Genomic DNA, 52,743 nt, shown 5'->3' with positions numbered 1-52,743 from the left:
TTCATATCCTAAGAACAGGAAGCCAACATTTACATGTTAATGATAAAATCTGAATAGGAAGCACACAATTTCCAAGGCAACATTATCACATGTACTGACTTATGTAAACTGTTTCAAAGATAAATAAAATGCTTTAGTTTCAGTTCTTTGCATTGTTTGTACTAAAAAGAATGTTAATGCTTCTTCCACTATTTGAGGTATATTTTTCACAATATGCTGCAATCTCAAACTAATTTCTGTTCAAAGATATTTTGGTTAAAGTGCAAAAATTCACTAAAGCCATTTGGAAGATAAGCATTTTGCATATATTTTCATAGATTTTCAAGAAAATATTTCATTCTTCACATACTTTGATTTTTTTTTTTTAAATATGTGCACATTCATTTGTCCTTACATTGCAGAAGATTTGAGAGAGAAAATTTACTTGAGTGATCCACATCTTTGGCATCAGATGAAGTGAAAGGAAATTACAAAATGGTCCCTAGCACCTTCAGAATCTGTAGACAATGTGGCCTTTACGGCAGCCCACCCTCTGTTAGCAGAAGCGCTTGCCGAAGGCACTCTGCATTGCTGTGGGGTCCCAGGCTCCAGCCGTGCGACGGTGCAGCCGCAGGGTCTTACGCGCACAGTACAGCCACGTCTCCTTGCAGGTCAGAAAGACACCAAAGGCACAGCAGCAAAGGCCGTAGCGCATACCGCTGCTGCAGTAAATTCAGTTATTGAAAAAGTTGTACCTTCTCCAGTCGTGCTGGGGAGCAAAGTAAGGTGGGATTTTCCCCTGGTTTGTACTATTTCACCAAAGCTAGGTGGCAGTGCAAACTTACCGAGCTGAAGAAACTCCCTGTGGGACCAGAGCAGTGGTTTGAACCACGAGTCTATCCAGTCCTTTGCCTTCCCACCGAGCGGCTTCCGAGGATGCCGGGTTGGATGGAGGTTATCTGAAAACTTCACAAGAGCCCAGGCCAGCTCCCCAAGTGACTTCCTCAGTAAGTACTTTCAGGTAAAGGGTGGCACATCTAAAGATAAAATTTGGCCCCATAAGGTTGGCATTTGGAATCTTTTGGGTATGTGTTTCTCTGTCATCCTGTGAAGTCTTTTTTTTTTTTTTTTTTTTTCCCCCAGGTCCTGGAAGAATGCCAATACTAAATACTACTATGCTAAGCACTACAGAAAAATCTTCAAATAAATAAAAATAAATACTTGCTTTGAAAAAACCCCACATAGAAATATTTCATTGGAGAAGTCCAAAACATCATGGCAGCAATATCTGAGGAAAGGATGAAACAACTAATTCTGTCATGCTTGCAAGTACCATGTCAAAGATGCCTGCAGATGATGATCTCCCATACATCGCTCTTTCTACAGCTGAGGGTGGGTTCTGTGCTGCATCTCCAGGCTACCCCACAGAACTCCCTGCTCTGAGTCCACCTTTGACTTCCTGGGTCTGGCTTGCCCAAGTGTCTACATCTCTGCAGTGCTGTGGCTGTGCCTGTAAAGCCAAAGCTTAGGAGGTTCCCTTCAGAAGCCCAAGAGAGCTTCTGACTGCTGTTTTGTACATCCATGCGCTCTGCTTATGGTCCTTCTCTTGGTTGAAGCTAAATTACCCTTGTCAAACTGCCAAAGCAAGATGAGGGAGGATTTCTTCTTGAATGTCTAATCAAAAGATTACTGAAACTTGAAAATGAAGAGAATAACTCATGCTAATTTGTGTGAGATCTTATTTTCCAGGACTGGCCAAATGTTATTACTTTCTAGAAATTCTTCTTTCCTGTAAGTAATTCTTCTTTTCTTTATCTTTAGTGTTCTGCTGTCTGTTTGAAACCAGATACATATATGGCATTTCAAATATTACTGTGAGACTTCAAAACAAACTGTTTTACCATTTTCATATTAGAAAAACAACAGTACTGTACGGTGTAGTCCTCTGGACAGTTGAAGGAAATAAAATGTATTTTGTAAGAGCAAGTGAGTTCAAGACCAGTTTTCTTGTCACTGATGTTTCTCCTGTGAATTAACCTGAATCTTAAATTCTTCATTTTCAAATCAAACATTTATTTGCCATCTTAGTCATCTTTGTTCCCGCTTGTAAAACTCCAGCTGTCTCTTCTGTTCTTGTCTTGAGGGACTGCTTTGTATTGCCTTTTGAAAAAGCCAATCTGAAATACATAATTTTGGAATCTATTGTCATCAAATCTTTGTTGTCAAATCTAAACCGTAAAAGATGAACTATAATAAAATGCATGTATATGGTGTTTCTGGATGATGCTATTTGCCATTGCTTTCTCATACCAAGTAATCGAGTGTTACTTGAAGTGGGTTTACTTTTACTTTTTGGGAGGCTAATACTCTCCTGCAAGGAGTAAGGACACGTGAGCTCGTGAACTGTAACAGTCCACAGAATGCCATATTTTTTTAAATGTGAAAAGGTAAGAGAACTTTTCTGTTAAATCTGTTTCATTTCTACACTTCTCTGGGAAAAACAAGGGATGGAGAAAGTCTGCACGTAGGTAACAAAGTTAACAGTCTCTTAATCGCTTGTCAGAGAAGCTGCATCGTTCTAGTTTTCACTTATGCACAGGATTTTTTAGCATTTATGTTGCAGTTTCAAATCTTAAACAGTTTATTCTGGCATGAAACTATGTTGTAGACTATTGGTCATCATGTGTTAAGTGATGTTAACTGTGGAGCGCCACCCCACAAAAATGATCTATTTGGTATCACTGAACTATGTAAGTAATTTGCAAACATGAGATGCCATATAAAGTGTGGGAAGCGGTTTGTGGTGTTGAATAACAGAAGATGTAGAATACACAAAGGCTAAAATGAAGGAAAATGGAGGTGTTTTGAAAAAACACAAGTTAGAGGAGGGTTTATGTTTCTTTAGAAAGGACAGATCATAACAAAATACTATTTCTCCTTTAACCTGAACTAACAGATACCAAGATCCACCAACAGTGTGAATTCCTGACTTGAGAACAACTGAGAAATATTGCAAACCCACCTTCCATAATACAAATGAAAGAAGCAAAAACAAGGTAACACCAACTATTAAGCCTATTCCAATAATTAGCATGGTAACACGGTATTTTGGATTTTGGTGGTGCACTCCTTCCAAATAGACCTGGAAAGCAGAAAAGAAGTTTAGTGCTAACTGATTTTTTGTTTCCCCCCCCAAAAGACATTAAAACAAACTAGGAAAATGAATCAGAAATTTGTTAAGAGAGTTCTTACATATGCAACTTGCTTGTCCTTGTAAAGTTCAATAACTTTTGCATTTTTTTCTGGTGAGGCTGTTGCTCTTACTTCAAATTTCAATGCTGAAGCATCATCCTGATTTAAAAAAAAAACAAACACTCCTATCTTTTAGAAAATAACTTCAACACATTAATTCCTACCCAGCAAAAATGGTAACACAGCTGCTCACAGAAACAGAATCTCACACACACAACGGTGCCTTTTTCTGATCACAGAGCAAATTAGTACCCGAAGCTAGAATGAAGCCCAGTTGGATTTTAAATCCATGCTGATTTTCTTAGAAAAGTACAACTATGAATTGAAATTAAATCCCAATCCTACATAACCCCGCCAGAACAGGCAAAGCAATACATACTGTAAAATAAAGTGATAATCTAAAAGAAGTATTTTCCAGCAGTTTTAATTTTTCATGTATCACCTTGAGACTTTGCATTGAAAACATAAAAAGAATTAATACCTAGAAGATTTGGATTTAATCATACTGTTTACAAAAATGCATTAATACCTAGAATTTATACACAGAAAATACTGCAAATGTGCCTTGAAATATCCCCCTCAAGTATGAAAAAATTCATGTGTTACCATTTCTAAAAGTGAAGGAGCAGCCTCCAGATGCAACTGAACAGTTGCTTCTTTTCCACTTTCCATATTTCCAAGCTTGCAATATATTTGTAGGCAAAGGCTGTCATTTTTCATGCAGTACTGTAGAAGGGAGGGAAAAGATTAAAACTGAAGTTTATCAACTTTATCATCTTAGTGTTAAAGACACTTGGAAACCAAGTAAAAAAAAAAAGATCCATGCTTGTTCTTGAAAAATCAGGGTGCAACTCTAGGTTGTCATCCATCATTGTCAAGCCATAGGTGCTAAAGGAACAGTACAAGGGACCAACCTAAGTGTTAGAGAAGACAACAGGTCATTTTTCTTAAAAACTCAAAATTTTTTTGAATGAGAAATAATAATTGTCATAATTTAGTTATATAGGGTTTTTTTACACTGTTATTTCCAATTAGCTTTTATCAAGAATGATAAATGACAATGACTGTGTGATATCCAGTATAAACAGTATAACTGATATTGAGCCTTACGCACGTACACTGACAGCTAGCACCATTTCACTCAGCTTTGGAGAAGACAAAAAGCCAGCCTGTACGTGATTAGATTCCTTTGTCCAAGACTGCAACACCTGAGTTCTGATTTGATATCCTAGTGCAGGCTGTCTGTCTATCACTGGTTGATGTTCCTTGTAATGTGCTTAATTAAAGTCTCATATTAACATATTTTAAAATGTCCAGCTTCTTTTCAGATGAAAGTATTAAACAGAATTGTACTTCATCAGACACAAGCTGCAGGACAGATTTCTACGAGAACAAACCCTCAAAACTGTAACACTAGCACAGCAGTTCTGGTTTGGACTCCATAGTTTAATATCTGATCTCCAGCAGGGACCGTCAGCAGGTACAGAGGGACGAATGTGAGCCAGCCAGGCACGTACGATGTTCTCCCAGCCTCCCAAATATTTTTAATAAGAACTTCCTGAGCCAAAAATGTTTTCCATGTATTTTGTAATTCCTAATAAGTTTTGGTCCCATTAACTTGTATAGTCTCCCTTGGAATTCACTTACTTTTGTCATTCATAGCACCCTTCAGTAAGAAGTTCCACCATGAGTGCTGCTTTTGTTTTGGTTTTCTTTTTAACCTAGCTCCTGTTAGTTACATTTGATGGCACTTTTTTATGTGGAAAAGGCAATGAATATTTGATCTGCATACTTCAGGTAATTAAAATTAAGACTGTTTTTTCCACATGTATCACTTTCAATTTGTTCCTGAATTTCATCTGTCATTCTGTTTGGCCACTCATTCCATCCCATAACCCTTCAGCAGTTCTCCGGAGGTGACTGTCATCCACCCACCCTGACTTCAGAGACTTGTCATCGATCAACCGTCTCATCTCAGCTTTCACCTCTTCCACTGAAGTCACTTATGACGGCGCTGAACTTATCACAGGTCCAACCACAAATCCTTGGAAGACTGCTCTGGTGACTTCATTATATAAGATATACCGTTGTCCTCAGGCTCATTCATACAGTGATTTATTTCCCACTGATACCAAAAGACAGACCTTACCATTTGTCTCTTAGCAGGCTTTGAAAAGAAAGTGACAACATCCTTTAATATGTTTTCATTTTTTTCTGCTGCACTACAGTTTCTGGGATATTTATTATAGAAGCACTGTCCAACTGTTGTCTGGAAATAAAAATAACATCATCGCTGTTAGAATTTAAACATCAGATAATAATCAGAATACAGAGTTCTGAAAGGCAAGAAGCTCAAAAGGAATGTAAATTTTCCTTTCAGAATTCTAAAATGCGTGGGGCTGAAGATCATCCTATTCTTGTTCACTCTGCTTCACCACACCTAACACACTGAACACATCCTCAGTGCCTCCTTTGCTGTGCTCTGCTTCTCGTTTTCACACGATTCACACAGCTAATAAAATGGTGTTAAATAACCTGTGCTTACCTTGATATCCAATGTGTTGAATAATTTGAAGTCGTGGGGTGGAAAAGCGTTAGGTATCATTATCTCTAAGGTTGTATTTGGAGCCATGCTTGGTCCTGCACTGATAACCTTGTGGGGAAGAATGTTACACATTTAAAGCTTTAATTCACGGTAGCTATTCGAGTGACAAAAATATATATATACAGTATAAAGACGTAAATCTTGACAGAAGAGGGTAGCATCTGCATTGTTACGTTACCATGAAAGTGGATTCTGCTAGGAGTTGTAACACTTTGCTGAATTCATTCTGTAGGCTTACTGAACCCTTTGCTTCTCTCCACGCCTTGAGGAAGTCGTGCTGCTCTGCGATAGCTACCCGGGGGTCACACAGACTGCCCTCCGGGAGAACATGCAAAAGGAACTAGGAGAGATTAATGCCTGACTCCTGCTTTTAATCCGCTGGAGACAAATCTGATACCTACAGATCCTCTTATAAGGAGCTCCTCGTTCCTTTTGCTTACCGTAAGATAATTCCTGTTAAAGTGTTTCTTAATCGAAGAAGTGGCAAGTCAGAGCTGCTCTAACACTTTCAGTCCCACGTGTGCTAAGTATTTTTTGTCTCAACATTCAGTGGAAGGTTGTTCAGGCCAAAAAAAGCGTTCATGGAGGGATTAACAGGCCACTTCCCATCACTAATGCACAGAATCACAGAATCACAGAATCACAGAATGGTAGGGGGTGGAAGGGACCTCTGTGGGTCATCTAGTCCAACCCAACTGCCGAAGCAGGGTCACCTACAGCAGGCTGCACAGGACCTTGTCCAGGCGGGTCTTGAATATCTCCAGAGAAGGAGACTCCACAACCTCCCTGGGCAGCCTGTTCCAGTGCTCCATCACCCTCAAGAGGGAAGAAATTCTTCCTCATGTTCAGACGGAACTTCCTGTGCTTCAGTTTGTGCCCATTGCCCCTTGTCCTGTTGCTGGGCACTACTGAAAAGAGCTTGGCCCCATCCTCCTGACACCCACCCTTCAGGTATTTGTAAGCATTTATAAGGTCCCCTCTCAGCCTTCTCTTCTTCAGGCTGAACAAGCCCAGCTCCCTCAGCCTCGCCTTGTAGGAGAGATGCTCCAGTCCCCTCATCATCCTCGTAGCCCTCCGCTGGACGCTCTCCAGTAGCTCTTCATCTTTCTTGAAGTGGGGAGCCCAGAACTGGACAGAGTACTCCAGATGGGGCCTCACCAGGGCAGTGTAGAGGGGAAGGAGAACCTCCCTTGACCTGCTGGCCACACTCCTCTTGATGCATCCCAGAATGCCATTGGCTTTCTTGGCAGCCAGGGCACACTGCTGGCTCATGATTAACCTGTCGTCCACTAGGACAGCCAGGTCCCTCTCCACAGAGCTGCTCTCCAGCAGGTCCGCCCCAAGCCTGTACTGATGCACGGGGTTGTTCCTCCCCATGTGCAGGACCCTGCATTTGCCTTTGTTGAACCTCATCAGGTTCCTCTCTGCCCAACTCTCCAGCCTATCCAGGTCACGCTGAATGGCAGCACAGCCTTCTGGTGTATCCACCACACCTCCCAGTTTGGTGTCATCAGCAAACTTGCTGAGGGTACATTCTAACTCTTCATCCAGGTCGTTGATGAAGAAGTTGAACAAGGCTGGGCCCAGTACTGACCCCTGGGGGACACCACTAGTTACCGGCCTCCAACTAGACTCAGCGCCGCTGATGACCACCCTCTGAGTTCTGCCATTCAGCCAGTTCTTAATCCACCCCACCGACCACTCATCCAGCCCATACTTCCTGAGCTTCCCTAGGAGGATATTATGGGAGACTGCGTCGAAAGCCTTGCTGAAGTCTAGGTAGACAACATCCACGGCTCTCCCTTCATCTACCCAGCCAGTCATGCCATTGTAGAAAGCTATCCGATTGGTCAGGCATGATTTCCCCTTGGTGAATCCATGCTGACTACTCCTGATAACCTTCTTTTCTTCCACTTGCTTGTTGATGACCTCCAGGATAAGCTGCTCCATCACCTTTCCTGGGATGGAGGCGAGGCTGACCAGCCTGTAGTTCCCTGGGTCCTCCTTCTTGCCCTTTTTGAAGATTGGAGTGACATTGGCCTTTCTCCAGTCCTCGGGCACCTCTCCTGTCGTCCAGGACCTCTCAAAGATGATGGAGAGTGGCTCAGCATGCTCACCATGCCCTTGTACTCCTAAAAAGTTCCCTCAATGCCTGTGCAGACTCTCATTACATACAGGGGAAATCTAAGCATTAACCTTCAAAACAAGGATAAGAGGTTTTACAAAGACAAACTCTTACGTGGAAAGTGAAGTTGATATTCTCCTTCATACACGTAACTGGTGAATCTTTCTCATTTGTTCCGTAAACAAACGAAGCTGGTGATACAAATCTGCAGTGGTTTAGAAGTTGTTAATTAATAGAATTGCTGTATATTATTAGCATAACCTTCTGCTCCATACTATCTGTAGTAAGCTTGGTTCTAAGAAAATACCCAAGTTTGCAGTTAAGTAAATCTAGGAACACCAAGTAGAAGTCCTCTACCTTTGTACTCTTTCCTCTTAAAAAGGCAGATGAATCGGAAGTTGTAAATCCTCACCCAAAACTACGCTCCATGAATGCCCCAGAGCAAACCCAGAACGTGGTCCATGTTAAGCACGGAATCTGAGGATCTGCTGTGCTCTTATTAAATACCTCTCTCTCTAAAAAATATTCCAGTTCTTAAAAAACATTTGTCTGGTAAAAGACAAGTTTGGACCACCATAGACATCATTGGTCTCATCTCACAGTAGTGGAAACAAAATCTCTGAAGTGTGTGGGTCAGACCCCGGGGTAGCCGTGCCCTCTCAGTCCCAGGATTTTTCAGCCACACCATGCTTCTGCTTAAAAGCTTTGGGAATTTAGAATAGTAACAAGACACCAGTTCTATGGATGTGCAGGTACAGCAATAGCTGACTTACCCATGAGCATTTAACTCAATCTCATATTTTAGAGGTACAGCCAAAGTTAGTGTGTTATCCAGCAACATATTCCCATCTTCATTTTTACTATAAAAACACAATGGGAGAAAAATGAGTATCAAATGCATCATCACATGCTATGCATTGTTTCTATAAGCACCTTTTGTCTTACAAAAATATTTTATTGGTAACAACATGTCAGGCAGTCAAAAAAAAAAAAATCTTATACAGGCAGAAACCTGCTCATTATTTAAATATCTATTATCTGGGTTTTTTTGTAATTTCCCTTTCTCTACAGATTTGCAGCTGATGTGCTTTCTTGCAGCTGTACTTTGCTAAGTCTTTCCAGTGTTCCCTATTCCGTTTTCCAAAGCTAGTATTATTTTTCATTGAGCAATTTTTATTAGACTTTACCAGGTAGCATTAATGATGATGTTGAGGTCATCTTCTGCTCTGGTGAATGAGCTTGCGTCCAAGAGGAAACTAAAATCCAGCTGCAGAACAAATAAAACTTTCTTTAAATGAAACAATAGGGTGTCTGAACACAGTTTAAATAAAAATACGTTATTAAACTCATTTAGAATGTCCCGCTCTGAAAAAAATCAGAACTAAGAAAATACTTGTTTTTTGTGTCTTCTGCTCCCTTCCTATTGACCTAACACATTTGTTCGTAGCCTTAGTCTGCTCACCTGCCTAGGAGGCCAAGCACAATCAGTTGATGCATAATACAAACAATGTTGTCCCTTAATGAGTTATGCCAGAGAGTGTTTAAGCAACTAATTTTAAAAATAGCAAAGAGATTCAGATACCCACGTGATAAAAAAAGGAGAGATTCTGAAAAACAAGTTTTTTTTTTCCCCCTGAAAATCCTCCTAACATTTAGGGTGTTTTTAGAGCTAGGAACTTCGTACATAGCTTACCTTTGATTTTTGATCTACGTATAAATAACCAATGCTGCACTCAAGTTTCACTGCATGAATTTCTTTATCTAATACTTCACAATATATCTGTTTTTCTTCCTAAAATAAAATATAAATTATTAATGATTAAAATAAAACTGCTTTTTTCAGACATTTCAAATTACATGCACACACTGAAATTGGGTGGCTGATATTTCCCTGAACTAGGTGTTTGGTGTTTCGCTGACGCAAATATACAGAACATTCATATTATTCATGACTACTTTAACATGTCCTTATAGTGATTACTGTATCCTCTTACTTCATCTGATTGCTAACTGTGAAGCTGAGGGGTGTGCACCAGATGCAGACCCGCTCGAGTTTAAAGCCAACCTCTGAAAGGTGGCAGGGTGAGCAGTTATTTTTAAAAAGGCAGAAAGACAGAACAATTAGATTTGGGACTTCTTCATAACGCTACGTATCTGAAAAGGAGCAGATGCAATGAGACCTTTGTGATCGTCCCTGAAAACACGATCATCAGACAAAAAGTAGCAGTAACATCTTGAAATACATTTAGAAACCAAATTTGTATTTATTGTAGTTGTTACCATCACATCCTGTTATTGAAATGATTTAAGTCACCTGTATTGACTGAATTGCACGTGGTTTAGCTAGCTAGAAGTCTGAGAACTTAAAAACTGGAGTTTTGTCAGCTTTTTTGGGGTGTGTGTGTAGGTTGTCAGTATCTAAAGAAACAGTCCATTAACATAATTCAAAAAATTTCTGACTGAAAAAGAAAATTACCGAAGGAATACTGTTTGACAGATTTTTTGTTCTTACCAGTTCTAAAACTCGGATGAAATAAAGACCTTTAGGGAGCTGAATGTGGAGGACTGTTTCATATGCATCGTCTCCAACATTAAGCAGAGAAACGTTCAACAATAAAGTCTTCATGCTTCCAACAGCAAGGTATGTTTTCTTATCATAAGGCCTGTAAAAATAATTATCATAATATAAGTGAAAAGTGATTTTATATACAGCATGTACGCAAAAAATTTCCACCACTGCTCTTTTAGTTAGTTCCATTTGGTTCTGCCAAAGCTCAGCTGGAGCTCTTTAGGACTCAGTCCCGTAACTGAAGGTCCTACACCAGTTACACGACAGTCGGCTCCAGTTTTGTACATTTTAAGGCCTGAGGTTATTAACGGGAAAGCAAGAACTCTGAGCAGTCGTCTTCTGGCTTTTACGAGATAGGTCCTTTCCTTTACAGACCAGAATAGCAATGTGCTACTGCTGCAGTATTTTCAGACATTATTTCAAAATTCACTCTTTGTACTCCAAGTGTAGGGCTGAGTTCATATGAAACAGAGCACAAAGAGGGCAAGCGAACACGCCTGTCTCATGATCTGTGTCATGTTCTATAATCGTGTTACAAGTACAGACGCCCTATGGGGGGCTAAAAGTAAACTTCAGCTTGACATTAAAGTTTAATTAAGACTGGCAGAAAGGCTGCCTAGAAATAGACATCTATCAGATATTCTGGCTTGAGACCAAAGCATTAGTCACCAAACACCTTTGGGAAAGAAGCTGGCGCTTAGAAAAGCAACAGAAGGTAAAAGCACTGCATAAGCAGATAGGTTCCAAGACAAAAGCGAATTAAAGAAAAAAACAATGTTAACATTTCAGTAGCTTGATTAAGGTTAGGTTCAATTTTAAAGTTGTTTTACTAGTTATATGCTTACCGCTCCGTCCTCTTCTGTGCATTTAAAGCCAAGCTCATTAACAAGATGCTGTCACAAAGATGCCTCCCAGCTTAACACACAAGTACACAAAAGCACCAGGTGCACATCTGGGACTACAACAAAGCTGAGCTAGAGCTTTTCCCTGGTAATCATATTTCATTCTTCATTAAAAAATGCATGATGCGGACTAGAAATTTACAGAGCAGGCCAAATTCTAAGCAATTTAAACAAAACAGGATAGTGTATACACAAAGACTCATAACTCCGCAAGTAAAGCGTTATATTGACACCCTGATTTGATTTCATTCTTGTAAGACTAAAAGTGTTTGCTTTGCTGTTCAAGCATAATGAATGCATTCTGTCTAGACAAAATAAGTTGACGCTTCACAGCTAACTAGTTTTTAATGGAGATTCTAGGAGCACAAGGTAATTTAAGGTGATACTTCACACTATCAAGGTACTTAGCCTATTTATTTACACTGAAAATCTGCTACTGGTACCTAATGCCAAGCAGGTATGCTGTAATCTGTTTTTCTTTCTTACAGCTTTGAAGTCCTTAGAAAACTGCAATGGTAATGTCATGAATGGAAATGCTGCACAATCTTTCTTCCTGAAAAGCTTACCATTGTTCAAATAAAATAACCTTCAAGCCTAGGAAGATGAAGGGACTTAAGACTCATGCCACAAGGCCACGCGTTAAAGTAGGCAGAAAGATACTAATCTTATTCTGAAATCTATTAGGATGAAGCAGCTTGTGCTCAGGATCACAGAGGTGTGATTCATCAGCCTTATGTGACTGCCATCATCTTTCGGTGTCATTTTAGGTTGTTCAACCTAGTATCTCAATTAAAGTAGAATTGACTTCAGAAGTGATAAATTGCACAAGAAAATCCAGGTCGCACACAAAACACCTAACTAGCTGAGATTCACAACAGGTACAATTTCTCTTTTTGCCCACCAACCACCCATATTTCTTGCTCTGAAGTATAATATTCAATAAAGAAAAAGATAGTGATGATAAAATACAACTTAAAATCAAATAATTAAAAATCCATTCTGAATAGAAATAATGGTACATGGCTTAAAACTTTCCAAAGATGATGCTAAATAGAAGTGTATCTCACAAAGTATTGCTTGGTGTAATACAGATTCTGCAAGACGGTAACAATTGCACTTAAATACCTTGACAGTGCATTAATTATCTTGCATAATAACAGGATTTAAACATGATACCTAATTGGAAGGAATGGGAAAAACTGAAACATACTAAAGGGTATCTCAAAAAAATTAGGAATGTAAATGAAAAATCACAGCAAAATTGATTTTGGAAAACGCAAGCAATTCATGTAGGGAAAAGAAGTCTAAACCTCATGTAAGACTCAACCATCTGGTGTCTCAATCAGCAGCATAAAACCAAAGATGTAATATTCTTAAGTAAATGAGGAAAAAGAGTCACTTAATTATTTTATAATTGAAATAATAAACATAACAATGTCTTAGTACAAAACTGAAGTCTTCCTTGTACAGTGCAAGTACAGTATCTTCATAAGAGCAGCAGAAATAATTGATAGCTTGTCAATTTAACAGTAGTGATGATGTCTACGTATTAAGTATGCATTGTGCACTGTATCTTAGCCCAGTTATATACGAAGCGTAGAACACAGGTTTACCTTTTTGTGAAGAAGATATATTTTATGAGCTGTCAAGTCTTCTAATTATGTAAGAACAGCTCTTCAATTATATACATTTCTGTTACATTTCCTGGAAGATTTACGATTTAAAAATATTCTTCAACTAAACACATCTTTAGTCCTTGTATTTTCTCAGGGAGTCCATAGTCTACTTTTTGCAAGTTAATTAAAATTCTTCACATACAAAAGACTGAGGAATAATTTAGATAAAATCTTATTGAACCTCTTGCAAAAAAATGAAAGCCACATTCTACTTACTTTGGAAAAGCAACTTTTCCAGAAACTCTCAAGTCAGCGGAACAATTTTCTTGGGAGCAAAATCTTGCAAAAACAAACTATAAGAGACAAATTTTAAAAAAGCACTTTAGTGTATTGTGCACATTATAGTAAGCAAAAGTATTTGCAAATAAAGAAACCTATCACCTTGTTACCAAGTATCTGGAATTGGCTGATAGCTCTTGCTCCTAAGGACAACTCAATCAGGCTACGATTTGCCATTTTCCAGACACATTCTGTGCACCCAGAACAACAACTGAGAGGCTTTCCAGACCCAGGCTCTGACAGTTAAACCAGTGGCTGATTTTTTTAAAAGTAGTACATAAAAAGGGCAGAGTGTTTTGACGATCCAGAACCGAGGTCTCTGCAGTCCCTCCTGTGATGCTGCACTTTGACTTTTGCAAGAGTTTCATTACACAAACTTTAATTATCATGCTGTTGGTAAGGTTCGATGAGGCTAGAGACACCACGAGTTGTGTGTGTCCGTGCCATGGTTATCAGTGTGCTACAGAGCACATTTGTGTCACCACATTCAACACCACTCTCTTTCTCTCCAACTCTGTGGTTTCTAGAACAAAATACTGAATGAGGATGAAAAGGAAATGCATGCCATTTTAAAGGAGCTTTTAGGTGTCTCAGAGTTCTGACAGTCATCTGTATCTGAATTGCATGAAACTTACTGCTTGTGAAAAGTCACAGTATGCTTATGACCATTTGGTAGTTAAAAATTCTGAGCGTCCTGACTTTTGCTTAAATCAAAGTCTATTAACTCTTTGTAAGTTTTTTTGGGAAGAATAAAGTTAATTCCGTACTCATTTAAGGATACAGAATACACTCTTTTTTTCCGTGCAGACATTGTGTTTGAAAACCTGCAATACTTTCACAGAACTAATATTTCAGCAACATCGTTGAAACACTTCAAGATTAATACCAATATGATATTGTGTATTTAAGACAGAATTAATTTTAAAGAACAATTTTATACTGGAAAGTGACTCATCCTGTGTAGCTGAAAAAGAATGAATATTTCAGAGTGAATTTCATACCTGTGTGTTCTGAGGTATGTAATATTATATATTCTTGAAAGTTATCTGCATGTACCTCTTTTTTTTCTTTTTAAAAAATCATAATACAAATTGTATACCTGTTCTGCAAAGTTGTTTATTTTTTTTTTAGCGAAAAATTGGGCCTATTTTAGCATGCTGGTTTATTAATTAAGATCAAGGCACTAGGTGCTGGTCTGGAAAATGTATTCCTTCACAACCCATGGATGTGTGAAGCTTTTTTTCACTGAAGATTAAAACACGAATATTTCCGTACTGCATTTGAAAAAAGAGAACTTGTACACTAACCTTGCTTTTTATAACATCTTTTTCTTTCCTCTGTTGAAGAACGGGTTGAAGTGGTGAAAATTCTTGAGCGTTTCTTTTCCGTAGAATATGATACCCCAGATGATAATTTGCTTCAACATGTACAGGAGTCAAGATATCCCTTACATCTTTCTATGAAAATTGGAAACCTAATGAGTTAATCATATAAGACAAGACATGTGTGCTTATGTTTTAAAGATTATAAGGTTCCCTAGAACTAAGTTAAACAGGAACACTTATTTTTTACGTGTAAAATAACTTCATATGCCATATGGCTCATATACTTTTCCAGACAACTTTGTTGCCAAAAGAGGTAATCAGAAACCCAGAAAAGCGTAGTACGTTCCATGACAGCATCAGGCATTTCAGAATGGAAGATTCTTGTATTAAAAGGAGCCTGATTGGATAGTGAACCTATTTCTGTCCATAATAGTGCCCTCCACACCTATGAAAAGCTGGACTGCTGAAATAGAAAAATAGGCAAAAGTTGGCTAAAAAAGAAAGTTAACCATTGGGATGGTGCCAGACAAAACCCTTGGGTGGTTCTGTGTGACATCCAAAGGAGTTGTCCCACAGTACCACTAAATTAGGTCATGACTGCACTTTATTTTTCTGCCTCCTTATTTTCTATTCTGTATTAAAAAGATTAAACTCCTCAATAAATGATCATTTTGTACATGAAGCCTTGACTGTGTAGGAACGTTGCAGATCAGAGCACAAACTGCCTACTTGTGAAAACTGAACAGCTTGAAGCACCGAGTACTAACAATAGCAAACCTGATTAAATTATTCCCTAAGTGTAGGAGATAGACAGACACTGATTGTCCCTCCACATGGCCACTACTTCAGTTCTTATCTGCAAGCTTGCTTTGGCCAAACCACATATTATCTAATTCATAATTATTTTCCACAAAGTCTTATCTGCATCTGCTTTATATTACTGCCATTATACTAATTAGCTATTAATTAGTCTTTACTCAAAATACATAAAACATACATCGACTCTTGCAAGGACTGTACTTGACAGACATTCACACTTATAACTTTAGGAGCTTCATACAAGTACAGAAACCTCAGTGGGTGGAAGGAGATGCTTATAGTGCTATTAATTAAGAATTAAAAAGAAAATTGAATTAAGTGGAGGAAAAAATACGAATGATAGACTATAGGAAGCAATGAGCCAAATCACATCCTTCCTCCTACACAAATACTTGCTGATGCTAGTACAGCAATCTGTACAAGGTCGGCTGTCAGTCAGATCTCTTTTAGCTTACAAAACTTTTGTAATTAAGTGGGCAATTTGCCATTGCTCCTGTATGTAACATTCACTTAGGTGCAACTACCAGTTGAGATGCATCTGGGCAATTTTCCAGTAGATAACATAAGCTTTCCTTTCTACCCTGAAGCTTTATTGTGAAGAACTGGCTCCTATGGTGTCATAAACAAAACATAAGTAAAAGGAAGGAAGAATAAAAATACATGGAAGACTTTTTCCCTGCAGGTTTTTTTGTAGCTGTAGAAAATTAAGTCTATTCCCCAGCCTCTGTGCAGGATCGACTGTACCAGTCATCCCAATAGATGTTTGTTTCAAAAGGTCACAGAATTGCTACCTTGAGGATTTTAAAGAAAAGGCTAAGCAAACGTCCATTTATTATTGTTGTTTCCCCTTACATCTAAATATTCCCTGTCCTTAGTATTTCTTTAAGGAATTCTTTTTCCCCTTAGATAAGGTCTTCCAGGAGGTAAGACTATTTTTTCTGAGTTTAATAAAACATGGTTCCTCTGTGTCCCTAGTTTTTATTGTTTGATTGTGGTTTAGAAGTTCCTCCCCCTTATACTCCAAAATTTTTGTTGGAATATGCAAGCTTCTAAGATGTTTAATAGTCTTTATTCTTTCTTGTGCTGTGAATGGCCTTAAAATATTGTATCCTTGTCCTGATGGCAGTGGTTTTTACTTTCAAGACAGGTCCCTCATCCATCCTTCAGAGGGACACATCAAGCATGAATACGACAGTTCATTTCCTCCAGGGCAACAGTGACTTTGAGACTACTATTGCGGTTAGGATCTTACTGAATAGATTCTTACTAACTTATTTCCAAGTCAGTACCATCCTCACTTTCAAAGGACGGCTGCTGTTGGATCAAACTCTGCTTCTGGAGAAACCAACAGCCAACTTGCTCCTGCTGAGTAGCTGGTACCATCTCTATTGTTGGTGTTGGCTGAGGCCGCCCTGGCTAGCTGACACCTTGCAGGTCTCCAACAGCCTCCTGCTCAACGTCCACTTGCCCTGGCAGCCCTTCTACCTCTGCAGCTTCTCCTCTGAAGCACTTCTACCAGCAGATTCCTTCTACAACAAAGTTGTCTCTACACCTTCACAGAGAACTGTAACCACGTTCACTGCTAATCTGGTCCAGGGTTCAGGTTGATATGTCCAGGGGAAAGACGTATCTGTGCAGGCCTCACTTATGTGAGCAGAGGAGCAGAGAGATCACTTTGTCAGCGCAGGGCACATTCTTCCTATTGTTCAGCTCTTAATTCATTCATGAAACTCTCGCGAGTGCTCTTCCTACTTTGTTTCCACCTCTTGATTCTCTGAGTATTTCCCTCGGGGAGTGCTGCATCCCTTGCAGGAAAAATCAAACAATTCCAAGCCAGTGTTCCTTCTTGACGCCCTGCTAGCCTTTGGCTCCTTGCAACAAATTCATAAACCGGACTACACTACAGACCTTGAGCTACAGCCTCTCTTCAAGCAACCATCTTCATTTCACTGCCTGTGGATCAGGAATGGGTTCTTTTCTTATCAGGTGAGTCTACCTCATCTCCTCACAGTAAAAAGGGGAGCAAGGCCATACATGTGTTCTTTGAAATAGTTACAAACGACAGAACATAATAAACATTTTCTCTGTGTAATTACAAGTTTAAAGATTTTGCATTAAGGAGTACATAGGAAAGTTCCATCAAAAATGTTCAGCAGAGAATGTAGGTTATACCGTATCTTCTTGGTTGCTCCAAACCTGCCTCGCTCTATGATCTGCCATCCATAAAAAAAGGGTGGAAAAATGTCAAGAGTGCTCACGTCCTACTTCATCCCTGTGATCATTTATATTATGCACATTCTCACCAACATAAGAGACGGCAGACCCACTGACTTCCCCACAGAAAGCATCAGAATTAAAATATACTAACTGTGGAAGTTATGAACACAAATATTTTACTTCCAAAATGAGTGATGATATTGCATATAAAATAGGTTCTTTTGCAGCAGGTGTGCTGCGCTTTTCAAAGGAGAACAACGGATTTACAGGGCAATACATATTGAAAATTACATTACCCTCATAATTGCCGGATGATCTTTGCAGGCAATATTCTTGCTGTAAATCTTTACATTTCCTGAGATTGTATCAGATGTTCCATTGGAGGAAAAATAAAATCTTGCTTGTGTATCCACTCTTCTGTTCACATCAACACTCAGATTATAAAGCAGTACTGCAAAATAAATCCCAGGGAAAATAAAAGTTATAAAAACTTTAAGTGTTATAACTTTCATGAATTTATGATAGAAATTACATCTTCTGACTTACCTCCTTAAGTATGTTCCGTAACATCCATTTGGAAATGCTCCACTTAAAAATTCTCTGACATAAATCCATACCTAACAAAAGCTTCTAGCCCTCTAAAAATTGATTGCATCATGACTGATCCTTCATACATGCTTTTACATCACAGACAGTTTGTCAAGTTAAATTTATAGTTTTCTACCAGAATCTATTTAAAGAAAACCTGCTTCAGTTACTTACAGGGCTGACGTTAAATTTCAGCAGATAAGTCAGACACTGACAAATATTGTTGAACTTCACAGTTTTTTCTATGTAATTTAGCATGAATTGCTAAGATAACAAATTGCAAATAAGTTTCAGAGTATCACTGATCTATTAGTTCCTAATCTCTGCCAAAAGTTGAGTTAGTATACCTAGAATTTCCTCTAGTCTTTTCTATTTAAACCTTATGTCCAAATCCAGCACGCGTAATCCAGTCTGACTGCTCATCTTTCACAACAAATATGAATTTCAAAAGACCTGAACTTGAAACTTTACAGCTCCTTGTTGGATGTGTTGTCTGTAATGTGTTCTAAAGGATATTGTATATTCTCATACATAAGATTTAAGCTATTTAATATTATATACTGTGTATTTGCAGGGCTGTTTGCAGTTTACAAATAGCACATGACAAGTAGGTTAAAAGCACTCAGGCAATACAAATTTAGTCAAATTTAGACAGTAAATTTTTTTAAAGAAGTTCACCATGAATATTCCCTCCAATAGATATTGCTTCAAGGAATACCAGTTTTTGCCAAAAGCAAAATATGCATTATATAAAATATAATACAAGATATATTTTTCAGTAATTTTGATGGCACTCCCTCTCTTTCACATAACATTCCATAGTGGAAGGCTCAGGTGCTTGAGCTGCTTCATGAAGGGAATGTCTTTTCTCTGTTGCTAAGTGGAGGACTGCATCCTACAGCGGTCCCGTATGGTGTGGTCCGTGTCGGGGAGGACTGCTTTTAGAGGACATCTGAATATTATGCTGAATAATCCGTTTGATTTTACATTAAGAAAAGACATTCACCCTCCATTAATTCCCTACCTAAGTGCAAAGCAACAGTCCAGACATTTGCATGTGGGAAGTTCAGATAAACTTGACAAATGCTCCTGATGGGCCCTGTGCAAAACAGAACACGGTCCCTGGGCAACTACGTAAGAGAATGTGTTCACAGAGCAAGTGCTCTCTTTATTTTTGTGAACCCTGACAGCATACTGTATCATTCAAAAACCTATCAAAATGATGGATCTCGTTATTATGATGCTGTGAAAGGCACCATCTGAAACAGCATCATTACAACTCAGTACAAAAGTACAAGTGTGAATCTAATCACACCACTGTTAGGTTAATTCAGGTACCAGAATTAGCCTGTCTACGATGGGACTGTTCTAGTGCTGCTGCAACACCCATGTGAAAATATTTCTAAATGGCTGTGCACAGCCCCAGCTGAACTCTTTAGTGTCAGTGTCACAACCTAGCGAACAAGATAAAAATTAGCCTTTGTGTGTCTGAACCAGTTGCCTTCAAAACTCTAGATTATATCATTGATGCAATAGACAACTTAGAGTTCTACCTTTGTCATCACTAGATCTCACCTTTTTAACATCACTCTCCTAGGCCACGTAACTCCCGTAGTCCTAGCAGGAATGTGCTGTTACTCTAAATTGAATAAAAGTGCAATGGCTCGATGTTATGGGGTAATTATGGGCTAAAAAAGATATCCCTTTTTTTAATCTTTCATTTTATACTGAACTCAGCTTAATGGTCCACTAAATACCAGTAGCTTTATTCTGCAAATAGCTGCATTTAAAATTAATACATACACGGCAATTTTTTCTAAGTAGCTTACCAATATAACCGGGTACCTCTCGTCCTGTATAGGTGAAGCACATCTTCAGATTCATACAGGTGGCAGGCTGGTCATTTTCCATGCAGTTTAAATTAGTTCGATTTATTGAATTAGGATGTTTTAAAGAAGCTTCAACAATTATCACTGGTTTTGTTCTAAGAATAGAAAAGAGTTAATGTTCACAAACCATTTCTGAAATAGCTTACAAAATCTAACAATCTCTGACAGAATCTATTTTTGTATTTCATAATTGTAAATTTTTAAGCTATCTGCATTTGTCAGAATCCACATAGTTGTATGCACATTATTTGTGGCCTCAAGAAGTTTCAGAATGATATTTTCTTTTTCTTCAAGGTCTTAGATGTTTCAGTTGTAGAGCATTGTAGAGGCTAATGACTGAAGTTCAAGACACCAAGAAGAATATCACAAAGTTAAAATATACTACTGAGTTTTATTAAATTGCATTAAAAGTAGTTAAATTGTATGGTCTTTAAAAGCACTGAAATGTAGCAATCTCACCTCAGCACCACAGCAGAATCGGAGAGAAATGCACCAACTGCTACATCTGAACAAAAAAAATAGATCACTAAGCATCATTTGTTAGCAGGAATTACTTCTCAGGTACAAGCATTTTGTAGCGGATGCACCTTTTAGTCAGCATTAAAACATCATTTCCACTTTATTTATTAGAAGGCATGTGATAATATTCAAAGGTGTTCTTCTCTGTCTAGTAGATGATTCCTCAAATACTTGTCTGCTGTCGATTAATGCTGCGTGTTAATTTGCTGGATTTGCAGATGATTTCTATGCCACATTTAAGTGGCTGATACTGAAAGACAATTCAGCTCAATAGGAGGTACTTGCCTTCTTTTTAATCAAAATATTCAATATTCTACACACACACATATACATAAAAAATTCAGTTATATATAAAACTATACATTATACTTACAAAATTATACATATAGATGAAAAAAAAGTATTCCATACTAACTGAAAACTACACATGCAATAAAGAAATACACAGTGTATATACCTCTCAAATGAGGCAGCAAAAGTGAATTGCCAGATGAGTGGTAAAAGGGTCTAAATGGTAAAAGGGTCTGAGAATGTGACTCCCAAACCAGTAAACAACAGGTGACCTGACAGCAGACTACTTGTGCACTGCCTCTTAGCCCAGCATTACAAATTAACCGGGATAACTTTTCTGTTGACGCAGCCAGTGCATACAACATGCAGTTCCTGATAACTTGATGATTTTACACCCACAAGGGCAGGACAGGCAATACCTGACCTAATGCTTATCTGCATAATGTCAAATTATTTTGACAATACTTATAAAACAATGAGTATATACTTGGATCCAGCTAAGTTGGCCTCAGCTCTTTCTGTTTTTCCTTCTGAAAATGCAAGATGTGACATGTCATATTAATAACAGATTTTGCTTCTGTTAAAAGTAACAAGTAGCATGGTAGGGTTGCTCCCTATGAATCTCTACTTTTAAGAATGAAAAATGAACAAAAATGTTTAATTCACCTTGATAACCATTGTTATCTACATCAATGCCACTTGCTATGGATTGTCCAAACATGCTTAAAGAATTACTGACTTGATGCCCTGGTATTCTCTGAGGAGGAAGAAAACAGAAGATAAAATTATTCTCGGAAAGCTGGTTTTTTAGTTACAATATCCAATGAAAAACATTAGCACAGCCTTCCTGCTGCTGAAGCCAGCTACATGCTTACCTGTGAAAGTATACCTCTGAAAGTAATCTTCCTCAATTACTGCAAATGTTATATCCCATAAACCATGTCTGAGGCCTCCAAAACAATTTATTTTTCTGTTACAGCTTATATTATGACTGGAATTCATAGACTACATAAAAAATTTCTGAAGGCTATTACAGTACCTCAGATGGTCTGGCTGTTAAATGAAGGGAAAAGCCTCTCAAATTTAAACTTAAGGGTTTTCTGGATTGATTATTTTTCACTGAAAAAGCATACCTGTGAAAATGATGGCGTTATTCCATCTTCCCTGCCATTGTATATGTAAATAAACCCTCTTAAATTATCTTCTTGTGGAGCCCCAATTGCTACATCTGTGGAAAAACAATTTAACAATACTTGGTTGACTAGAAAACATGAACAAGGAAGAGTTAAAGAAATCCAAATCATGATGCACGCAATGCCAGACCAAATTTATTTGACTGAATTCAAAAGAAGTGCTGAAGACAGATATAAAGCAAATGAAAAAAATACAGACCAGCTCAGTAGTCTGACCCTACCTTAAGTCCTATTTTTCTGGGCCAAATATAGCCATTTTGTTCAAATCTGTTCCTACCAATGCTGAATTTGACCCTTGAGACGTTATCATGGAGAATAGCCAAAATGATCATGGTCTTTTAAAAGAAAAAAAGCCTTGTATTCATGGAATTATGATGGTTTTCCTGCACTCTGCTATTCCCACATGGATTAAATCACTGAAGCACAAGGAGTACTCTTATTACATTGCTTGCTATAAACCATCTCTTCTTCTATGAAATGTCCTTAAGAGCTGACAAGAGGCTTGAACAGGCATTGAACGAGGAAATGGAGGTTGCTGTTTGTACAAAGGGATATGCTTATGCCTAGAAAATTTAATCCCAGAAGGGTGTGGTGACACATAACAAACCAACCCACCCTCAACAGCCCTTACCGAAATGCCCCAGAGTTCGAATAGCCAGAGTGGAGGGAGGGAGGGGGAGATAAATGACATCATCTTGAAATTCACTAATACGAATTAATAATTGTGAGCTTTCATTCACAAATAAGCAAAACTGAACTATCTGCAAATCAAATATACTGTACGCTGCACCAAACCAAAACCCCAAGAAAAGAAAAGCGCTGACAATTTGGTTTTACTGAACAATTCTCTGATGGAATCCACATTGATCGAATCCGTACTGTGGTGACTAGAACACACAAAATATGCCATGTCTCCCTACTGGTGAGATGAAAGTAGGACAGCCAAGTTGTGCTAACTAAAATTATACATACGTTCTTGAGGAGGTCAGATTCTACACCAACAGGCACACCATTAACTTCACAGGGCTGATACTGATGGTTTAGATCACTGAAGAAGTTGGCTCTGCTGTGCTTTTTATTACTTACTACAGACAAAAGGTTTCTAACACCCAGCTTCTCTTTATATTTTGCTTCCAGCTGTTTTTCTTACAAAATTTCTTTTCCTACTGCCACTCTCAATATTGCCTCCAATTTTTCTTTTCAATGTTTTTGGTCCCTTCAAAAGCTAATCCACTTGTTTGCTCCACCTCCCCCTGCAGTTTTAGGATTCCCGTTTTGCATTGTATTCCCTGTCACACGTCTACTTTGCTATGCTGCTATTAATTTGATTTTACTTCTTTGTTCCCCAGCTCTACATTTGAATATGGTTTTCCTTTGCAGTTTGCAAATGTTTTGGGGCAAAACCTGAAACTTGTGTATAAAATTGTGAAGGTAATGCAAAACAGGAGAAATGAAATTTAACATGAGATCGAGAAACAGGTACCAAAGGAGGAAAAAAAAAAAAAAAAGACTACTTCAAGGAAAAGGAGAGCAGATAAGAAGAGAATGACTGTTCCAAGCTTTGCAGATTACAGAACTGGACCAAGAACACATGACAAAGGGAAGAATAAAAGGAGAACCTTGGACAGTAATTGCAAATAAAAAAGGTAGTTCAGAAACGCGAAGAAAGACGTGGACCTGGTAAAGATACAGTGCAGAAAAAGCTGGCAGTTTTTGCACAGAGGATATTAGCTCCCTGCATATATGCCAAGTTTTGATGATGGAAAAACTGAAACTATGTATGAATTTTTGAAGAGTAAAAAACCCCTGTCGCATTTTTATCCTGTCCCTACACAGCCTATTGTGCCTGCCCTTCTGCTGGAGGGGAGCACATGCTGGTTTTTCAGACAGCAATGCTGGCCATTCCGAAGTGTCTGAAACCACGACAAGATGAACAAAGCCATGGGGCCAGGTCTGCTATGCTTGTCTTCAGTCTAGCTGGAGGCCTCCCACTCGGCTCTGTTTTCGCAGCCTGACTGAAGGCAGAAGGGAAGTAGAAGGCCAATAGAGACACTCAAGATGTTTTAACACACATCCTTTCATCTGTTTTTGCTAACTAAAATACCTTTGATCTACAACTTTCACATGGCATTCTCTTTTCAAAGTCTTTTATGCTTACTTTTATGCTTATTACAGAAGTTAGACACAAGTCTGGAGACAGAATCTCTCTGCCCTCTGAGCAGCTTCCACCTGAACAACATCAATGGAAATTTCAGCCCACACCTCATCATGTTTAGAGAGGGTGTTTCAGCGTGGGTGGTGGGGAAGGAAGGGAGGATATTCTCAGTTTCTGTTTAGGCATCTAACTTTATGTGCCTGAAATAGATCCTCCCTCAGAGCCCCATTAACATTCTGAACTCACTATCAGGGCACGGCCATCGAAGTCCTTCCCTGTGTTCTCCGTCCTAGCCCCACTGGGAGCCCATGCAAGGCAATTTGTGAGTCACCTTGAGTGGGAAGTAGTCCCACAATAGTCTCCCAACATGCAGGTTGTTTTTGATATCCCCATGTGTTTAGTACTTCCTATTGGTGACAGAGAAGCAGATCTTGACTCGAGGTGCAATTTTTATTTATGATGTTACAAAATCACCAAATTGTTCCCCAAACGTTGTCTCATATGTCTAAAACAGGACTCGGGATTCCACTTGATGCCCAGCACACAAAGGTACAGACTATGTTATCACCTGTTAATAAGGAGCTCCTGCTCTTTATTAAAGTGACAGAACCTAATCTTTTGGTATTACACATCAATGACCATGAAACAGCTATATTTCATATTAGTGGCCTAGAAAAGGAAGGTCAAGTCACCAGTCAAAAGTCTTCTCAGACTTCCATAATCCTCCTGTTTATTGTGACAATCCACTGCTCAGAGAGCATTAAACCCAAGCCGTTTTCTTTACATACTTACCTTCAAAACCATCATTATCGATGTCTCCTAGATTGGCTATGGACTCTCCAAACCTGGCTGCATAGGAGTCACTCCCTCTGAGCTCTATGTTCAGTTCTACCATCTTTGCCTCCTGAAGGAAAACAGAGCCAGTGGCACATTAACAGAGTGTATTGCGGTGACCTGGAATGTTACTGAAAATGTTAAAATTGCCTTGGGTGCCAGTATACAATCCTACTGAACTCCTTGGTGCAGGAGCGAGAGTTATGAAGGATATTTAACAATATTTAGTATAAGAATGACAAAGAATAAGAAAGTTGTTCTTTAAGAAAGAGAACAGCAATGTGTTCCCATAGCAAACACCTGTAAACAGCAGCAAGCTTGTATCAGGATACAGGGGCTTACTACTCTGCAAAAACCGTGTTTGCTGGAAAGGTGGTAAACAGTAGCTGCTTCAGAGCTGTTGTGTATGCCGTAGTTGTAGGTATCCTTCACTTCTGATCCTTAAAAAGAAAAAAAGGAAGCTAATTCTAACACACTACCTGTCCAGTTACTTTATTTGCCAAACTGAGGACTACCAGTCTCCTTCCTGCCTTGTACATGCCAGTTGAGCGGCGAGCATGGTCATGGGGGAGAGCTCGCACAGAGGCGGCAGGGGCAGGCTGTCACCACCTGAAGCTGCTGTGAAACAAACCCGCTCTGTCCGCAGCTCTAGCGCCAGCGAAAGCAACAATGCGTTGCAGCGGGTACGGCGAGCCTTTGCAGGTGTGCTACACAGTCCTGCCAGGACTGTCATCCCAGTGCTAGAGCTGCTTCTCCTACAGCCTGAAATACTGTGTGATAAGAGAGGAAATCTCTCTTCTTAGCTTGTTATGCTAGAATGACTGCATTACCACGTGTTTTTAAGAGAAAATACTTACAGAACCTGAATTGATATAGACATAAACTCTTCCTTCTTCTCTGATGGTACTTTGCATTGGAGCACCAACTAGCAAGTCCGAGAGGCCATCTGAATTCAGGTCCACAGCACAAACTGCAGCTCCAAAGTAAGAACCAAGCTGTGTGCAAACAAGAAATCACATTATCTTTGAATTTTGATCAAGACATGCTAGAAGTTCTAAGGTGCAGAAAAGTAGTGTGAAAGATTTACCTTTTTACCCCTTAGTTCAAATAGAATATTTAGTTGCTTCTCAATGCTAAAAATGTACGCCTAGAACGAAAAGAAAATATAAATTGAGTTCAGCAAACAGTAATCTGAAATACTTTCCTGTGCTTTTTCTACAGCATGTGCTAGAGAATCAGCAAAGGAACACACAATATCACAAAGTACAGCAGTACTTTCCCATCTGTACCTTTCTTTGACACCATAGCTCACAGCAATGTTACCTAGACTATCTTCCTTCATTCCTGCTTTGACTTTTCTCCCCATGAAAAATCATATCTATCTGATACTTGTCTTTAATACGTTCATCTAAATTGGAAAATTGTGGGTGGGTATGTGGGGGTATATTCTTCAAACCAATAGTACAGGCAATATTCTTCAAACCAATAGTACAGGCAATCTCTTACTTTACCAGTCTGCTCCTGTTGGGGAGCCCCTCCAATCACTTCTGTACTGGTTGATGTCAGAAAATGTCCAGCTCCGACAGAGTATCCTGTAAATCAGAAATGCACTATTCAATACTGGAAATGCTATATAAATAAAAAAAAAACTGGGAGCATGATGTATAAAAGCTTTCAACATCACAAATTATTATGAGTCTGACATTCAGACCTCATGCGAGTTAGCAATGAAAACAGAAAAGAAAGTTTTTGAAATATAAGCAAAAAGTCAATACAAACAGTAAGTTCCAGCAAGCAGAAACAAGTGTCAGAAACACTCATTTCCTCCCAGGATCTCAATTATCTACCATTCTTTAAAAGCCAGTAAAATAAATTGCAAACACCTTCTGTTAATGCATATTCTGCAATTGTTCAGTGAGCCCGTACTGTAATAAAAATAAAACCAATCAGATGTCCATACAGTGCAATGTGGACACACTTGATGCAGTTGTTGCTCTTGGACTAATGGTGTAGCTGGACTGCAGCAGGGCGAAATGTAGGGCTACTTACATGTGTGTGCACATACACGCACACAGAGCAAGCACTGTGGCTATACACACAGGGGAGTGTCAGGAACAATTTGGAGCAAAAGCTTGTTTATATAACAATAAAACATTGCATCAGCTTTTGAAAATGAATCTGCATAACAAAGTATTTCTGTATGTGGAGACAGCTCTTCACAAACAGGACCGTATCTTGGTGCAGGTGTCCAGCCACAGAATTGCAAACTGAAGGCTCTCACCTCAGCCTGTAGCTGCACAAGTCATCCTTACTCTTTCCAAAATACCTTATGGCCAAGTTGAAACAGGGAAGACAGTTAACATATTCTGCTACTCTTGCATCTACTGAATGACTGTTGATTTTCACAGCATCCAGAGAAAATGGAAACATCTCTTGGATCAGATGAGAATGAGCCTTAAACCTTTCATCTGTGAAGACAACTGTCTAGAATTCCAGTTCTCATTAAGCCAGCTTTTTATATTTTAAGCTAAAAGAGGTGAACAAGGCAATTTATCATTTAAAGGTCAACACCTAGTTTTTGCTTACTCAACAAAAAATTAAGCTTAAAGTGGATGAACCTTAATTTACCTCCCCTGACCTTTATTTTCTAGTTATTTTGGTTTTGCTGAAGTGTAAACATTGGTAATACTAATGAACTACTTTATTTAAAAAAAAACAAAAAAACAACAAAAAACCAAAAAGCCAAACACACCAAGAGGAAGTACAGTAATCAGACAGTCCTCATTCTTGTTGTGATATTAAAACGTTTGGTGGTGGGTGTGTGGGAGGAATCACATAATTGACCCTTTAAATTTAAAGGTACAGTCAAATGAAATTTTATTTCCAACCCCAGAATTCCCTCCCCTCTACCATTACTACAGTTTTTGAGTTTTCTGAAATATCATTTGCCATTCTTAGATTCCTAAAAGAAACTTGTCTCTGTGATTTCTGTAGGGCAGATTGTTAAGTGCCTGAGGTTACTCTTTCATCGGGCCCAGCTGATTTAACAGACTGACTGATTTATCTAATTCCTTTAAAAGAAGTCAGTTATTCATCTCCAAGGTACTCTGAAGTAGTCAAGGAAATACTACCAAAAGCTATGCATTACCAGCTTCTCTATCTAATTTCCTTCTTTAATTGTCTGGTACTTAACCAGCTTTGCTTCTTCCAACTTCTGGAAAATGTTATTTTCGCACACTCTTCCTGCAAACTCTAACTTATTAATTATTACTCTTTGACAGTTTAATGAAAAATGTAAGTAAAGAAGCCAACTTCTCAGTCCCTGCCAGAAGAAGGATAGGGTAAGTAGATAATTACGTCTAGTCACGTGCTTGAATTACACTCTGGTCACAATATACTCCCACCACTTGGTAAGGATATATTTGGTCATTATTAAGGGAGAAGCAAACTTAGTCTTCAAAAAAAAAAAAAAAAGAAAACAATTTGGTAACAGAGTTAACCCTAAATAGATTTCGGCCTTAAACAATAGCAAAGATGGGACAGAACAGAAGCTGAAGGAGGGGAAGGAAGGTATCTGTAAGTCCATTCAACCACATTATGTATTATTATGAGGGAACGAAATGGAAGTTTACGTAGTGTGGAACAGTGCAAAAGTTAAGCTTTATCATAGCTGCTACTGTAGAGACACACAGATGAGCCAATGGTCCCTTTCTTCACTTTCTTGTAGAAAGGGCAAGTTTAGAGGACACACGGCTCTGCCAAGCTGGTGTGCTGGCTGTTGCGATTGCACCAGGTCACTGGAGAAGTATTTGTGAAGCAAACTCCAGCTGACTACAGGTCCTGGATGGCCAAGGGAACTAGGAGAGACCACGCATGGGGGAAGGCCTTCCCTGCACCCTCCCCAGCACAGTCCTTAGGCACATGGCTAGAAGCTTGCATATCTCGGCTTTTGGCTTTCAATGACTGGACTCATTCATTACAGAAATTCTCACTCTTATACTTGTAGGAGCAGAAAATTGGAATGAGCTTTTTCCCAGCCAGGTGAAGTATTTTTTCTGCTGATTGTTACTGGAAAGCTGGAGCAAGCATTCTCTGAAGTTTTTCATTTGTCCTATGAAAGGTTAGAAATGTCAGTGGTTAACCACAGTGATCTGGGTATCTGATCACCTTTCACCACCCAGCATCTCTTTTGCTTGACTTTTCCTCAGAGCCCAACTGCAGCCTTTCCAAGGCTCAGTACTGAATTCTGAAGTGTTAGCCACTTTGTATTTCACAATATTTATTTCATAATGTATGCCTACTTCCTATTGTAAAAAGAGTGAAATCAGAAACAGGAGATGTTTATCCATGTGAATGGGATCTATGAATGGGAAAATGCAAAACCCAATGGTCACAGGCAAAGATATGCTTGTTTAGGAGTTCAGGAAGGACACATGAGCTTTTCTTAGTGTGCAGTGAAAAAAATGAAGCTGCTGATGGTTGTTGGCATAAAACCCTACAAATTCTAGCACTAAATTCAGCTAATTCCTTGCATATAGGTGCATGAGTCGCAGCTTCATGGCGTTCTTTGCAGACATTCGTAGATAAGGTTTGTCTTACCATGTCTCAAGACCAAGATATGGTTTGAATTAAAACAAAATTTTTTAAAAAATCATCATGATTGGAGGCAAGTCTATCTCTTAAGATCATAGCATACTTCCCCTGATAGACAACACAATTAAGATTTGTTTCCTTGCAGGTTTCACTGTAACATACTTTTTATATTTCTGTTATATGTGAAATCACTGTCTTGTGCTACGAAAGCCCCTGGCAGCATTTCAGACTAAACAGTGAAGTGCAAACCATTACTAATCAGAAGCATATCTCTACCTTCTAAACCAAGAAATGACAGAAACTCAGTGGAAAGATGAAAAAAAACATAAATCCAATGTTTGAGAAGCTTCCATGCAAGAAGAACAGAGAGAAAGCCTTATAATTAAACAATACTTAAGAAAATCAGAACACATCTTTAGAACCGTCGTTTCTGGGATTAATAAAGAAAGCACTGATAAGCACTGTGCACTCACTTCAGGATCAGCTAATTCTTTGATTTATATTTGTGTAGAGTATTAAATATTTTTAAGTACCTAGATAACTGCCAAATTTCACTTGGTTATTTGAATCCGTATAAGCAACGATCGTATTTGCAGTTGTATTGTATACAAAAACAGAACCGGTCCAATAAAATGATCCAGGGGCTCCCATTATAATTAAGTCCTAAAAAAAAAATAAAACAAAGCCATGTTATTCATATTTAAATATTCACGAAGGCAAGCAAAACAGGTCAAATGCTTTTCCTTATATCTCTGTGAACTCAGTGAAATGCTACTGGAGATGCATCTGGCTCAGTACTGGGGGATTACCACGAGATCACAGACAACATTTTTCAGACTTTCTAAAATTATGGTTATTAAAAACTCTGAGCCATGAACAACTTAAAACAGAGAAACAAACAGGATATTCTCTTCTCAAAAGAGTGTTTTTAGAAATCATAATCTTAAGGTGAGACAGACACTAAATAATACAGAATATTACTCTGCAAAGCAAGAAGGTAAGCATTAGTATTGTTAATGCTACATCAAACAGGTGACTTTAAAGGGAATAATAAAACTTCATACTCTGTTATACTCATGGTCTTTTTCCAGATGAAAAGTAATTTTGGATGTAGTAAGGCACAAAAGAATTCTTAGGAATAAAAAGTAAAAGTATTAGTTGGGAATTATCATAGCGGTCTTATCAAGATTCATCTAAAAATAAATGAGAAACGTCTAATTCCCCCCTCCACCCCAAAAAAAAAAGTTTCAATGTTTGCATTTACATCTACATTTTTATGTATGTATACATATATGTAAGTATATATATAGAGAGAATTTTGATATCTTTAACACACCTCAATGTAAAAACTAGACATTCCAGCCTGGCACGACCCATGGTTTTCTCCAAACTTTCGCACATAATCTGGAAAAGGGCAAGAAATATTAGAAAGGATAAGATGCATGTAGTTTCAGAATCTGTTACCAGGTCTTCAAGAGAAGTTGAGAGAAGTTAAAAAAAACCTAAATAACACAGCATTGGTTTTCAGTTCTGTAATAAAACTAGAAACACTGGTCTCCACTGTATAGCCTTTAGCTTCAATATACTATTGTAACAAACTCTGAGCACTATGTATCACTTGATCACAGCTGCCTTTGTAATCTTGTAACTTTAAAGGCTATACTTTTATTTTTAAATTGTTCCAGGAATGAAACGGCACGAATAGTTTGAGCAGCACAGCTAGATAAACTGAACTCTTCTCTTCCACACTGTATAATTCAGGCATAATCTGACTGACAGGCTTACGTATGTTGATAGGAATTGCCCTGATGCTCCACTAGTGCTCGAAGGGCTTGTGTTACAGCCATCTCAGATGTATTGGTATCCATCATCCTCAGCAGCTGTCTGTACATCGAACCCTCCCAGCTCTGTTCTCCCGCTTTTCTTTGCCAGCTGCCTCCCATCAGGGTTCCCTTCATCTCATCCATAGATTTGTTCACTTAAAAAGTTACCCAAGAGAAAAGCATGATTTCACCAATGCTCGTAATGGCCTCCGAAGGAGCAGCAGGACGTTTGCTGGCATTACTCTGTCGGTCTGCATGGAAGGGCCAGATGGTCAGCTCTTCCTTGCATTGGCAAGGGGCAGGGTCATGAGATCGGTCTCCTGGATGAGACAGAGGTATGAAAGGGAAGGCAGGGATGGGCTTGTTTGATAGCTTCAGGTCTTGACTCTTATTCTGCTCCTGCAGTCCTCTGAAGGAGGACCAGTGAAGGTCTCACACCACAGCAGCATCCTTGGCAGGAGACAAGTAAGGACCAGGGATACCCACTGTGTTGAGGAACCACAGCAGCTTTCTGTCAAAGGCTGAGGAGCGGACGGCAACAATCACTTGCAGGTATTGTTGCTGCTGCTCTGCTGCTCGTGAGGCACTCTCCTGAGCAGAGCCAGCAAATGAGAGAGTAAAGGAAGGAAGGATGTCCTCTACTGGCCTATTTTTGAGGAGCACACATCCTTCAGTGGTCCAATCCAAGGAGCAAGTATTTCTGATGCCCTATTTAAACTAACTTTTTGCCCGTTGAAAGCACCTTTTCTTTGAAGTGATAAACATGTTGCTAACAAATTTACATTGTAAGTTTGGCTCGTATCATCAGCACTCAATCTTCAAATGCTTGGCTGCAGAAAGCCTGCTCAGAGCAACACAGGCTCTTCACAAACTCTGCACCATGCAATTACATATCTCACCGTTTCCTACAAAGGACCCAAACATTCCACTTACCTAGATAGCATGGGCATATTCTTCTGCTCAGTTCAGTTCGAAAATCAGAAGAGATGGCAAAACAAATACCGTATGGGAGTTTGTGTTCATTTTTTATGTAAAAGATATTTTTCCATCTATGTCCGCAAGCCTATGGATAAAAAACAAACATGGTATTTGACACAGAAAGATAAGAAAGGTGAAGGCAGTCTGACAAACAGACACGCAGCTCCAGCGGTTAATACATACAACGATAGATCCATTTTCTTTTGGCTGCCTTGATAAGCTGACACCCAGCCACTCATTATCACGCTCTTCCAAGCAAGTCTTCCCACAGCGCTCTCCACTGGGGTTGCCTACGACACAAAGACCAATGCTCTGAACAGGAGGACAAGCTGAAGAGCCACGTGGTGGGTAACAGGAGCACCCAAGAGCTCTGCGGGGAGACTGCAGTAACTCAGGTTTGGTGGACCTGACCTCTGTCTCTCTTACGCAGGCCCCATACACTTTTCGCTTTCTTCTTGAACAAAGGTACGACTGCACGTAGCCAAAGGCAGCGTACCGGTTCTGAACACGACAGGTTGGAAGTGAGGATTGGCTTCTCCATCATTATCGAAATTAAGATGGAAAGTGACATCACACTCAATCAGATGAAGGGCAGGCTTTGTAAGAGTTCTGCACCCTAAAAGTTCATAAGAAACACAGGTGATACTCCCGAGTGCTACCTAAACTCTAGCCTAAAGCAAGCATCTCTCCAGCTACCTGTTGGTAGCAGACCTTAAAATGATCTCTACTGCAAACGGCTATCAAATAAAGGGTGTATAACTGCAATCTCTACTGGGGATGTCAGATTACTATGTATGCATGTCCTGTGTACTCCTTGCACTGTTGCAATTATTTAGCAGTAGCTCTTTGGTTTTGTGCTTAAGGAGAGTTAATTTTTAAAATCTTAGAGAACATAGTGAAATTTCTTCTAACTCCCCAAAAGGCTACAGTATTGCCAAGCTACCCAGTATTTGCTTCCTTCTAGACAGCAGTAGTGGTACCCACGTGTCCTGGTTTCAGCTGGGATAGAGTTAATTTTCCTCCCGGTAGCCACCGTGTTTTGGATTTAGTATTAGAACAATGTTGATAATACACTGATGTTTTCAGTTGTTGCTAAGAAATCAGTGACTTTTTTCAGTTTCTGTGCTTGGTTGATGAGCAGGTGTGCAGGAGCTGGGAGGGAGCACAGCCAGGCAAGTAACCCAAGCTGGCCAACAGGAATATTCCATATCATAGACACCATGCTCAGGTTATAAATGGGGGTTGGCCGGGGGCAGGAACCTGTTTCTGTGAGTTCAGACATTTACTTCTCCGTGAGTTCGAACTTTTTCCTCAAGTTCAGTGATCGCTGCTCGGGGACTGGCTGAACAATTGGTTGGTGAGAAAAACTGTATTGTGTATAGCTTGTTTTGCATATTCATTATTATTGTCATTATTTCATTTGTTGTCTTATTAAACTGTCTTTACTTCTACCCATGAATTTTACTTCTTGTCCATTCTCCTCCCCATCCCACTGGCAGGGGTGAGGAGCGAGTGAGCAGCTGCGTGGTTCTAGTTGACGGCTGCTGCTTTAAACCACGACACCATGGTAAGGAGAAGCCACACATTTAAAAGTACTCTAAGTTATACAATGCAAGCTTTTCACTTGTAAGATGTTTGTACGAATAAGCATTAACCAAATTATTGCACCAGTATTTTCTATGCATCAGCATGATCCAGTTTATGAAAAAAAACTTCTTAGAAAACAGGGAAACACCAGATGTCGTTTGAACAAGCTCTGCTACAGAATTTGTAAGACTTTCCCAGATTCAATGCAGTTACTGGTGAACCCAAAACTTCTCAGGCTTCAGGGGTTTAGTTCCCCAGGAGAGGGCACCAATGCAGACTGAGGAGCACCAGTGCTGACAAGACGAGGTTGGAGAGGAAAACACATAAATCAACACCCCCAAAACTCTGCTCCCACCAGATCTGAAATTGGTTACTGTCCAATGCATTAGAGAGTTTAAATAAACACACTCCTAATTTAGTGGACTTGTTGAATTCCTTTTACAGGACATAAAACTGCACCATATTGATTAAGTATGGAAACAGAATAAAGGGATACACCTAGTCTGTTTAGTAGCCAGGAGAAAGATGAATGACTGTGGGCTTTGCTACACACATTCTCACAACCAACACTAACTTGAATGATTTTACACCTAGGATGTCATGTACTTTTTGAGAGAAGATGCCAGATTAATGGAATCAAGATAATTCTTTATCACACGGTAAAAGAACGTCAGGAGAAGCATTTGTAGAAATAAAACCCAACAGCCATCCTTATTTCAGAGCTTGTTCCCTACCATTTTGTGACAGGCCCAGCAATTGACATTGGTTTGAAGAAACTGCTGGAGCCTTGATTTCTTCTACTTCCATACTACCTCTCCACTGCTTCTTCCAAACAGCACACTTTCTCCCTCCTCTGATGGTGGAGTCTGGAGCCCCCCACCATACTGCAAAGGATGACGCACGCTGCGCACTGCAGCTGTACTCTACCTTCTTCCAGAAACAACAGCTTTCACAGGACCAAGAGGCATCTGACCCTCCTTCGTCTCTTCTTTACCACTTCCTCCCCCATGTGCCTGTCCCTAAGACATCAAGGAAATAGTATGCAAAATCCAAGTAAACAGGAACCGACCTTGGCACTCACAATAACATCACATTCAATTGTCTTTGGGCCTAGAGATTTTATGTTACTGTAACTTAATAATTCCTGTAGGTCACCTGAGGAACGGTAATTAACAACGTGTGGGCTCTTACTCCAAGAGAAGCACAAAGTAAAATGCCTTACTTCAAAAAAATCTACTAAAAAGAAGTTTTTATGCAGGTTGTCAGTCACTGAGGTTTCAGTGATAAGCTTCTGAATTCTCCTACTTGGCTATGTCAGTGACATGAACTTTCATGTACTGAGTATATACCATTTTCAGACACAAGTTTGGAACTTAGTTTTGGAATTTCATTTTGGAGTTATGTCACGCAGAACTCCTCACTTCCTGAGGGAGACATTTCCATGGTTTGCATGAATTATAGAGCATGTCAATCTGATCGAAATCTCCTCAGAAAACAAAATTCCATTACGCTCCCACGTGTAGAATTAATCCTCCTTTAAATCAGAAAACGCACTTCTGGTAATTCCCTTCTAGCAATGCTTTCTGTCCTTTTAAGACAATGACTTACCTGGGACTTGCTTTACAGTGTATGTGGGTTTGCAGGAAATGGAGGAAGTGGAGAAGACCAGCGTCATAAATTGAGATCTCAAGAGGCTTTCTGAGACTTTCTATCAGTAAGTCAAACAAGACCAGATAATGATGACATGAGAGATAAAAGGAAGTTTTGCTCGTCTCAGTGCTTCATTCCTGTGCCAATTTCAGAGGTCCGTAACAAGAAAAAGCACTGCCATTCCTTCATGCTTGTTGGCCTGCATTCCCCTTTTCCCTTGATCCAGCATACATCCTTGACTCAGGTTCACTTCGGCCCTCTGCTGACCTGCTATCTTGTGTCTCCTGTCTTTGACTGGCAAGTATTCAATCACCTTGGAAGTAACAGGCCTTTGCCGGCAAGAGAAGCATGAGCTTGACATCCCAGACACCATCATGAGCCCCTGCTCAGGGCATGGCATTACAGGAGTTTTATCGGATGAGAAGAGAAAATGCCGTATTCTGCACAAGCAACAGAGCAGCACTGCATAAGCTCAAGAGGACGTGGCAGCTTGGTTGCCTCAGGGAAAAGGAGCACGCGCTGTCATAAAGTCACCGAGAGATAAGTAATTGCCCAGCCTGTGTACATTACGCAGCTGGAAGACACACTTCTGCTATAATCCCCGCTGCACGCATCCACAGAAACAGCTCAATCGCATATAAATAAGGTCACAACTTATAAAGCCACTTCTAGCTTTGGCCTCAAGGACTCCAGTACAGATGTTTGCAATGTCATCTGAGAAACCAGTTTTTTATAACGTGCTCCAGTGCTTTCCATGCCCAGCAACTTCACACAATCCTTTTTATCCTCTCAGAACTCCTCTGGTCCTATTGCTAATTGATTAAAACTACAAAGTCTACTATAGAGATGACAAGCCTTCTGATACCCTGCTCCTAATGTCAGGGCCTCGTCAGACTCTTTCTTTATTCATCCAGGGAAATCTTTTCTCTTTTCACAGATTTGATAGGTCTTGGCCCTCTTATGTCCCTCACAGCACTTCTACCCAAAACATTTTAGTGAAGTGCCAGCTGTTTCTACAACTCTGTACCAGACCTAGGTCCAGAAGGTCCCATCTTCCTCAGACTGGTATGGCTATTTCAAAGGAGATCACTGGCAGGGTACGAGCAATGCAGGTGAGATCAAAAAGCCAAACTATCAAAGGCAAAACTCACTGAAATCAAAGCTGAACAAACACAGGTGAGCCTTTTGGGGAAAACCATTAACTGTTCACTTTTCCATTGTAATGATTCAGCTGGGGGAGCTAGAGGGCAATTTGTGCATAGGTTAATTGTAGCAGGGACTTAAAGCAAGGGTGAAAGGCTGAAACTACAGGCGGAGGTTTCTGGCCTGATGTTAAACAACATGCACTGAATTTACTGATTTTTTTTTTTCTTAGACTGGATGGCAAATTTTATAAATGGTTTCCTGTATTTTTAACCAATGAATCACTCTGTTTCAAATCTGAGAACAATTTAGTGGAAGAATATCTGCAATGTTTTGCAAGTCCAAACTGTACTAGGTAAAAACATCTAAAGAACTTTGGGCAAGTCCCTCTGCAATAATCTATGACTGCCCCAAACTGACGTGGGCAAGGTCTTGAAATTAAAAAGACTAAAAGAGTGGTAAAAGATGGGCACTGAGTGCTCCAGATAATAAATCTGAAGCACTGTATTTGTATTTGTGCACAGAGCTTGATTACAAGCCTCTGCATCTAACATAAGCCATCATTTAAAAATACTCCAAATACAAATAAATCAGCAGTCTACAATACCCAACACCATTGACCGAAATACCAGAAATAGAAAAGAAACTCTCAAAACATTGCTCCTCTAGTCAGCAGTCAGAGAGAGATTTAGAAGTGCCATGCGGGGCTGGGAAGACAAAGATTTGCTAGTGTACCTCATGGCAGTGTCTCTCATGGCTCCTCTCGACTCAAACCAGCCCAGCAACACCTCGAACATTAGAAATCCCTAAAATATCTCTGGGTGAGTTATTTCCAGATGCTGGGATGGCTGCAGCACAGGACTACTCCCAGCAACTTTTTCTACTGAGTAAGCAGATAGGAACATGTGACATAAAAAATACAACAGCAGTTTTGTGTGATTAGAGGCTTCCTAATTGTGCATGAATCCTTTGTTAATTAGTTATGCCAGTTTCAAGGCTACTTTAGTGAAACACAGCAACAAAGTGTGTTACTATATTTATGTCTCTAAGTAATTCACATCCATTTATTACAGAGGCCCAACATTTGGAAAAACCCACCTCTGTTGCCTGTTGTCACCTCTACATTTCTATGACTCATAATTAGGAACTTACTGCCTCAAAGATTATTTTACTGAAAGAAACGTGAATTCAAGCATTTAAGAGAAGAACAGAAATAGCTATTTCTCAATTTGCCCATCCTAGCAATGTAATATATCCCTGCACATTTTTCAAAGGAAATTACCCTGTTCTACGAGATCAGAACCCAAAGTTGTCACTGGCAAGAATCCAAGCAGAAGAACGAGGAAGTCACTGACTGAAAGACACAGCATCGATAAAACCATTATGTCCAAAAGTTGCTGACAGCCTGAATGATTTAGACAGGAGATAATTAAGTTCAGCTTTGCAATTCCGAGTCCCTTGTGTATTTCTGTGACCACTCGGCAGGATGGCAGAGGCTTAACAAACCTCAGAGACTATCCCACTTCATTTATATCCCACACACCACAGCCACCTCTGGCTGCTTCGTTGACCTCGTTCACCTGTTTTACAGCAGAGCACTTCTTCTCAGTATCAGTTTAACTTCAGATATAATGTAGACGTACCTGAGTAATGTAAAGATGTCATCTAGCACTAAGGGAAACAAACCTTTTGCAGAAATCTCTTGTGGTATCACTGTTTTTAAAAATGCAGGACAAGACAGTAGACATCATTGCGTGACCTACGGCCTCCACACCCGGGAACAGAAGCTGTGTTAAATTAAGCCTTTTGAACCACATAAATATTTTCATTCACCTGTTGCATCAATTCGTTTAGAATCCCTTAAGCTGCTGAGGAAAAGTCCATCAAGTTTCTTTGTTAGAGCTTTTGTTTCTCCGCTGGCTGAGTCGGTCTAGAAGTTCTGCAGATGTCTGTAGTTTTCAAAGAACCTGAAACTTTCTGCCCTTCCCCTCCTTTCCTTCCCCCACACAGCGAAGGACTATTTTTACCTCTGATCCAGGAGTAGGGGTTTATTGCCTCTTAGCATATGCTATTTCACCACTTCATCTGACAACTTTGACTTTTGCAAGTCTCCTCTTGCAAACAAGCAGTTGGAGACTAAAGCTCTTTGTTACACATCATTTTTCAATAGATCTAATATTGGAAGGAAATTAAAAAAAAAAAGAAAAAGAAAATGAATTACTTCAGCTGGAAGAAGTTTAATTGCAGCTCTTTCTATGAGCAACTGCTCGTCTTTTCCTTATGTGGCTACAAGTAAAGCACCACTGATGTATCTTAGGTTTTTGTAGCTTAGTTACAAAAAATAACCCCTATTTCTATCTGTAGGAAAAAAATGTCAATTTTTGTCTGTCAGTTCCAAGTGTTATGCATAGATGTGCAGAAAAATAATTGTTTTAACATTTTTGTCACAGAATGCCATGTTCTACCCCAAAAGCCCATCAGTTCATGGTGCGCTATCGCTTTCATTGGTTTCAAGCATTTTGAAAGCCCTTTCCCGCGCTTCTTATCCTTACTGGGCGGCAAGTTCGTAGTTTTAACGGATCAGATGGTCTTGGCCACAGCGGGACAGAAAGTTCAGGAAGCTTTCTATGGATAGCACAGGGACAGAATGAACAGCAGTGTGTGCGAGGGGGACAAGAACAGTGCCCAAAGCAGTTCTTGCATTCACGGTAACCCGCTGCAAAGCGCTCTCCGTTTAACATGTATCGAACCCCTGGGAGCCGGGTAAGTGCATCCAGCTACATCTCCCAAGCATGGGGATCGGGGAGGTAGAGAGGAGTTAAATTAAACGCAGGAGCTGGAAAAATTGATTCAGTCAAAAATAGCTTTGTTCCCCTGAAACTCCACTTGTCAACAAATCTGCAAGCAGGGAGAACCCATCCGCAAGACGGCTGCGGTTCAGCGTTACGTTAGGGTGGCTTCTACCAGGGGAAGGCTCTGCAGAAGAACAGACGACGTGGGCATAGACTTCGACCCCCCCATTTCTGAGCTGGTGACACCGGCCCTCTGCTCTGAAAGCCGAGCCAGCTTTCTGCTGGAAGTACGAGAGACAGCCCCAGGCTCTCGGCGGGCTTTCGAGCCGGGTGCTCACGGGTGCCAAGGAGAACTGTGGAAGAGACCGCCCGCAGCCTGGAAGGCAGCGGCAGAGGAGCCGCCGTGGGCACAGGGCGGGAGGGCACGGCACGGACCGGACCGTCCCGTCCCGCCAAGCCCCGCCGCGGCCCAGCGCCGGGCTCTCCCCGCCCGCCCCCCGCCGCCGACTCACCGAGCTGGAGCTGGTCGCACCGCCCGCGGGGGTTCCTCCCGATCCGGCACCGGAAAATGGCCCCCGGGTTGGCGACCGAGGCGTTGGCGGGCCAGCTGGCCCGGGGCGCGCCGACCACCAGCCTGCGGGGCGGAGAGGGCACCGTGAGGGGCGGCGGCGGGGAGGGCACCGTGGGGGGCGGCGGGAGGTGAGAGGGCGCCGTGAGGGGCGGCGGGGGCGGCCCGGCCGGGGACTCACCATCTCTCCTCGCCGTGGCGGTGGAGGAGGACCGAGTACCCGAAGAGGGTCCCGTTGCCCCCTTGGAATACCAGCGGGTGCTGGGTGTCCAGGTTGTAGGGCCGCGCCGTCGGCAGGCACTGCCACAGCAGGAGCAGCGGGGCGGCCCAGCCCGCGGCCCCGCTCGCCCTCCCGCAGCTCCGCATGGCTCCGGCCGGCCGGAGGATGACGGGCGCCCCGGCGCCGGCTGCCCGCCTCGCTCCGCTCCCCCGCTCGGCGGCGGGACAGCGCCGCGCCCCCGCCCTGCCCTGCCCTGCCCTGCCCCGGGACGGCGGCAGCCCGCGCCCTGCGCCGCCTCCGCTACCGGCGGGCCGAGCCGAGCCGGGCCGGGCCGGGCCGGGCCACCTCCTCGCAGCCGGGGGTGGGGGTGTCCCCTCCGGATGGGGGACTCGCTCGGCCGCGCCACCTCCTCCGGCGCCGCGGCAGCCCCTGGCCCGTCCCAGGCGGCGGGGGTCGGGTTTCTCCCCGCCCCGTCCACGTCCGCGCCCACGGGGGTGCTGCGGAGGGGGGCACGGCCTGCAGGCACCGGGAGGGCGCGGCCCCCGGCACCCCGTAACCCTGGGCAGGACTCGGGCCTGCGGGACGCGGCCGTCGCGACCCCCGCCCCTCGGCTCACCGCCCCCGCCCCGGAGCACCTGCCCGGAGGGGGCGCGGGAGAGCTGCCGGGCCGGCCGGGTGGCGGTGGAGGGGGGCGGGAGAGCCCGCACGCTGTCCCCAAAAGCTACCCGCCGCCCTTCCCGCCCCGGCTGCCCTGGCAGCGCCCGGGCCCGCCGAGTTCGGCGTCCCGCTCCCGGGGCCCGTCGCCGGGGAGCTCCAGCCCTTCTGGCGGCGGGGAAACCGCGTGGCGAGGCTTGCGCTTTCCTGGCAGATTTAGAGAAAGAATCCGGGTCCCCCTGTGCTGCAAAGCCTCGCCACGCCGCCGCTGTGTGAGGGGTCTTCCCAGCCCCCCCTCCTGCTGGGGCGTGTCCGAGTCCTGGAACCAGCGCCCCAGCGCAGGGGACACCCCTCAGCCCCCTTCGACTGCCAGCGCTCCCCTGCTGCCGTAGCTGTCCACGCGTGCGGGTAACCTATGTGTGACGGTGTTTCGGGCCAGAGGAACACGGCCACAAACACTGCTTCCGAAGGAGAAGTCTACTTATAAAGTTTACTGCTTGTCTCTGGAAGGCAAATCCAGTATCGTTTCAACCATCAAATATTACACACATTAGAAATAACTGTGGGATGGCAGAGTGCCGTCCCCTAACGGAAATTCAGAACACGGCACTTCCAGCTGCTTGGAGTAAATCCCCTTTTCATTTCCATTCAGTTGGTGGAAATGTGGAAAGTTTTAACACTTCTGCAAAACGCTGAGCAATAAGCAGAGCGGGACGCCGGTACGTCTGGTCAGATCCCACGCGCGTGCAGATGTGTAGCTCCTGGGGTGAGACCAGCACGTTGCAAGATCTGACTGTCAGTCGGCAGTGTCACCTTATTTTAAGTCCTCATCTCTAGAGCCATCAGAGGGCTTCCCTGGATCACACCGACGCGGAGCAGTGGAGGAGTTAAGCAGCTCCCCAGCTGCTCGTTCTCCCTCCCCACTACAGACATCAAAGCGCTACGACAACCAGCAGCAGCTGTGAATCTGCATTTCTGCCAGTCAAGTTTTCACCGTTACTCTGAAAGCAGCAAAACAAGGATGATTCAAAACTGAAATTCTAAATTGTGGTTTAGTTGGTAGGAAACCATTACATTGTTTCATCACCACCCTGACCACTTCGCCGGTTTTGGGGGACTTTCAGGCGTTTCTCCAAGAGATTGTTAAAATTCCCGGGTTCATTTCTTGTTCACAAAAATGGACACAAAATTCTGTCCCTTGAATGACGGAGAGGGAACAGTTTCCCAGAGTCCTTTTCCCGTGCAAGTGTATGTCTTAAACATCGCTGTTCTTTCTTCTCTCTCTCCAGACGGACCTTGCATGTATCATCTTTCAAATAGCTGATGCAGGAACCGTGTGACTGCATCTGAGCAATCTCTTTGTGGCTGTCTTTCTAACCATGTGGGAGAAACCCACCCTAACCCTGGATGAGAAGACTTGTTCCTCACACTTGGCGTTGTAGCTTATCGATGAGTGTCATGTAGGCGAGGGGTAAATGTGTGCTGGCTGCTTAGGGTACTTGGAGACAAACTACGGTCTCTTGAGACTGGTATTGCTGGGAGAGTTTGGGGAAAGAGAGGCACCGCTGAAAGTTGTAGAGACTTTGTAGAACCCCCAGTCCAGTGGCCCCTGGACTGCTAAAGGGGGCGTTGAGCTGGTGGCAGGGATCCTAGCTGACAGGAAAAGGTAGATGGTCAAGCTGTGGGATTCAGTTATTGGCACATAAATAGCTGCTTATGGGATGCAGATGAGAACTACATTGTACCTCACCTGTCAGGAGGAAACGTGTCTGTTGCTTCCTCGACATTGGTAGAGTAGTTGTGGTCATGATCCATCAGACACCAGTGAAATCGGCAGAACGTAAATATACTGGAGTGTGAGAAATCCATATTTTGAGAAATATTTGAGGTATTTAATACTGATCAGGTGCTGGATGAGGCAGAGAGCAAAATCAATGCAAAACTGAGAAAATGATGTAATAGAGAAAGAACTTGAGGAGTTTTATTAGGGATTAGGAGAACTTGCAGAAAAGGTGGAACCAATACTGGAAGCCAAGTACCTGTATTTGCAAAGAAAATACGGGGTTTTTTTACATAAAGTTATCCTGAAGTAATAAAAAATTATCCTGACACAATAAATTCTTCCCCAAACGTCTTGCCACTATGCAATCTGGACAGCACATCTCGCGTAGTCCTCCTGGAGTTAATAACACTAGAAGCAAAATATCACAGTGACTTGCTCTTCTGTTTGACATTGCTTCGCCATCTAAGGCAATTTCAGAGAAGCTGTTGGGATGGTTTGTTAAGTGAGAAAGTGTTTTAGTCTGCAGTTTGGCAAGCATTTTTTATAGCAGATGCGTGCACTTCATCTGACTGCCTTCATCTCCTGCTTCTCGTTCTTGAATCATACCGCTGCCTCTGTTACACTCATGCTGTTCTGTGTCTGAGCAGTGAACCAGATCAGAGAAGTGATCTGAGTTAAAAATAACCCAGAAAAACCCCCAAATCTAGATCAGACTTGCAGTGCATATGTTGTGTGGCCGGCCAGTTGTATCGGTTGTGTTAGTAGGGTGGTTAAAGCTGCTGCTGCAGCCTTAGGAGCTTTCTCAGGCAACAGCCTTAACTTTCTAGAAGAAGTGGCAAGAGTCTGCAAAGTTAAACCCTACACATCTACCTTAAAATGGAAGCAGAAACCCATTTCCCCAGCATTGATCTGCTGCTGGAGTTCAGGGATCTTGGTCCAAATACTTTTCTGCCTATGTGCTGAGGGGTATAGCTTAATAAGAACTATATTAGAGTAAACCTGGTTTACTGGTGCCATAAAAGTCAGCATAAAATGCCATGTGAAGAAGGTGACCATACAGTTCTGTATAGGATCATATATGGTCCTTCAAGACTTAATATTTCAAATGTAATTATGAGGTAGTAACTAGTGCTGAGATTTTTGTGTTAGTTTTTGCATTTGGAAGGGGTATGAAAAGAAGTCACTGCGAAAAAAACCCACCAACTTGCCTTCACCACAGCTGTTCAGTTTTGGATAAGCAATGGTTTAGGTCCTTAATCACCCTGCCAATATTTCTGACCTGTAACACCTCCGAGTGCTGGTGAGAAGAAAGGAAAGAAAATCACTCTGGGAAGAACACATTCATTCTGAATGTCTGCAATTAGCTTTCTTCTGGTAACTTGTACTACTCCCTTTTCAATTCCCTAACTTGGAAGGCATTTGTACGAAGTGAAGCCCTGTGTATGGTCTGATGTTGGGGAACTGATCACACGAGGGTTTTCACTGTGTTGCAAATACAAGGGAAAGCACACGTTCCTAAAAATCTTCATGCGCATGCCTGCTTCCAACTGTGTCTGTCCTTGCTTTCCTTTGTGTCATGTAAGCCTACCACTGCTTACGGAAGCTGTCTCCAAATCTACTCTCAATTAGAAACAAAAACGATCAGCAGTCAATTTCCTGTTCCTAATTAGGAAGAGTTGAAAGTTGCATTTTGAGATTGTCTAAGTGCATAAATATTGGTATTTCAAACTGAAGTTGTCTAAGGCTCTGTAATTCACTGACACATGGAAAATCTAGGGGTTTGGTCATACCAGAACTATGTCTTGTTTTTCTGTAAGCTTCCCCCCCCCAACAGTGGCAGTGGGCCAGAAAGTCTATTATTCATACGCTGTCATCTGAGAAATTATAGAAGGCAAATCTACTGTTACACTTACCCCTAAGATTCTTTTCAAGAAACTTCATCTTCTCTCTGCTGTAAGATATATGTGAGCTTGCATGAAGAGGATATATTGTCCACTGACAAGTATAATTAAGCACAGATGTCTGAGGTACCAAAAAGCAGCTAATATTTGTAACGGTCTTAATTTTTATCATTTTGCTTATGTTCTCTTTAGAGATCTGAATTTCATTTAGAGTTTGTTAAAGAGGAAGAAGCTTTTCATTTATTTGACAAATAATGTCTTCACGCTCATGTGATGTCTTTTTAGGAAATACTTTAAAGAAGCTTTTTCTTCCCTTGAACATTTGTGTTGGTGAAGCAAAGATAAGCTTCCAAAAGGGCTTTCTAATATTTAGTGTCATACAAACAATGACTATGGCAGCCTGACTACGAGAAGCAAACAATAGATCATTATAGTTAACATCAGCTTAACTAATGACTGCATTCTGATTTATAGCTAGGTAAGACCAGAAATTAATCATTACATGTGTATGTGTGATAAATGGATTGATGCCCTTTTTCTTCCTTAGAATTTTGTCAAAGATTTTTGAGTTGCAAGATCAGATCCAACCATAAATAATTAGTTTTGAGTGGAGCTGGGCAGTAACCTCTTTCCCCATGCCAAAGGAATTGGTGAGCTTTTGAAACTTTCCCGTCTCAAAATCAAACAAAGAGTGTTTTCCTGTGCCATCTCTGTGTCTTCTGTTGCAAAAGTCTAGATCAGCACAGCTGTAGTATTTTTTATTATTTTCACCCTTTAAACAAACTTTTTAGGTTTGATACAGTTATTTTTACATGAAAAGCAAATATGTATGTTACGAGAATTTCAACATAAAGAATTAGTTTTTGTTTTTTGAAAATTAATGATTTCTTCAAATCTACACTTTCCTGCAATTAATTTCCATTTCAACATAGTAATCTCTCCACAGAAAAATTTCTGACCTTCTCTTGATATTGCGAGTTTCTATTTTTTCCATATTTCTATTCTTCAGTAGGTTCCAAATGTCTGCTGAAGAGATAGGTTGCAATAGGAATGGAACAGAATCTGTAAGAACTTTGCCTAGATCAATTTCTTAGCTGCAATTTCTGTTGCTTCTGCTGGGCAGGATAAACCAGAGGACAAGTTAAAAGCACAGGTTTTGGTTATTTAAATAGAGTAGACCAAAGTAGGTATTAATTTTGCTGACAAGAAACATCAGTTCTGTACTCAGGTATGAATTTATACAGCAGTTATCATCACTAGACCAAAATCATTTAGACATATGATAGTTTCAATTTGCATCAGCCTTTGAGTATGTGCATATGTCAATACAATGAGACCATTATGCTATACAGGACTGCCTTAATAGTTGTTATTTTCCAAAGCTGTCCATTCAAGGATACTTGAATGACTGAATATTTTGAGTAGAGTGTGTGTGTGTGTGTTTTGTTCTCTCTCTCTTCTTTTTTTATTTTTTATTAATAATTTATAAAAAAAAATAGGCATGGTAAATGATTGGTGAAAGTTGGACAGTTAAGAGTTCAGAATTTTGGGGTCAAATGATGCTGGGGCTGAAAGCCTTTGGCTCCATAGCAAAAGTGAATGCTACAAAAACAGCCCTAACTTGTGAAGGTTTTGGTAGTATGCGGAGCATGTTCTTTCAGCAAAGAAAGCTGTGTTTGAGAAGATAGGAAACAAACTCATAAGACCCCTTATTTATTGAACAACCTCCCCCCCCCCAAAAAAAAACCCAAACCCAAACCAGTTGTTGAAAGGGAACTGTTGAAAGGAAACATCTGGAGGAAATGCCAGTCCAATTCCAATCTCATCTTCAGGATGCCATAGCTTACATTTTCCAGGATGTGATACTGTGCTTCATCGGACAACATCACGATGAGATCATACCTCTGAATATGGACTCCAGGCCACCTTTACAAAGCATGGTAATCATTATGTCTGATTCTGCTTCCTGCCACAGTATATTAGAAATATATCTCATCCATTGGTCATTTCTTTGATGCTAGCATGGAATCCTAGATATGCACAAAAATTATTACTTCACAAACTCCAAACCTATGTGACAATGGAAGCAGGCATCTCTAACCAGGAGCCAGCCCTGAGATGTCAACATAGTTGTAGAGAAAAGCCCAAGACAAGCCACAGCTAAATCCAGGAGAAAATTAAGATATGAAGGAATTATGGTAGAAGGAAGTGAAAAATTCAGTGATTTTGTGTAGCCATACACAGTGTGAGACTTTTGGAATTTTTCAGAGATTAAAAAAGAGATTGTTCTAACTTCTTATGTACATTATGTATGTATATTAATATTGTTCTAGCACTCCTTCTGTGGATGCTCTTTGTGTGATTACAAAAAACATCAATTCCCCATAATGCGTCTTCATGGATTTATTAACCTCTTCAAAAATTAAGGAAAACAACAACTTCCTGGCAAGCTATCAGACCTTTAGTTGTTAAAATGTTGACTTAAAATGTCCTTGGTACTGGCATTACTTTCATGAGTAGTTTTTTGCTAGCTGTGTGTCTATGATTTCATAGTAATTCGGTCCAATAAAAGTTTAGACCCTCACATTTTTGATGTGAAGAATTTTTGTTGGCTTGCAGGAACAAGACCAATGTGAGTATCATTGTCATGTAGTCTACAAGAGATTTTTTTTTTAAGTTACAGCCTCATATTCAAGAAAAATGTAGGAATATTGAGACTAGGCAGAAAACGAAGTATATAGAGAATATACTACTTAGAGTTTATCTACTTACAGGTAACCTTACTTGTCCTGGTTCCTGTTTTTTGCTGAAGTGGGCTGTGTTACTTGAGGGGGGGATTTCTGTATAGTGATCTACATAATAGGCACCATAAACAATTAGTTACAAGCTGTTGCTATAAAACCTGTAATGAAATCAAACAATAGGCTGCTATCCTACTTAGAGAAGTTTCTCTGAGTTGTCTTGACTCTGTTTTAGAGTAGTACATGTGGTAGCTTCAGTATTTTCTTTTTTAGGCTTTGATTTTGACATGTCCTAATTCTCCTTTCTGAATTGTTGTAATCAGAGCTGGATGTATTTGAAATATATGTATCCTTTTATGCACTTGCAAAGTCTGCAGACAACACCCAAAATACACGTACAAGCTATGCACATATGTATTTTAATCTTATATTCCCATGGGTATGTCTTCTGTTGCAAAATGGACCTGGAGCATTCATAACATACTCTTCTACTCTTTCATGAACTTATTCTAAAAATGTACATACCCAATATACATAGCGATCAGGTCTGAAAAAAATTATTCTCCTTCTTCAGTGAGTGCTTGTGATGCCTGAGCAGGTGCCTCACCGTAATAGCGTGTACTGAGAAGAGAGCACCCTGACTGCATTGTTCTTCCTGTTATCAGAGAATATTGATACTCAGCTCTTTGTTGCTAAAATACCTCACTCCGGAAACAATTGTGTGTTAGAGCAACACAAGAAGCAAGATTCTCTAACAAAGAAAAGCTTTGACAACAGAGCCTGCTTATAAAAACAATATTATATTGTAATTCTGAGACATCAGTGATTTCCTGAGGAAGGAGTAAGATCTACCACATTTTTTTCCTTTTGATGAGACAGTACTCCCAAAAGTCAAGGAAAGGCCATATGTCTGTCTTCCGCATAGTTGTAGTTTGCCTCCAATTACGCACGATAACCTATTTCTTTGTGGGAGAGAACCATAAGGACACTGGTATCAGTTATTTTATGCCAAATGCATAAATGTTTATATAGAAGCAGAATGAACAGTGAACGTGATTATTTAATCACTCAAATAACACAAATTATTCAGAAAATCACTTACACCCTGGAAGACCATGCCAAGCATGTATTCAGCTGTGGCACAGCCCTCAATTTTAGCGAACTTAAAGTTGAGCACATTATCTGAATACCCTGATTAAAGACTCATGGACTGAATTTGTATATTTTAATGAATTTGACAGGGAATACTAAGAATATTGCTTGATTTATGAACAGAAATGCATTCCTTTTTAATATCTAAAAAATCCTGAAGAGATTTTTACATTCTAGAGTTGCAATAAAACATATTAGCTAGTTCTTTCAAATCAGCTTTGCATGCGTGGAATCTAGATGGCTGATTTCTATAGTTTTCCTGTCTTCTGTTAAATGGAGAAAACCAGCCGAGTTTATAGATGATTGAAACGTGAACTGAGTTGCGCAAATTTTCAGCGCTCCCGTCCGCAAGGCCTGCCAGGGCAGACCAGGGCAAGGACAGGAAAAACCGACATGGTGCTCCCCCACCGACGCTTTCCTGATCTCAGCACCCAGCAGTTTTCCACTTAGGGTTTTCCTGAGTATGCGTGAAGAACGCACTCCTAACGATCGTTTTGAAGCCGGTCCCCCGGCTGTGTTTGTCCTCCCTGAGCCCTTGCATCAGAAAGCTCCAGGGGCAGCCAGGCCCGGCGGGTGTTTCCCCCCTCTGCTCCCCCGTCCGTCCCCAGCCTGAAGACCTTGGCCTCACTGTTAACCCCCGGCGAGGGAGCCGGGCGCTTTTAACGAGCGCTCGCTGGAAGGAAGTTCTGGGTGTCCGCGGCAAGGTGCTGGTTCCGGCCGGCCAGCACCTCAGCGTAGTCCCTGCAGGCCGGGCCCTCAAACAGAGGGCAAAATGCTGCGCAGGCAGTGACGAGTGAGGGGGGAAGGAGGGAGAAAGAGCCTGCGAACACCAGGGTGGGGGAAGGAGGAGGGGGAGGAGGTGCCTCAGGAGGTGGATCAGGGACTCCCCGGCAGCCCGTGGAGAGGAGGACGCCATGACAGATATCCAGGCTGCGGCTCACGGAGGACCCCACCCTGCAGCCAGTGGATAGGCTCTGAAGGAGCTACAGACTCTGGAGAGCCCACGCTGGAGTAGGTTTGCCTGACAGGAACCATGGCCCTGGACCAGCCCATGCTGAGCTGGTTCTCGTAACAGGAATTCTGGCCCTGGACAGCCCCCATTGTAGCAGATTTTTCCTGACAGGAACTGTGGCCCATGGAGAGCCCATGCCTGGAGCATGTTCCTCTTACAGGAACTGCACCCATGCTGAAGCATGTTCTCCTTCCAAGAATTCTGGCCCATGGAGAACCCACACTAGAACAGGTTCTCCTGACAGAAATTGTGGCCTTAGAGAGCCTATACTGTAGCATATTTTCCTGACAGGAACTGTGGCCCTGGACCAGCCCATGCTGGACCTGGTTGTCCTGACAGGAACTGTGGGTCTGGAGAGCCCACATTGGAGCTGTGTATCCTGTCAGGAATTCTGGCCCTGGAGAGCCCATGCTGGAGCATATGTTTCTTACAGGAACTGTGATCCCAGAGAGCCCACACAGAAGCAAGTGGTCCTGACAGGAATCGGATCCACACTGGAGCAGGTTCACCTGACAGGAACTGGGGCCCTGGAGAGGCCACACTGGAGCAGGTTCTCCTGAAAAGAACCGGGACCCGTGGAGAAGAACTGCAGTCCATGGAGAGGACTCACACTGGAGCCAGGGAAAAATGTGAGAATGAAGGAGATGCAGAGAGGGACTGTTCTATACTCACAGTAACCCTGCATCCCCCATCCCCTTTGCAGCTCTTGGGCTTGGGTGGGAGATGTAGAAGACCTGGGAATTAAGGAGTGAAGCTGAGCCAGGGAGAAAAGTTGTGGTGGTGGGGAAGATGACATTTTACTTTGTCTTGGTTTCTCACTCTCCAATCTATTTTAACTGGGATTAATTATTTTTTCCCCAAGTCAATTCTACTTTTCCTACTTCCAGTAACTTGTAAGTAATGTCCCTGTCTTTATCTTGACGCACAAGCTTTTTCATCACACTGTCTTCCCTTGTCCAGTTTGAGGAGGCAGAGTGAGAGAGTGGCTCGGTGGGTGTATGGCAGCCTGACAAGATCAATCCACCAAAAAGTTCCAGACATTTTCTAATTCCACAATACTGCTTTCAGTGTAAAGGGCACTAGGGCTGTAAAATTTGAGGTATAATTATTATTTAGGGAAATATTCAAGGGATAAATGAATGGATTTATATCATATTGTGTAAATGATCTCTATTTACCTCTCTTTCCTTCCTAAAACTTGATTTGGCACTTTTTTTTTTTTTACTTTTTTGGTGCAGCTTGCCAAGAAAGTCATGATGAACAAAGGCTTAATCAAGGTCTAGTACCTGCAGAAGAGTCATTCTTCATAACTAAGTGGTAAGAAACCATATATTATTTGATTTTTCCAGAATTTAAAGTGACGTGGAATTTCTCCTATAATATATAAGAAAAGGATTCAGCTTCTGGGTACATAAATATCTCTCTTGGGTTTAACAACTATTACAAGCTCAGTATTATACCTTGTGATCTCACCTCTGATAACTCTTCCCTACCACGTTGTCACGGTTTAGACCAGGGTGGCAATAAGCAGAGCGGCAGATGCTCTCTATTAAACCCCACCCTTCCACCAGAGGAGGGGAAAAAGGATGAAAAGGGAGAGAGACTTACAAATTTAATATAAAAAGTTTTACTCATAATGCTAACAATACTAATAATATTAATAATAAGAGAAATAATGCGAAACATACAAAACTGATACGGAGTTTCCTGGAATTGGGTGCCGGGGCGCTGGTGTCCGACCAGCAGCTGCCAGGCAGCACCAGGAAGTCCCGGACTCACCTCAGCACTAGATGGGAACTGGACTCAGGAATGCTCGGATTGGAATCTGCATCAGGATCACAGGCAGGACAACGAGCAGGGTCCTCTTCAGAAGCTGGCCATGGATGAAGAGAGTGAGACCCTCGTGATCCCCCGGCTTTAAACTGAGTATGACATGCAACGCATGGAATATCGCATTGGTCACTATCAGGTCACCTGTTCTGTCCACCCCTCCCTGCAAGTATGATCCTTTACAACTCCTCAATTGCAGGACCTAAGAGATCTGTTGGTGACCTTGGCTGCTATAGTCATAATTATAAAGAGGGGAGTTTCTCTGCATTCGTTTCCTACCATTAGCTCAGTATAACGATAAACATTAGGTGTTATCAGCTTTGGAGTGGACAGTGTCTGTAAAAGTATGCAGTCAGCTTCAGAAAAAAGCAGTTACTTAGAGGAACTTAGCTGTAAGGAAGATTCACCAAAAAAGAATCGATTCTATTTTAACCAAAACCAGGATACTCGTCTTCCCCGTGAGAATACTCCCTGGGCTGTACAGAGGGCTGAAGACTTCAAAAAGGGCTGAGGATCTTGTCCTAATATGTGAATTTGTAGCAGGTGTAGATAAGGTGAGTGAATAAGGTGACCGATCTGATAGCCTTCTATAATGGCAAGACTGGCTGGGTAGATGAGGGAAGAGCAGTGAATGTTGTCTACCTCAACTTCAGCAAGGCTTCTGACACTGTCTCCTGTAACATCCTTGTAGGGAAGCTCAGGACATGTGGGCTGGATGAGTGGTCAGTGAGGTGGATTGAGAACTGGATGAATGGCAGAGCTCAGAGGGTTGTCATCAGCGGCACAGAGGCTGGTTGGAGGCCTGTAGCTCGTGGTGTTCCCCAGGGGGTCAGTATTTGGGACAGTCTTGTTCAACCTATTCATCAGTGACCTGGGTGAAGGAACAGAGTGTACTCTCAGCAATTTTGCTGATGACACAAAGCTGGGAGGAGTGGTGGATACACCGGAAGGCTGTGCTGCCATTCAGCAAAACCTGGACTGGCTGGAGAGCTGGGCAGAGAGGAACGTGATGAAATTCAACAAGGGCAAGGGCAGGGTCCTGCACCTGGGGAGGAACAACCCCATGCACCAGTACAGGCTTGGGGCGGACCTGCTGGAG

The 52,743-nt window shown here is 41.4% G+C and overlaps 1 protein-coding gene across 2 annotated transcripts; it reads right to left on the bottom strand.

The window, feature by feature from the left end:
- Window positions 1-2,063: 2,063 nt before the first annotated feature.
- On the bottom strand, window positions 2,064-40,746 carry ITGA4 (integrin subunit alpha 4). Of its 2 annotated transcripts, XM_075430015.1 has the most exons (28): window positions 40,533-40,746; window positions 40,296-40,417; window positions 32,795-32,901; window positions 32,567-32,696; window positions 31,147-31,214; window positions 30,344-30,473; window positions 26,724-26,809; window positions 26,305-26,364; window positions 26,075-26,212; window positions 25,176-25,287; window positions 22,169-22,263; window positions 21,702-21,792; window positions 20,685-20,730; window positions 20,166-20,320; window positions 18,045-18,199; window positions 14,695-14,844; window positions 13,325-13,401; window positions 10,474-10,624; window positions 9,655-9,753; window positions 9,149-9,228; window positions 8,735-8,821; window positions 8,076-8,166; window positions 5,777-5,884; window positions 5,381-5,500; window positions 3,838-3,957; window positions 3,232-3,330; window positions 3,002-3,121; window positions 2,064-2,156 (listed from the first exon to the last, which is right to left on the bottom strand). In XM_075430015.1, exons 1-28 carry the CDS (start codon window positions 40,715-40,717, stop codon window positions 2,064-2,066), a joined length of 3,075 nt encoding a protein of 1,024 aa, XP_075286130.1. In that variant the 5' UTR covers window positions 40,718-40,746. The 2 variants fall into 2 exon arrangements, with proteins under 2 accessions (XP_075286130.1, XP_075286131.1); XM_075430016.1 differs by lacking the exons at window positions 2,064-2,156; window positions 3,002-3,121; window positions 3,232-3,330; ... (7 more) ...; window positions 10,474-10,624; window positions 13,325-13,401 and having other exon boundaries at window positions 14,755-14,861.
- Between the last annotated feature and the right edge of the window lie 11,997 nt (window positions 40,747-52,743).

This window comes from Opisthocomus hoazin, chromosome 9, assembly GCF_030867145.1.
Source record: "Opisthocomus hoazin isolate bOpiHoa1 chromosome 9, bOpiHoa1.hap1, whole genome shotgun sequence".
NCBI classification, from domain to species: domain Eukaryota; kingdom Metazoa; phylum Chordata; class Aves; order Opisthocomiformes; family Opisthocomidae; genus Opisthocomus; species Opisthocomus hoazin.
This window is presented reverse-complemented; position numbering and strand designations above follow the sequence as displayed.

Bases quoted from the DNA above. Each gene is read 5' to 3' on its own strand.
- ITGA4 (XM_075430015.1), bottom strand. From the start codon at position 40,717: ATGCGGAGCTGCGGGAGGGCGAGCGGGGCCGCGGGCTGGGCCGCCCCG. The intron at 32,902-40,295 runs GTGAGTCGGCGG...TTTGTGTCGTAG, and splicing joins GTGCGACCAGCTCCAGCTCG to GCAACCCCAGTGGAGAGCGC. The intron at 21,793-22,168 runs GTATGCTTTTTC...CTTCCTCCTCAG, and splicing joins TAACGCCATCATTTTCACAG to AGAATACCAGGGCATCAAGT.